Consider the following 71652-nt stretch of genomic DNA (forward strand, 5'->3'; position numbering starts at 1 on the left):
CATGCCGTAAATAAAGGCAGGCAGAACGTTTAGGAGCAGCTTCTACCTGTGACATGTGAGTAAAGTTCAGCTGTTTGTGGCGTCTGTGCATCATCAGCACTTTTTCAGTCACACTCAATTTACCTTTTCTTCTCTTTATCCGTCACCATACTCTTATAGTTTCAGCCATCGTATCGAACAGCAAACAGACGGGCTAACTGGCCACCTCATAGCACAAGTACTGCTGACTGCTGTAGTGCCGTAAAGCAGTGCCTGCCTCTTGCAAGAGCGTGGGATGCTGCCACAATGTTACATAGTGTGGGTTTAAGCGATCTGACTGCTGTGCGGGCCTTAGAGAGTCAACATTCTCTGTTGTGCTCGATTTTGAAACGACATACATTAAGATACATATTATTGCTTTAACTGTTATTGTGGTGTTTTTTTTTTACATCACTGCATGCATTGAAGTTATGTTGCTGCTTTGGGACCATTCAACAGTCACAGGTTAAAGATTGCAAAAAAAAGTGGGCTATGTTTTAATTATATTTGTGGACCCTACATTGATATTTCATGTGGTAAGAATAAGAACATTAACTAATGATCTGTCCTATGATGTGTCTTGTATTACTGTCACATGGAGCCACATGAAAGACTGACTTCTGTCTTCTGTTATATAATTATACATTCTTCAAAACTTTCTTGCCAGACAACCCAATATATGATTCTGTTTCCAGGAAGCTAATCTGTTTAGACTATTGAGAATTACATCCAAATAAATAAATAAATAAATAAAACACTTAATGAGTCAAAAAGGGATTGAAACATTCATTTGACTTCTTTGATTCTGGCAACTTCCATCAAGAGTGTAATTTTAAATAATATTACATAAACTTAAGCTAATGTGAATTTGTGGCCTTGTTCCCATAATTGGACTAATCATAGACTAACAGTCGTGAACCACTAAATTCAACTGTCTCGAAAATGTGACAGACTTCATGGTCATGGTATGTTTGGACATACTAAAGATTTCACGGTTGACCTGTCAACCTGCTGACCTGGACCACTGCTGCAGGAAGCTCCAAGACCTCATTTCTGACTAAACTGCACTGCGCTGCTGTTTAGTCAGGTGAGAATCCTGATCTTTTTTTTTTTTTTTTTTTTCTTGACGCCTCCTCAACTCTTTGAAGTCAAGAGGCAGGAGACACGAGGAGGGGGAAAGCCGAGCGAGGTGCGTCAAGTCTGACATTTAAAAATAGACAACACCGGATATATCACATTACTAATCAGGATAAAAGTTTAAATGGCCGTTTTTTTTTCAACCAAATTCGTCTGTTAGTTCGTATGGGCTCAGCAATTTCTTTCTGATGTAAATCTGAGGTTTAATCTGAGTATTAGAAATAACTACTCTTCAAATTTCCAAAAACCCAAGACATCGTTTTCATAAAGCTTATCGCCGTTCAAAACTATTGGCTCTGTCAAATACATTCGTTTTAAAGTATTGATGAAGTGTAATGCTAATGGGTTAAAAAAAACCCACTACGTCATACATTTTCATTCTATTAATTACTCAACTAATATCGACAAATCTGTGCGCGCAATTCAAATATTTCATTCCTGCAAAACAGGTTTTTTCTCAGTGAGATATTTTATCTTGAAAGTATTGACAGGAAGTGGTATACGTCCTGCGTGTGTCTGTTCAGTAGTGTCGCTCTGGATCAAAGGCTGCTTTGGCTTTTCAGTCATACGGTCCTGTAACCTCCTGGGCGCAGTCTACTCTCGTCTCCACGGACGCTCTTCTGTCTGGATATCGTAGTCCGCTCCCCTTTTTACATTTGGATTATATTCCTCTAATGGTTTTCAACACAAACTCGATGCATAGAAATGGGTAAACTGCACTCGAAACATGGTAAGGACTCTTATTCCTGAGAAAATCACAGCTATAGCCCTTGTGTTGCTGCGATACTTTCGAGTAACAGTCTTCATTGTCTTCTGACTTTCTTTTTTCCCAAGCCGCAATTTGTAAACCAAGGGAGAGTCCAGAAGGTAAGCGCGCTTTGTATGATTTGTTGACACATAAATAAAGTCTGATATTTTGCAGTTTTTGAACAGCCAAAAATAGTTTTAAAGACTCTCGGCTCATTAAAGGAACATTATATTGCCCGGTCCGACTCTTTGAACATGGACCGCTTTTGGGGAAAAAAATGATTGTAGCGCTACAATATTGAGTTTGCAGATTCTTACCATGTTCTTATTTTATTGTAGGCGACAGTTTTGTAGTCAATGCCTGTTTGGCGAGAAAGGGAATCGACGACTGGCTCGTGAAGCAGAAATACTACTGCACGAGCTCGCGCCTCGAGCAACCGGACTGTCACCACAAGAACAACTGCGGTTTGACTGCGCGGGTGAGTACGAAACTGTGCACGAGGCGAAGTTGCCCGTAATGTTCATCAAATGGTGTGACGTAATTAAGACAAGGTTGTAGGCGGCTCTTCCACCTTTATCCTGTCAGATGCCTCCTTTTCTGTCGTATGCTCTCAAAGTCTTGACAAACTTTCTGAAGGCTGTGCATAGAAAGGCGTGCACCACAAATGTCGTGGAAGGTGTCTTTTTGAAACTTTTGCACTTGGTGTGTTATTTCTTTTTTTTGCTTATTTCACTCACTGAAATATCTGCCATTCTGTCAACCAGCCTCATAATCAAAGTTGAAAAGGAAACTTCAAAAGCGCAAGCTGGCACTCTTGAAAAGAAACAATGCTTTTGAACACTCCCGTCCCCCTCATCTAGAGAACAAATGTTTGTATTATCCTATGCACTAATCCGAGGGTGTTATTTTTAGGTAACCATAGATCAAGCCTGAGTTGAAAGCGAATTGTGACAGTCTGGTGACAAGTGTGGATTGTAAACGCTGGGGAAGAAATGTTGGAGGTCATGCTTGTTCTGTATTTTGGCATAGCTGTAAACACTGTGCTGTTGTTGTCAAGTGAAGAAAATATCATTTGGAATTGCTTCACAAGAGCTTTAAGCCTCTTTGGTTTGCGATGCCTTTCCCAAAGGCAGCATGTTTGAGGAATTGAAGCCCATCAAGACAAAAGGAACATCACTTCCTCCACCCACAAGCCAGACTATTCAAGTGGAAATACATATTGAACGCAGCCTAAAATTTCGGATTTCTTGCATTTGAACAATAGTGCAGCTATGTTGTAATGCCAGGTGGCAGAAATGTCTTTAAAGATATTTAACAGCTCCTTTAGTATCTTGATGTTTTGAAAGAATCCCATTTTCATCAGCAAGTCGCTGTGTGGTAAAATACACAGCCAGCTTAAAAACAGCTTACTCTGCCTCCCATTTGCTGTTTATCATAACACAACCCTTGAAATGATGCTTTATTAAATGTTTATTTTGAAGGCAAAAGCCCCTATAAGTACACATAGATTGGATCGTTTAGCTGCTGTAAAACTCCTTTTTCACATTGAAAGGCAAAATGTGAAACTTCTGAACACGGAGGAGCTGAAATATCTCGTGATTTCCTGATGAGTATGGCCTTAAATCTATCACTGTTTTGTTTTGTGCAGGAGGTTTTTTTTTCCGACATAGCTTTGCTTTCCTGAAGCGCAGGCAAGGGTTAGTGAAGAGAGGGAGGCTGGTCCTTTTGTGAATCTGGCATCCTGAAGTGACATGCAAGCGATCCAGTGTGTTTGAGTTTTGGAAGGTTTGAACTTAATCAATAAACTCAGTTATCACAGGATCCAACCAACTGCTTTGTTCTTTGGGTGTTTTATTTTTATTTTTTTATTTATTTATTTGTTTGTGTGTGTGTGTGTGTGTGTGTGTGTGTGTGTGTGTGTGTGTGTGTGTGTTGGGGGGGGTGTTAGGTTATTGAGTGTGTCAGCTGTGAAAGCCGTGCTTCATACACTGCTGCTTGTGTGTTCAGTAAGTTTTATAGGCTTCAGGCAATCTAAGCGTTTGAATCCACACTATTACCATGTCATTACTATACATTATTACCACAAAAAAGAAATACTACTTCCTTTGTTCCTGGAGTAATCCATGTGCTTTCCCCAACAACATTGGTGTGTTTAGTTTGTGGCTGTGGCAAACTGGTTTGATGTTCTTGGAAAAAGTGCAGTTAGGTTGAGCTCAGTTTGTGTAAATAATTCACGTCTGCGTACCTGATGGCTGTTTGAGCTCAGTGCGAAAACGAATTAAAGAAGAAAGGTGTTGTCCATCATCAATATTTATTTTTTGTGTTGTGAATATAATACTGTAAATACGAAAACAATGTAGCCGTTGGTTTCCTTATTTCTTAGATCTGAGCGTCATGTTAAAGACTGTGAGCAGGTCACACAGTGAATTCCGGAGCTGAAGCATTGAGTGACACATGAACTGATCTTAGGTGATTTTGTATTGAACATGGAACCAGTGGACTGTAATGAGGACCAGTGTGACGTGTCCACATGTCCCTGTACATGTCAGGACTGTGTATTTTCAATGAGTTGGAGCTGATTGTTTGCTTAATAATCTAACCTGGTTAAATACATGATTAGAGTTTGATTTCTGACTAAACACAGAAGATTGTTTACACATATGTCACGAAGGCTCATTAAGGATGTTTCCTCCTCGATTTGATCACCAGGCATTAAACAACAGGGTTTTTTAAATGTTTGCTACAGTTGGCCCAGATTTATTTTTAGCTCAGATTTTCTGGAGCTGTCAGTAGAATACTGTCAACCTAAAATCCTCTAACTCAAGTTAGTGTTCATTTTCCCTCTTCTGTCATGTTCATAATGGTCATTTATTTAGTAAAAAGCAGATTCATCCCTGGACTACAGCTCATGGATGTTGATATTTCACTTTGCCCCATGCTTTCTGCCTCTCTAACTCCTCACACGCACTCTTTTCCTGGATAGAGCCAAAGAGTCCCTCGACACTGGAGGAGGAAACTGTTTCTGACACCAAATATGAATTCTTTATTTATATACAAAATCTGTTTAAAGAAATTAAATTAGACTTAAATAACATCCACAAATTGTGGATACACGTTTAGAAAACACATTTTTTAAGCCTGTGTAAAGCCAACTTTATCGTCACGTGTGTGAAAAGTCTTCACTCTCTAAGGACATTTTTAAAAGCTGGACCCTGTGCTGCCTTGAGGATAAAACAGAATATGAACTCTTGGATGTAACTGTCTCCGCTTTAAAAGCTGTCCATGTTTGAAAGAATACCTGGTCAGATAGTTATTTGTTCTCACCGATCTTTGAGCGCCCCTCTCAGCTGAAACAGGGTCCAGGAGAATGTGGGTCAGGTGTCAACACTGGGGGAAGACATGGCATGGAATTCTTTGGAGGAGTTTTACAAACCTTGTTTCCTGTGAAAATGCTGATTGTTGATTGGAAGAACGTGTCACATTAGCAGTGTGTCTTCAGTAATGCTTTTTTTGTAATGGCTGTTGCGGCTGAATGAACATGGAGAGATACGTCGAGACGCTCTGGAAGGCTTAACGGATTCATGAGACCTGCGCTCCGATGCAGGGTTTGTTTGAGTTTGACGGACAGTGAGTGAGTGGTGTGGGCAGGTGGATCTGTGGTTCTCAACATATGAGATGTACATCATGTGAGCCTTGGCACACTTTGTCCCCTGTGTACACTATGGTGTCTACACACCCATAAATTTGATATGTTACGCACCCTGTAAAATCATGCTGCTGACACAGATATTTATAGAGCTGAAAATTTTCACTACTGACTCGGAAGTTCAAATTTCCCATGGTTGGTTCAGAAGGTTGCTCCTCTCGCCAACAAATGAAAGAAAAGAGCCCCAAAAAAAGGAGTCTATTTAAATTGTAATGCCTCGTAAAATGTCTCCTTTCTATCCGTAAATGTCCCCTCCCCCCCCTCTTCTGCCTCCCCCCCCCCTCTCCTCCTTTCACTCCCCTCAGGCTCCATCTGTTTCTTGCGTTCACCCTGTGGCCCTGTGGTGGTTGTGGCTGATGAAATGAGACTGCATTTGAAGTGGGGCTCGCAGCAAAGTGTTTGTAGTGACACTGACGGCTCCTCCTCCTCCTCCTCCTCCTCTCTGAGGCCCTGCCCTCTGCGTAGTCAAAGTTGCCGACAGTCTGTCAGAGTTGCTAACATCTCCAGAGCCCCAGATTGAGCTTCCATCAACTCGTATGGAATCGTAGAAAGAAGAAGAAGAAAAAAAAGAAAGCTGAGGTACATCTGCGACCGAGTGAAACACAAAAGTGAATCACAGTGAAATGTCAGCACCCACCTCTCTGTTTCATGGTTGTGTGCCAGCCCCTTTAATTTTCTTCAAGAAATGTTTTATTTTTTATTTTTTTTGGAAGTAGGCCGAAAGCTTTTAAACGCATCCCCCTGCTGTCTGATAAAAGACATGGCAGGTTTTGCGTCACCTTTCGTCTTTTTACCTCTGCTGTTTTGCTTTTTCTGTCCCTGTCATTTTTACAAAGCGAGGCCCTTTTTTGTCTGCGAGCTGAAAGCACCTTTCAAATGCAGACTCCTCTTCCTCTCTCTCTCTCTCTCTCTCCTCTTCTTTCGCTCCTCTCCCTCAGCGTTCTCTTTTCCCACCGGCTGGCCTCTTGTGCGTGCTGTGTGACGCATGTCTCTCTCCCACTGGGCTCTACCCCCTCTGTGCTCCCAAGGGACCGAGGGCCTGTTGTCGCTCTTTGAAGAGGCTGAGAGAAAAGTTTTGAGCCACACTCTAAAGAGAAGAAAAGCCCTGGCCTTTGGGGAGGAGGGGTAGCACCTGGCCATAGAGGGGCTCTGTGATTTTTTTTTTTCTCCCCCCTACATGAGAAAATGGGGTGGAAAGATGTGGCTGACGTCAACATAGCAAAGAGACTGGGAGGTTTGAAAACGTGCAGGTAGCTTCGATGTCATATCCGGCATCATATCACATAAAAAAGCTGGTAAAAAACGTCAAAGCAGAGAGAATAATTCTCGGTAGATCTTTTCCAAAACAGATTTCCGCGAGCTAGTCGCGTAACACAAAAGATGCATGATCAGGTTTTAGTCGTCTCTTAGAACATCTCAACGCACCAAAACCAAAGTTTAAAGTTTGCCAAATCAAAGATCTCCTGTCATTTCTAGTTGCCATTCTGCTCATGTATTTGTCATCTTAATGTTATCAGAAGTGAAACTGGCTCCCATGTTATGTGTAAATCTGTTCACACAACGTGAATGTGAGTGTCTGAAATCAGCTGTACGGATGTACTCCAGAGATCAAAGTCTTCTGAGGCAATGTGCTCTAAATCTCAGAGTAATCCTCTGAGCTCCGATTTTGCTTTGTTTCCCCAAATACATGCTCGGTTTGGAGCGCTTGGATAGCTGTTGATCAAAGTGTCTCTCACCACCCTCTTCACGGTGACATTTGGTGTCTGGGGTTGGGTTCCACCCTTGAGGCTGTCATTAATTCCACTATCGTAAGAAGTGGTTTGATTTTCGGGACGAGCTGCTGTTTAGGACTCAGGCTCCGTTTGAAATGGATCGTGTGGGACAAGCATGTGCCCGGTAAATAGTAATGCTTTGATACGCTGGGCAGAAAATCAGTCCAAATCCAGAACTCATTATCAACATCATCCGTTATGCTAACACATCCTCAACCTTTTCATGTGTGTGCTAGCCTTGGAGGAGTTGCTTCCCACTGTTGGCTTGAAATAGGTTAGAAAGGAGAGCAATTATTGTTGAGTACTTTCCTCGATGGATAACACGTAGTAGAGCTGGGACGATGCGTCATTCGTTGACATGAATCATTTGCGCCGACGCGTCGTCCCAAACAACTCTATTGTCACGCACTCCGGTCCAGTGGTTGCAGAAATGCACCAGAAAGCTCATCGAAGAATTCACACAATAGCGGCGTGCGTTCGTGCATTAACAGCAGCGCGAGCACAGAGGAGCAACATGTCGCAAAACAATCCCGCACACGCTCTTCAAAAGTGTGGCAGTTTTTTCACTCTTGTCAATTCCACCAGCTCCGTGTGCACTGTGTGTCTGACTCCCTGTCCCGCTTGATTTTTCTCTGCTATGTTGACGGTAGTTTGCGGACTGCAAAATTCCACACAAGTACGACAGTGATTGAATATTTGAAGAGAAAACATCCAGGAGCTCTGTGTCAGGACGGCAGCAGAATACATTGTGTGAATAGTTACTATCGATCAAGTAATGTGATATAATCGATAAGTGAAAAATGAATCGCTCGATGAATCATTTGAAACATAATCGTTTGGGACAGCTCTGATGAATAGATTCTAGGGACGCAACAATAGTCAAACATACCACAGCTTTTCAGTTCTGACGACCGGGCTGTTTGGATGTTATTTTAGTGTTTCAGTCTTTGGAGTTCAGGCTTTTTCACAGGGACAGCAAGAAGTTTAGAACCAAAACGGTTGACTCATTGTGTCTGCTGTAGTCTGTTGCTGTAAACTTGGCCCAACTCTGAAAGTGTTATCATTTTACTCACTCCACTTTTTTTTTTGTTTACAGTCTTCTCTTCCTTTTCCTTATGCTCAACCCAAACTGCACATGTCGCCTCACAGGCCTGATTTGAAAGATGGCGGTGCTTCCTCGTACCGAAGCCTCTCCTCCCTGTTCGGGGTGTAAACGTAATGTGTGAGATCTGACACCAGTGTTGGTCAGCTTCCCCCAACTTCAGAGCATAGTGATTGGATATTAACTCGGGGGGGTGAGTGAGTACTGAACAGTGGCTGCTGTACTGAAATGTTCAATTTACACTGAAAAATGTTGCATCCCTAATAGTTTGATGTTGGAAGACAGAGCCTAAACTTTGATAACCAGGAACATAGATTTCTAATTCTTTTGATGGATTATTGTTCTTTATAAATGAGCACATTTTGATATCCACAGCATTATGATATAAAAAACCATCTAAAAAGAGCACAAAGCATGCTAGTTACATCAAGAATGAAGCTCCTAGTGTAAGAAATGTGTGCTCTAAGTTAAGCTAGACAGAGCTGTGTTAGTGTTTCAGGTTCGGGAGAAACTCCCAGTGACTCTGGGCTCCTGTGGTGGAGCCGGGGTCCTCTGAGCTCTGTGTTGGAGCGCAGTGCCCATTTTAATCACCCACTTAAAAGGCTCTGCTGAAGTGGGTGTTTAAGTGTTTAAACCCTGAATAATTCTTTGTTGTTTGTTTATCAGTTCCCCCTGCGGGTTGCGCTCTGGCCTGCGCAGTAAGTGCTGAATAATTTGACTGCGTATTCAAAGTGGCTCTCAAATAGGACTAGATCAACATCTGCGTAAATATCCAGCTCTCATGAGAGTCCGCACAGGATCGTGCATGCAAACTCATGTAGCATGTAGCGAATATGCACTCACAATTATACAAACACACACCACCCGTTTGTTTACTCGAATATGTGGATCCATTAATCACTGTGAACCGACGCAGCTCCCGCCATTATTCCCCTCCACTTGTTTTTCCAACGAACCGGTCGTAGGTAAACGGCTGTTGTGTTTATCTTCTTTGTGTTTGAAAGCTTTTTTTTCTGACCAGGGTTTGAAGGCCACCTGAGGGGAGAGGATAGAGGAAGTGGGTTTAGGTAAACAGAGATGGGAGAGCATTGTGCAGTCCACAGACAGCGGTTCCAGAGCTCTCTGGTTCTTCCTGTGGCGCCAGGGCTGATGGAGGTCTGGATTGTGTGCTATGGGATGTTATTGCTGGAAGGAAAGCTAAACAGAGGAGCAGACTCTGCACGCTGAAAGGAAAGCTGTCCTCCCTTGGTGGGTTTACGCTCCACAGGTGTCACGACCAAAAGAGGACCTTAACCCTCGAGTCTTTTAATGAAGCAGATCGACCCTGCAGCTACCTGAAGAGTCCTTTGCTGTGACTGTTTAACCCAATACTCCAACATGCCAGTTTGAGGCAAATCCAAAACAAAAATGTGGATGTTTGAGTGATTACAAGCCGTCTTCACATCTGCACTCCTGAAAGTCTAGACTGGCCCTGAAATACTTCTGAGTTCAATGTTCACACACATCCCTCACAAGACAAGACATGATGTAAAAAAAAAAAAAAAAAAACGAGATGGAAGTAGCAGGCGAAGCAATAGAGTTTTACGACGCTATAATTAGAAAATGTGTCTTTGTACCCTCTTCATCCTGTACGCTCTTTGAAGGCGGCATATGTTGCCTTAACCGGTCTTTTACCAGTAGCTTAGAATGTACCTCACATATACAATCTCCAGCTTTGAGGGGCTTAAGTCAAACAGCAAATTGTACACTTACTATATATATATATATATATATTTTATATATGTGCACTGTTGTCTCTGTGCGCATGAGCAGCACATTTTTGCTGCTGCAACTTCATTATGTTGAGAGCTGTGACACGAGCCACCAATTCCAGTCAGCTATGAATAGAACACTTTGCCCTGGCACCAATGTGCTTTTATGTAGTAGCTGAAGTATCTATTTCTGCTGCTGTGTTTACTAGAAAAGTTTAAAAAACTCAGTAATTACAGAGATTTCAGGTCCATAGTTAAACGGTCATGTGAGGGATGTTTAGTGGCTTGTGGCTGGCAGGATGTCTGCTCCAAACATGTTGTGCATTTGTCTCTGTGTTTATGTGTGAGTCTATGGATTCACAGTGTACTTGTGCAGTCAGTGAGTAGAGAGGTGTTTGGTCAACATATACACATTAGACGAGACATGGAGCTACGCTTCTGACTACAGCAGCAAAAGTTCTGGTTTTGAATGAAAAAGATTCGAGGTGTCAGAGCTTTCATTTTGAGGAGCTGTAGCGGTCTTATCACAACGATCAGATTTTATGAACCCTCCTAAATCATTCTCCTTCATTGTGTCGAACTGGATCTGATTCAGAGTGCAGAGTATCTCCCGTTGTGGCTGTTAAGAAATCAGTGTATCCGGAGATAAGAAAGCAATTTTAAGCGAAATACACGTGGTGCTTTTAATGTGTCATGGATCAGATGACAAAAAAATTCAGAACTAAGATGTATTTTAATTCAGAAAACAACAAAGACATCTAAGACAAGCATCTTCTCTTAAAGGTAACTTCGGATTGACCAGCAATTAACAAAAAAAAAGTGTTAGTAGTCTGGGCACAGATCCTTAAGCTGCATGGAGCTGTTGACATGACAAAGCACTGGAGTGTTTCTTCTCATTTGTCTGTGGTTAAAGGTTGAAGTGGCTGTCACTTTCCTGCTGCCCGCGAGGTAGACTTGCTGACTAAAACCTTGTTGCTATACCACAGAGCACTTCAGACTGGCGTCTGAAGCCACCCAGGCGACTGAAGCGCCGTCTCCCCTCAAAGGCAACTTTGACTTATTACCAAGACCCTCTAGACAGAGTGGAGCACATGTACTGGTAAACACAACACGCGTTGGCCAGTTGCCTGAAATAATGGCTGACCCACATGCACACATTCTTATTTACTGCGCCTACCCTTTTAGTCCATAAAGGTTGTCACATCCCTTCTGTCTAACTTTTGGACACGAGTCTCATCACTTTGCTGAAGACTCCTTTTCTCCTCTCTGCTTCTCATTCTTTGGACCTCGTGTCATTCTGAACTCAGAGGGTCATAATGTTGTGATTTGTTACTCTTGGCAGACAGAGAGCACCTGTAAATCAAGGCCAAGCGACAGGCCGTCTCCATTCCCCTTCTAACCATAGCTTCCTCTTGGGAATGTGAGGTCCCAAAGCGGAGTTCATGGGCTGCTGGAGAATTTTTTTTTTTTTTAAGGGATTCACCTCAAGCTCAGATTCATAAACTCACATTTTGCTCATGCTGCTAAATCACGCGGCCTAACTTCGTCAATGAATGGCTGTTAAGGAGACAATGCAGCCAACATAGTAAAAAAACAAAACAACAAATAACATATTGTAAAAGCAGTTCTGGCCATGTATATTGAGAAGATTACATTTGTGTGCGTTAGAGGTGGTGTTGACACGAGGAGTCATTAACTCTGTCATTCAACAAACAAGACTTAGACCCTTGACACCTCAACTCCTCTGTGGTGAGATAATGCCTCGATAAACAATGAGATAAACGTAAACTGCAGTGGTTATATATTGTTTCAAAAGTTAATAAAAGCCGTTACCTTGAGTCAAAGATAGGGTTTACTGCCTTCGGGGGCCGGCTGAGCTGTAAAAGCTTATCGTTGCAGGTGTAAAAGTTTTGTAAATGGGTCATTAAAGTGTTAGCCAACTTCACACATAAAACACGTAAAGGGAAGAGGGGGAGGGAGATGACTTCAGATCAGCATGTTTCTGAAGCGTGGAGATGAGGGCTGTAAATCTCTGCTAATATTCCACTGAGCCTTTCAGGAGGCAGCCTTTGATGTGGGTGAGGTAATGTGACCGGCAGTGTTTGCAATGTAAATCTGACGTGAAGAAATGAGCGCTGGCTGTGCGCTTGCATCGCTCCACAAAAGGAAGGCATCCAATCGCGGCACTTAAGAGGGGGAAAAACTCAGCGCGCAAACAACACGTGTAGAAAAAAACCCCCAAACAAATACACACACACACACACACACACGCACTGCACACACGCTTTACAGACACGTGTCTTTAAAACCTTTCATCCAGAAATGTCAGAGAGTTCATTTACACAGGCATACAGTATAATTTAGCTTAGTGTATAGCTAAAAGTGAAACTCTACTAAACCACACAGTTTTTTCTCAGCCTCACTGACTTGTTTTTTTTCTGTGTGTGTCTGTGTGTGTGTGTGTGTGTGTGTGTGTGTGTGTGTGTGTGTGTGTGTGTGGAGAATCTCTGCCTGACCTGTGTCGGGAACTAGAGCTAACACATTAAGCCCCTCCGGCATGTGCCGCCTCCTCGAGCCCCTCCAGTCTCGGTGTCGCTGACCGTGCACACTTTAATCATAGAGCAGTTTCCTCCAACCTGCCTGGTGATGGATCCGGACTCTGCGGCTATAATTTCCTTCCTTCAGTTGCAGGAAGAGAAGTGGGTGTGCCGTGACTGAGGGGTGTCAGATATGGAGGCACGGAGTCTGGGCAGAAGGTGTCTGTCTTTGATGCTCGCCTCTGAGACGTCAAATGACATGCGAGTCGTCTCGAGTTGAAAGAGTTTTAATGGGCTTACTAGAATTAATCAATCACTTTGGTGTCAACTGAACGAAGTATTCTTCTTTCTGTCGGCGAATCAAGCCAAGAAACAGCTGTGGGTCTACATGGGCTGCAAGTGCTTTCCTGTAAACACTTAATATTGAAAATATTTCCACCTCTAATCAGGCCTTGAAATCATATCTTTTGGTTGAATAGTTGACTTGTTTTGGGCTTTGTAATATTTGCCACAAAAAATCACAAGTGTGCAAACATTAGCTGTGAGGCTTTGAAGCGCCTACAAGACTCGACATCAAACGATTTCCAGTCTGCGAGCTCTGTAAAAGGCATCACATTTCTTATCAGATGCGTAACGTTGCATTGTAAAACCCGGCGGATATGACTTCCTCTTGACACCACGGTCTAATCATGAGATCTGTTTTATGTTGTGTTCAGTTAGTTTGTTTGGAACACAAAACATCAGTTCTACTGGAGGAAAACCAGAATCTAGCCCATTGATTCATGTGATCATGAGCATGATAGAAAAACCATCTTTGGCTTTGGGCTGGGTATTGGCAAGGACGTCACGTTACCAAATGTGTCATGGTGCAGAGGTCGCCATATAATCACATGGTGATTCTTTATAATACTCTAAATTAGTGGACATTTCAAAGTAAAGCTGGTTGTGTTATTGAGTCAGAACATTTTTTTTAAAACAAAAACATTCAAATATATTCAAAAATAGGGATTTGGCAATACCGGAATTTAAAACTTCAATATGATACTGGTAAAAAAAAATCCCACAGTGTCAATACCTGATTTGATATCATGGCAACAAAAATATAAGCCCTTGACCGGTGTTGTAAACGTTCTTCTTCTTTTTATTAATAAATATCCTTTTAATCATTGCTGGTCCTCAAAAAGTCTGCAAACAAATACAAGCTCATTTGAAATTCTGTTAACAGTGAAAAGAATAAAAAAACAAAACAAAAACAAGGAAATGCTGAGCATGATTCTCCCCATTAAAAAGGCCAATCAAAGTATTTTGAAACGTTTCATCTCAGTGTTCACTCATGATTTGAAGGGTGTGTCTGTGTCTCTATCTGAATTCTGGCCTCATATTTTCAGCTCACTGCAAACACTTTGTAGTTTAGGATTCAACTAAAACAAGAGATCAGCTATGATTGCCGTTTAGCTCCTGTGTTCACTGTCCGTCTGCAACAGACACAAACATAAATTTAGAAACTTAATGACATGCCAAAAGGACTTTACCAACGCCTGGATCTGCCAGCCTTTAAATTTGAACAGTGGCTGTGTAAGAGCAGCAGGAGTGTGGTGCAGAGACACACACAGTAAGCAGTGCATACACACACGTCTAGCTCCTTCTTGCAAGTTTGCGTGGAAAAGTTTATGTAAACGAACGAATGAACTGCATACATACATGCAAGTAGGAGCTAGTTCCCTTTGTGTGCTTTCACCATCTCCGGTCAGATCTTCAGCTTTCCACAGCCATGACACAGACAGACTGTTCAGATTCACACATCAGCAAATATACTGATGTTCATAAAGTCCATTTGGCACCTCGTTCAGATGCTTATGTTTTGTTAGCGTCGTCTTTCACAGACTAGGGATAATGCAAGGTCACTGCTGGCAATCATTGGAATAAGATTCAAATAACAATTAAAATACAGAGATGAGATATATTAAAATGGGTCCATACCCTATACCCTCAATCCTCCTCTTTATACCTTTTTAACCTGTTAACATTACTTCAGGTGAGTTGGTATGTGCTGAAGGGCGAGACATCTACAGAGCGGAGATTGTTTTGATTACAGGAGTTTAAGGGAAATAGAATGACGGAATTCTTTAACTGTATTGATGTAACATTGTGAAAGGAAATCCTTTGCCACATCGATTTTCTGCACAGTCCTCGTTTAGCTCAGGGAGGATGCAGAGAGTTTGCCATGACTCTGAAGTCTGTGGGTGTTGTCTGAAGATGGGCCTCGTCTCCCACCCTTCCATAAATGGGGACTGTTTCGCGTCAGCTTTGCTATGCTATATCTTTATCTGACATCTTTATTTGTCGTGTGAAAACTGATCCCCTTTGAAGCTGGACTCGGGGGGGGGGGGGGGGGGGGCTTCACTACCTCACATCAACACTCTTTAACTTGGCTCGATCTGGCGGCGATCGTGTCAGACTGCTATGTGAGGCTGTTTATGTTGCTGGGAGGTGATGAGCACTACAGTGTTATGAACTGAAAAACACGCCATCCAGGATTAAGCCATTGCCTGATTACAACTGGTGGTCTGCTCATTTGTTTTGTCCTCCAGCAGTACAAAAAAAAACAACCTACCACATGTTGCAGGAAAGCCACTGCCCCAGATTCCAAGTGTTCTCCAGTGTCTCTCAGTTTACTCTCTGGGAAGGTGGAGATGACTATTTAATCTTCTGCAAGTCTAAAAGCTCATTTGAAGCTCTTGAACAAAAGTGTTTTCTTGGTTTCTCGGCCTGCTGTGTGAACACGTTGAGTTTTGAATATTACCTTGCTGTAGAAGTCTTTTCACTATTTGTTATTCAGGAGCCTGATCTAATGGCTGCTATCCAGCATGGTTGGAAATGAACACTTTAATGACACCGGCAGCATCATTTCATGATGTATAACATTACAATCAGGGCTTTTATTACTCAAGTAATATGTAATTCTATGAAGTGAATGTTTCAAGTATGAAAGAAAGTACTGGCATGGTCCTTGTTTTACTCAGGAGCATGAGCAGGAGTTTAGTTTATCATAATTTGAGGCTGGTAAGAGATTCAGTTATACATCCTCAAAGGCTAATTTAACTGCAACTAAACCTCAACTGAGAGGTTAAATAATCCATTTGTTTCTTTTTTTTTTTTTATAGCGCATGAGCTCCTATGAGGAGAGGGATCATAATTAGAAAGGCTTCTGTGAGTTTCACTTTTAGTTTAGTCGCCGTGTTCACTTCTCAGAACGTTTTAGCTTCGAACTAAATCTGTGACTTTTAAAGTTTTGTTTCTCTCTTGCGTGTTTGTATTGCAGGTGTCTGAGTTGTGTTAAGTTGCGACTGGAAGCACCCTATTTCCTATTCCCCCCCCTCCATCTACATTTTACTTACAGCTTTTATTGTGAAGAACTTGTGGGACAAAGAATGTGTTTTTCATTGAGTAAACTCAGTTTAAGCCGAGCTATGATTAGCAGTGATAAAGCTGTCGGGAGTAAAAGTAATGCAGAGGCTCCGTTGACCACGAGTCACCGCCACAGTCAGCTTGTTGTAATTCTCGGGGTCGCAAGACAAGCGAGACGTCAGTTTCATCAGACCTGCAGCGGTTAGACCGGCTGTAACGGAGATGCTCATGTGTGCTGGGCACTGCTGAAGTGACACAGTGAGCCAGACACTGACACGAACTCTGATGCGAGGAGGAGGAGGCGGAGCCTTGTGGCTCTGCTCAGGAAGTCAGTGAAACAAGCATTGGAATCACAAACAAAATCCCTCTGTCAAGTTACTTTTATTTACCCACCATTGAACCAAACTCACCTGATGGGTGATGCTGATTTCCCACCATGCTACCCAGACCAAAAGAAGATAGCTCTAGTCTAATATATATGTAGGTCTCCATTAATATACTTGTCTTGGACTAGAGCTGTGGCATATATTACAGAAATGAAACAATGACTTACTGAGATGCTCTTGTGCTCGGTGGTGGTTTTTATGTGAGAGTCAGCTCCTTCAGCTGTGCCCTGTATGAACGCCCACAGGTAGCAGACATGTTGTTTGGCTCTGCATCTCAGCCTTCCAGATTCTCCCTGTTCTGTATTTCTGCCTGACCCACCCACTTCACTAAATGATCCTCCATGTGTGTTTCTGCCCCCTCCATGTTCGCGTTGGCTGCTCCAAACTTTGTAGCTTCTGAAGGTGTTTTCTGGTAAAGGGTGCGGGGCCAGAGATGCAGCCGCAGCCCTTATGAGAATGTTTTTTATTTTTTTTCCCCCTGCGTTTTGATGGAGTGCCAGTAGTGCTGCATTTGCTCCAGAGGCCTGCCTCCGCTGAGCCTTGGCGCGCGATCAGGCAGAGCTGTCGTCGGCAGCATAAATTGTCAGCTTGTGTGGTGGGTCGTGAGCAGACAGCGAAGACACCAAGAGGCCCTGTGGGACTCTCTTTTTTTTCCACATACAAGCACATATTACTTGCACTTTATTGTACGCATTTTGCCCTCGAACACAGACTCAAAACTTAAAAAAAAAAAACAAAAAAGGTGCAGTATGTCCATGTCTGCGGTGCTATAGTAAGGATGATTCTGCTGACTTAACTTACCATGTCTGGTCTCTGCCCTGCTCATATTCACTCACTCATGCCCTTTTCACGTTTTATTGCTAAAGAACAAAAGAGACAGAGGACTAAGACGAAAAAAAAACCTCATACAAGATGAACACTGAAAAGAAAAACTGAAGAAAGAGAGTGATATCACTTTTGTAACTTTATTTTATTGGGGCTTGACTAGCTGAGAATCATACCCTGCTCTCCATCAGGTCCTCAATTAATTAAATCAATCAAGACTGTGCTCTGTCTACCTCTTCTGGACTGGTCACATTGAACTTCTTAATCCGACTGATTATGCAAGAGTTTCATTGAGTTGTTGTTAATCAGAAGCTTATTATTCTCACATAAATTTATCACGTGAGATGTTTTCATGGATCCATGGATTTAATTTTTTTTTTTTTTTGAAGAAACGTATCAAAGGATGTGTACGGTAAACGTTATTTTTCTTAAAAATGCTAATCTGTTTTTGGCACATGCAACCTTCTAATTCTTAAACTGTTCCACTAATAAGGTTTGCCAAACCTAACAAGACTTCAGGCTGGAGAGTGATGTTGTAATGGGGCAGGCACACTGAGTTCAGTGTTAAAGTCCAGTAATAAATCGCTCTCTGTGAAGGAGCATGAACAACTTTGATACACACACACAAACGCACGCACGCACGCACGTGCACACACACACGCACACACACACGCACACACACGCGGGCTTTACAAACACTTGTCCAAAAGGCTTGAAGAACCTCTGAAGGGACTGGCTGCTGTTGAAAGCTGGAAGTTTGCTGCTGTGGTCTCCACAGAGCATTTAACATCATGTCTGGAAAATTGTCTTTTACCTTTCTGCCTCTCCTTGGTTCGCTGCTCTGGTGAATAGTATTTAAGGTTGCAAAGAATGTTATATGTCTGTTAATCGTAATTATGAATGAATCGATTATATGTTCTGGGGGACACGCCTCACAGCAGCTCAGATGTTTCAATCCCACGCTGAGGTTTTTCTCATTGAGTTGTCCTACAGTAACCGAAGACTATTAAAGGAATATGTAAATGTATACTACCCCAGCCCTCGGAGCGAAACAGAGACATGGCAGGAGCTGCATACATTCATACTGACAGCACGGATGCACACATTTGCCATGGGCAGGGTGTCACACTCGAGCATGAGGAGCAAGTCCTGGGATACAGCCTTCGTTTAGCCTCGAGTGTGCCAATGTGTTTCTCCTCTGCTGCGTGTGGCTTCTTAGTGTTGTTGTCGCTGTGCCGAGGCATTATAGTTCTGCTCGTATGCTAATCTGAGACTGGCACAGAATTGGCTCTATTTTTGAGGTTCCAGTCATTGGTCGGACAATTGGTACACGTCCAGTTTTCCTGTCCTGCTGCGAGGTGCTTTCTTTCTTATGCATCTGCTTCAGACGGCTCCAAACTGCCAGAGCTGGGACGGAGGAGGAGACGCAGCTCAGCAGAGCTAGTGGAAGCACACGCATTGTTAAAAGTAAAAAAAACAAAACGTATGTGCTTCACTGACGTAGAGAATCGAAGATGGACCGACACATGGTGGAGTTTAACAGTTAGAAAGCTCTGAAGATCCAACCACCACAGAAAATCGATCCCTGTGTACAGATGCTACACTTCTATGTATGTACAACCTGTAAATAGAGATTACTGCTTCACATACACATTCAGTTATCCATGGTCATTATGCATGCTTACCATGGGGGCTTGAATTTAGCAAGACCTGGTCTTATTTATAGCCTCTATCATTTAGATTCACTGTTTGCAAATGTTGCATCAGAGCAGCCTCGTCTTTACTCATTAGTTGAGAAATCGTTTTCAGAGCAGGATGACTTGCCTTGCAGTTCTGGGTAAATCCACTTTGAGGTCTTTCATGTCAAATAAAACTGAGGGGAGTGAGATCAGGCCTTCATTCTCCGTGGCTCGACTCACTTACTTTCACGTTTAACATCAACTTTAACATTCAGTAGAATTGGTTTAAGTGCTCTTTATGAAAGACAGAACGGCTGATCCTTTTAGATGATTGTTTTATTAATGTGTATATTTAAGCTTTGCACTCAAAGATCATTATATTTTTTGCTTTTTTCTTTAAGGTTTGTATTGAAAATAATGTTTCCTTGCACTTTTTTACCTCGTGTAAAAAAAACGAGGTTGAACTGTCTTTGTCACAGCTTTAGGCGAATTGCTGGATTTGTGAGTCAGGAAATCGCAGTACAAATCAGGCAAAGCAGATGAAGCCAGAAGTTGTTGGGAAGATGAAAGATCCAGAAAAAAAAAGAGCTGGTAGCGTTTGTCACGGCTCATAAAAGTGACAAAAATGTGAAGTGCATTATTCAGGTTCTGGTGGGATAAAAAGGATTTGTATGTGGGTAAGAGGTCAAAAAAAGATTTCTTCTCTGTCCTGAAGCTGAGCAAAGACATTTCCCCCACTGTTCTTCTTCGTATGATTCGAAGCTTTAAAGAAAAGAAAATATAGACTCTTTACCCTAAATCATTAGTTCTTATAGAATAATGATTTTCTTTTTACCGACTATCGGTCAACCATAATGGCGTCATAGGTCCCCTGACTCCAGACACGACCAGGTGTTGTCTGGGAAAATGGTCTGCTGTGCGCTGAGGGACTGTGGTAGGCCAGAGCTCCATCTGGAGCTTGGGGACTGGGGGGACAGATCTCTGATTCAAACGAGGATACAGGAATCAGACAGACAGACCTTTGATTGGAACATGTGATCGTCTAAAAAAAAAAAAAAAAAAGGCTGGCTGACTCTGGGGAGCAGGGCAGCGGTGACTCCAGGGAATAAGGAAAGGGGATGGTACCACGACAACTTCAGACCTTCCAAGGAAGCAGCTCCAAACCAGGATCAGACAGAACGCTGGCTGGCTGACGTCTCACAGACTGGTCCACTCACTGCAGGCCTGCAATCTGGCTGCTGTCTAGAGCAGTGTCTGGCAAAAAGGAAACCAAAGAGCTGGATGACAGGGAAACTGCTCATTGACGTGAGGATCTCTTTCTGGTACAGGACCCCAGAAAGATAATTCCTGGGAATGCTGGGCTGGAACTTGGCCAATTTCTAGCCAACAGGAATGGACCAGTTGCATCCAGGCCGAGAATAAGTCTACCAGCCTAGAACTCGAGCCAAATAGAGGTTGGATAGGATTTTTCTGATTAATCCCCGTCAGAGAAATCTAATTGCTGATCGGCTTTTATCAGAAAGCAAAAGGTTGAACAGCCCTCAGCATATTTGCTTCATCATTGACTTTCTATCTTATTTTGTCAGGTAAAAAAGTCAATTCAAATTTGGTTTAAGCCAGACCTTTAAAAACGATCTCAATGTCTACACCTTTCACTTGTGGTAAAGAAACACACCTATTCATCTTTTGTTGGACCTTCGATTCTTAATCATACCAAAGCAGACTATAGTGAGAGCTCTCAGGAGCAGCTTCATCAGACTAGATCAGAACATTTGTTGAGCAGTGTGACAGCGGCCAGTCAATCACTCCTGTGGGTTTTTTTTGGCCACCCAGAGTACGTCAGCCTGCTCGGCACTAGTCTCAGGGGGGTGGGGGGTGGGGGGGGGGGGGGGGGGATCACACCAGCTGACCCTTTACTCTTCTTGATTAAACAGAAATCCCCTCACCCATTACATATGAACACACAAACAAGTACAGACAGATCACACATCTTTTTTTATTCTCACCCAAGGATTTGTTTGAAGAAGTGAGAGATTGACATCTAATGACCACCTATGATTAAACTTCCCTTCATGTGTGTCTTGGTACGAGGCCCGACCTGTGTCTTTGGACTGCGTGTGTATGGATGTGAACATACATAGGTGTTTGTCAGCGTATTGATACCTGAGCCAGACTTTTCCAGAGGGAAACCTGGAGGATCGCATGTCCCTCAAGTCTCTGTGGTATGCACTAAAAGACAGCGCTGCCAGGAGAGAGGGTCAGGGTGAAAACAGCCCGGGATGAAAACAAGCCGCTGAACATACCACTGCGACGATAGCTTCCCCAGCCACAGAAATAACATTACTACCAGCCCTCTTTCTCAGAATTCACTGCAGTGTGATTGAGATACTACTTTCATAGTTACAATTTGGACTGCCGGTCTCATGCTCAGTTTGTTTCAGTCCTGCAATTACCTTCCTCTTAAACTTTCTGAAACTACTTCTTAGGCTGGGTGCACAGTTGTGAAACTGCATATATAGATGTATAAAAGCTTTAATTTTCATTTGGCCGCGTCTCTCGCGTTGGACAGATGTGCTGTGGATTTGTCTCGTTAAAATTGTTTGTTTTGTTATGTGATAAAATTACAATGATTCTGCTTTATGTGACTTGAATCTGTGATTTATGTCTGATTTTCTCTATTTTTTATTTTTTTATTTCAAGGGCTCTCTGGAAGAAGCCTGCGCTGAGGGCATTGGAAATGAACACTACCGTTTAGAAGGTAAGCTTAAATATCACTGAGTGTGTTGACATTTTGATTGAAACGAAAACCTGCAAAAATACTGTTTGTAATTGCTCTCCAGCTTGTGTTTTTTTTTTTTTTAAGTGTTATTCATTTCCTCCCCTTTGCTCCATACCCATTCTCTAAGCTGCAACAATGTGCTAAAGTGGCTTCCTTTACCTTTCCCTTACCCCCCCCGTAAAGTGCCTTCTTTCCTCCCTGTTTTTACCTCTGATGTGATCCCGGGTTAAGAGCTGCTGGAGGAGAACGTGTCTGCCTCCCATTTAAAGACAAGATTGCGTGTTTGGAATATATTGGAAGGCACTGCAAAAAAATGACTTTTGTTTCATCTCTGAAGAAGTATTGATCTCAGAGACACAATGGCTGAAGTGATTTCTAATGGTTCAGTCGCTGAGTCAGCCCTTCCATCAAGACATACGCTGCGTATCAGACCTCACTGCTCTGATCATTCTGAACGCGTAAAAGGCGATTTTGCAATAAAAACTTTCAAAAGAGTATTCACAAATATTTCCATCTTATGGACCGTGGCTGTTCAAAGTATACACTTGTCAGGGGCAAGGAGAGGCAACTGTGTCTCATTTGTGTTTCACATGTTAGATCTTCAGAGACATGAACCTTTTACCGTTTTGGCTTTGCACCAAAGAGTTCAGTCGAGATTTAGTCTTTGATTCGTATTCTGAAGGACTTTGTACAAATGTCACTCTTTTGAAGATAGTATCAATTTAGTTTGAAACCAGAACAAGAGGTGAAGACAATTATTCATCGTAAAGTGGAACGCATGGCTCTTACATCGAAAAACACGTTATACTTTCTGACGACAGCTGTGGAGGATATATGTTGTCCCCTACACAACCGGAGTACACAATGTAGTGTAGTGGTCTGATCCATTATACATACTTATTTATATACATACATCTTAATGTAAATAAGTCAGAGATGATAGAACAACCAAAAGAAATATCATTCTTCTTTACTGTTGATTTTAAAGAAGAACCTCCAAAGGAAGTATGTTTGGAATAAAAACACATTTCCAAGGATAGAAGATTGGTGCCTTTTCTATGAGAGCTTTCTATAACGTTTTTTTTAATGTTTATTTGAAACTCTCGTCCATGCGTGCTATTCATTTTGTTTCCAGAGAACAGTCTTTTATGGTTGTCATTAAGACGCTTAAATCCTCAACAGATTGCAGTTAAGCAACAGAAATTCTGCTGTACTTACACATTGCGTCTGTAACATTGCATTACAATGCGTCGAGGCTCTACAGAAACAGTAATTGATACAGACACGCACAGAGCTGTTCCACCACTCAGGCTGATGGTGGATCGATAGCGGAACAACTTCACCCCACCATCCCACCAACCGGGCGTTACACCTTGCTCCTAGGTGTGACTGAGCCCTTCATTGAGTCACAATCACGTAGGAGAAACAGTTCCAGTCTACACAAAAGTTTATTCAAAATCCTTAAAGAAACCGGAGCTGAGCTGTTCATATGAATGTATCAGTGAGGCAGGCGTGATCGCTCACAGTGTGCAGTAGTTTCCCTGACCTGCCTTCTTTTCGTCATGTGTGAACAAGTGTGTACACGTAGCATCTGTGTGTGTGTGTGTGTGTGTGTGTGTGTGTGTGTGTATGCAGAGTGTGACGGCTGGAACAGCCTCGGCTGGGAGGGCGCCCGCCTCGGCTGCCCTCGTCTTGCCCCTCAGATCTGATGTGCAGCCAATCCCCCTGGCTCAGCTCCTCTCATAAAAAGACGGCTTATGTCTGCGCTGAGGGAGGGTTGGCTGAGAGGAGGAGGGCGATAGCAGATTACTGTTACTCCTCTCGGCATTTCATTAGCTCCGAGATAAGCATCGCACCGCCATATTGAGCCTGCTACGGAACAGATTTGCCCTCACACACAATGTTCCCTTTGAGCACCTCGGATGATCAAACAGCGGGACCCCCAAATGCTACTCCTCTCCAAAAAGTTGGTAAAAGCTCCCTGGGACGATGCCTTTCGTTTCTGGCATTTTCCCCTACCCTGGGATGAGACAGGTCTGCTTTGATCTGCTTTGGATCAGGAGGAAAGAAATTGGGCTGTTGTGTCTGCTCCGTTGGCGAGCAAACAAACAGTGTTTCAGATTTGACTTGGCTTAATTAATTAGTGATTCTGTTTTACAGCCGGTCTGATCCTCTTCCAAAAGGTTTGAGAACGAGACTTCAAAGTGTGGCGGGTGGAGAGAGGAGCAGGGGAGGGTGGAGCTGAAGGGGTGTGGTCTGTGTGGATGTATGGGTGTGCGTGTGGTGAGCAATGCTGTGATTGGATGAGAGAGGAACGTTTGTGCAAAGAAAAATGACCAGACTTGAAACAAAGAGGGGCTGTGGGTGGGTTCAGCCCTTAACAAGCTTCTTGGGGGGGGGGGAGCATTAACATATTATAGAATCAAGCAAGTAGGCATCTGTTCCTCTTAAAGTCTTACAAGGGAGCTCATATGTACACCTCCCAAATCTCTGCTACATGTTGTGCATGTATCTGCGGTGTCATGTGCCAAACAAATTCTGGATTTCAAAGCATAGAAGGATACCTGGTAGCATTACATCCGGGCAAGCATCCAACAGTGAAACTGAAACATTGAACCAGACTGTTGCTTTATTTTTATCTTATAGGATTCATTACCTTCCAATGAGTGCTATCCAAAGACACACCAGCATTGATCACAGCCACAGACTAAAATTGAAACATTATGTTCACTCCACACCTACTTCAATTTCTTAGAAAGCCAGTAATGCTGTTTATTTGCCATGACCATTTATGGTTGTTGTTTGTGAAAACAAAGTGTCGATGTGTTGCTCATCCTGTCACAAGTTCACTGACGTGGTTGAAAAAAAAAAAAAAGAAAAGTAATACATTCTTCACGTCACCACACCAGTTTGAATCCTGCCGAGGCAGATCAATGTTCGTAGAAAGAAGCTATCATCAAGCTCTACTATAGAGGAAATGTCATGCTCCACGCAGGTCGTCACTTTAAGTGGATGTGACAGATTAGTAGTACTCCCTCTGGACTGTCTGCTGTTACTGAATGTCTGGGTAGTGAATGTACGATGGATGTCATCCCATAAAGTGATTAAAGCTTTGCTGCGATGAGCCGAGGACTCGGGGGGGGGGGGGGGGTCTCCTATAGAAGCCTTTTGATGTTCACGTGCTGTTTCCACGCCACCATTTAGAAACACCTCATATCCTATCGGCTTAAAGACATGTTAATGTTATTCAGTTCCATGTTTGACAAAGTCAGTGTGAACCTCTTGGGATAAATCTATATATAAATCAGTCCTAATGTTGCTTTTGACGATTCAACAATATTTTTACCTGCCGGAATGACACAATAGTTGACGTGTCACTTTACAATTGAATATTATTTATATAAATGTAAGACTTCAGAGTTCAGGCAGTAAGACAAAAGCTGCGAGTAGGCTTGTGGGTTTATTTTAACGACAAGCTGCTGAATGTGTGACACGCCTTGATCACGAATGCCAAACTCAGGAGTACATGAAACACTTGAAGGCAACAACATATCCGCAGGTAAAGACGGCACACAATGTTTTCATCCTCAGGCTCTAACGTTTTTCTGTGTGTGTGTTTGTGTGTGTGTGTGTGTCATTTAAGTGGCTTTACCCCCGGAGAAAACGGACAGCTGCTGTGTGGAGGAGAAGATGCAGGAGAGGGACAGCCAATCTCCCGCAGGGCCCCAGAAGCAGCTCCAGTTTGAAGTGAGTGTTGACTCCAACAGGACATTTATCACTTCCCCTTCTGGATGAAACTAGGGCAATGGCAGGGCACACACACACACACACACACACACACACACACACACACGCGCACACGCACACACGCACGCACGCGCGCGCACACTTACCTACACACACGCACGCACACCTACACAAACACACACACACACACACACACACACTGGATATTGATAGTACAATGCTGCTCTGTTTTAGGAGTTGGAGTGTGCTGTGTCTGTGGAGGAGGATAACAGGCAGGAGTGGACCTTCACCCTGTACGACTTTGACAACAGTGGAAAAGTCACCAGAGAGGTAATAATCGTCTTCTTGGAGTCATGATAAGTCAAAAGGGGTAAAAAAAACAAAAAAAAACAAAAATCAACATTATGTATCTTCTCTCATCGTATCATAATGTATAAATTTAACCTTCTTTAGGATACATGACTGAATCAACTATATCCATATGAACCTTCTTTAAGAAGAAAAAAAAAAAAAAAATTCTGGTCATTTCACATTTCTCAGAAAGATGAGGATGGAGTTTCTAAGCCTGTGAGCCAATCTCACTCTGAAGAACTCCACTCAGTGACATCCACGTGTTTCCTGGCGCCTCTTTGGTAGATCCAAGAACACATTCAGAAAGGCCAGTGTTTAAAAAAAACAACAACTAAAAACAGTGCAGATACACTGAAGCTGTCCTCTGTGTGGTTAGCCGTGCAGTGTTGTTGGCGTTGCCTGTGGCTCTGTGGCCCATGAGACGGGTGGCGGTGGGGGGAAACAAAGGCTTTATTTTCCAACTCATTTAAAAAAAAAAATCTCCCTTTATACATTAAAAAAAATGTCACTGAAAGCTTTTGCATTTCATTTCTTCTTTTCATGGTGAAACTGTGTGTGAGAGTAGTATGCAGAACCTATCCCTAAAGCATCATAATGGTCCTTTTGATTATAAGTCAGGCAACTCCAGGGAGAGAAACCTCATGCTGTGGGAGTCTTTTTTGTGATGTCTCTGCAGTTTGGTCTAAGACGCTGTGTGCTGAAGCGATATAAAAGTAAATCACTGATGAGATTGGAGATTATTGTTCACGTCGGCTCCTCTTCCACCCACTCCAGATGTTTAAACGAGAATAGGTTTCCAATTAAAAGACAGAGCACACTTTCTACAATCCAAGAGGGAGTTAACTCTCAGACCAGTGCATAGAGTCGTTTCCAAAAAACACCACAAGAGACTTTTTATTATTTTAATTAGTCACATAGAAATGGAAAGAGCTGCAACGAGTAATTCCTGAGACTCTTGATTCATCTGCTGCTTCTATTCACGCCTAACGTTTTATGTGTGCTAATTTGTTTTTGCGTTTACATGCATTTGTACCTGTATTTACATATGTCTAATGTATGCATGATAGGTTCAAATAAACAGATTGGATTGAGGGCATGTCAGATGTAGAGTGAGGGGAATAATCAGAGAAAGTATAGAGCGTGCACAGTCAACTCTTCTCAGGCCTGACATTTCACTCAGACTCCTCTGCGACTGCCGAGACATTTCTTTAAATGAATTTATAACCTCGTAAACCTCGTCTCATCGCTTCACTTGGAGAGCGACAACAGCAGACGTCAGTCTTTCGTCACTGACGTGTCTGAGGCAATTCTTTAAATACCTGACGACCATGAAGTCTGTGATGCAGGCTTTGCGTGAACAAAGCTTTCCAATATTTGATTTAAGGGTGACGAATTGTCTTATTTGTTCCTTTCTTTGATTTAAATGTTTATCTAACTAATCAAAAGAAGCCAAGCTTAAACTCCACGTCACCTCTTCTTCCTGCAGGATATCACCAGCCTGCTTCACACCATCTACGAGGTCGTGGATGCCTCCGTCAACCATTCTCCGAGCAGCAGCAAGACACTGAGGGTCAAGCTCTCTGTGGCTCCTGACTCCAGCCAGCGCTGGAGGAGTTGCACGCAGGGTGCAGCAGGTAAGAGTGGCATTAACACAGCGGGTGGAGAGGCGGAGGAGAAGAGAGAGGGCACTTTGGGGTCCCGCTTGTGTTGCGCGCTGTCAAGCTCACACGGAGATGCGTTTTGTTGTCGTGCAGAAAGGTAGCTGCTTCAGGCCTGTCAGAGCTTTTGTTCCTCGCAGCCTCTGCATCGCTCCGTCTCTCCCACTCAATGGGGTTCATTTTTAATGATTGGGGAGCGACAGAGCTAAGAGAAGGGCCCCCCCTCCCTCAGCGCCTTCAAGTACTCTGAAAGAAACCTTAAGATATGTGCCGGGTCCTTTTGATAACCACAGCCATTTTCTTTTCTCCAAAGTTCCCTTTTTTTCCTGTCTCTCTTCCTCCCTCCTTCTCAGAGCTGCCGGGAAAATAAAGCTATGTTCAACTTAACTTTTTTTCCCTCTGACGACGTGGTAAACAAGTAGTCAGGGAAAGAAATGTCTCAAAAAGTATATATTCTTGTGTCCTATTGTTTTAGCTATAAATATCTGTCAAGAGATTCAAACGGAAAGCTTTGAAAGTATCGTTGGGTGCCTTCATGCTAATTTGAAACTGCATCAGATCTCGCGTCCTTAATAAACAATTTTCTTTTTCTTTTTTCATTTCGCGCCTTATAAGAGGCTGCGGCATGAAAATAGAATAAATGAAGCATTGTTGTTTTTCTTTTTGTATAGATCTTCAAAGTGAAGCTCCAAAACAAAGGTTGCTTTCTTCTCAGGCTTCGTGTGACTGTAGTCATGTCTGTGTGTGTTTGTGTTTGTGTGTTTGTGTGTGTGTGTCTGTGTGTGTGTGTGTGTGTGTGTGTGTGTGTGTGTGTGTGTGTGTGTACACATTTCTGCATCGAACTCTTTGATGATAGCCTCCTGTCTTTTACACATGTGCAGATGTGTCCCACCCCAGAGAGAAAAATGACAAGAACATAGAAGACCCCAAGAGTGCAGACAAGAAGAGTCGAGCTCTCTTAAGGTAAACCTGCTGTCTCTCCCGTACACTCGAGTCTTTGTTGTGAAGATTGTGGAGTCTACGAGAGATTATCATCTTACTCATTAAGTCTGCTATATAGTGTTAAAAAAAATCACAATGAAAGACAACACTTCCTAATTTACACTGTCTTGAGAGTGGGGCTGTTTTTAAAAGGTTTCACCCTTGGGAGCTACTATTGTGCTCTACTCTTTAATTAGTTTTGTCTAAATGTACCTTCACTGTACGATGGGCGGGTGAACAGCGGAGGGGAGAGTCAGCCCTCTCACCACACTGTCCAAATCTTCCTAGCTGAGGTTTTAAACCTGTGATTTTCTCGTTGCAGTCTCACCTCTCTAACAATTACTCTGCTGCTGCCTGATCATAAGGGACACTGTTTGACTTTCTCCAAACACTACCATACTGAACCTCTCTGGCTCAAACTTCTGGCTAATGAGAGGTGCCGCTTGTGTCCACAGGCGTCACCACAGTGACCACCACACCCAGCCGGGCTGCCAACGCCACTGTGTGGACGAAAACCTGGAACGCAGGAACCACTACTTGGACCTGGCAGGCATCGAAAACTACACATCCCGCTTTGGAGCCGGTGAGTGGACTCAGGCCAGGAGGGGGGACGCTGGCCATAGCCCTTAGAGGCTGCGTCCAGGGGCCCTCATTACTGCGGCACCTGCTTGGAGCCGTTTGGAAGTAGCTGCCCACTGCGCTTCTGGCCAGTACAAACATTTGGGCTCCGGCATGCAGAACACATCAAGTGTTAAAGGCTGAAGTTCATCAACAGAACATGCAGCTTAGAAGTGAAATATTGATAAATAAGCTTTGATCTTTGATGAGATGGGATTATTTGAACACTGGTCCAGGTAGGAAAGTGTTACCAGAGATCTGCTCTGTGTCAGGATTCATCTTTTCTTCAGCTCTCTCTTCATGCTGATAACCCTATCAAAGAGCTTTTGAAATGGATCTTCATTAGTCGGGTATTAGCTCTTTCATTTGCCCTTAGTTGGGTACTTTTCTTCCTTCTTTGACATGTGACTAGTTTGGTGACAGAGTAAGTAATGTTTCTCTGTAAGTGCTCGTTGTTGTTGATGTCCATGCTGGCCCTATCATTTGAAAGAAATACTTGTGTCTCTTTCCCTCACAGCCACGACCACAGAGCCGCCAAAGGCAGAGCCTCAGATTCGGTCATCCAATCAGACTCGCTCACGCTCCCATGAACCAGAAAACGGCCACGCACACGTTCACCACCGCCGCCTGCATTCTGTTGTGGACACCGTTTCTCCAGACAACCTCCACCTCTCCCGCGCACGAGGCCAAGACTCAGGGAAACACGCCCTCCGCTCTCCTAAGACTCACAGCCGCACGCCTCCTGCGCAGATCAGCAGCAGGGTGATGAGAAGCAGAGGGGCGCCACCTCCCCCAGCACTGCCCAGCCAAACCCCCCCTCACCAGTCCACCGCCCCATACCGCAAGCACAAGCAGCGGTCAAAGGACAGCCAGGCTTACAGAGCCTTACAGGGCCCTGTGGCTGCTCCAGGACCAGTAGTGGAGAGGGAGCAGGTGCGGGACATGCCCAGCATCTTGCTGTATGAGGGGGGACTGGCACAAGTGGTGCAGCGGCATGAGCACCACCACCATCACGAACACCATCACCACTACCATCACTTTTACCAGTCCTGAATTTACAAGGTGGTCGCAAGGGCTCAGCAGTGAGCTCTATAAACCAACACAGGACTTCTACACTTTGCGCAGCACTGCAGGGGATCTGTAGAGGACACAGGACAGAAGGGGGTCATGGGAGGTTCTTCCCCTGTACTGAGAGCTTAATAATCAGTGTTATTTGGAGGCTGGTCAGACATTTGGTGTGCAGCAGGACATTGATTCAGAGCCACTGTACGGCGAGGACTGAGGTTCACAGCTAAGAGGTAAGAGAGGTGGTGCAGAGAGACGATTTATGAAACAACCCAGAAGGTTCTCGTCCCTTGAGTCTGTAATCCTTTGTCTGATGAAAGACTCCAAACCAGCAACCCAGCCCTTCCAGAACAATAAGCCAAAAGGTTTCTTTTTTTTTTTTTTTTTTTTATAAGGAAAAGGAGGGATAAGAGGGAGAAAGACTGCAATGTAAAGTAGAAAACATATGAAGGAGTATAGGTGGGAGCAGGGCGTGTGTGTGTGTCTGTGTGTGTGTGAATATGTGAGTGTCACGACACTGGTGTCTGTTAAAAACCACTTGAAGTGTGCTCATGGGTGTGTGAGTATTTAAAGCAGGCTGTCAGGCAGTTTTTTTTTTTAGATGAAAATGAAGATTCTGGTTAAAGCATGTAATACAGCACAAGCAAAACTTGGAAGGAAAAAGCTAAAAGCTGTAAAGTAAAACAAGAAAAAAAAAACAGAGATCCCAAATCTGCTGCTACCTCTGATTTTATCCTAATTCTTGTAATGTTGACTTTGACTAAGGAGATATTTTCAAATTACTTTGAAATTGTTTTTTTTTTTTTTTTTTACTAAAATAATTGTGTCGCCATCTGCAGTACTGAAGTGTTGAGAAGCTCCTTACCTTTCTTTACTAACATTTTCTGTACATAAGGTATATATATATATATATATATATATATATATATATATATACACTATCAATTTTATAAGCTTCATTGATGATGTGATTTCTTTGTGTTCACTATCTCAAGCTTGTATGTTTCCTTATCCTACTCAACCACATTTTATAAAACCACTCTCTGCCTCATTTTGGCAAAACTATACCAACAATGTTATCGCACCGTCTCGCAAGGAGACAGTTATATTTTTGCACCGGCACCTCTCCAGCTACCGGACCAACTTCCATATTATGATCAGGGATGATGATTTTATTATGATAAAGGGATACTTCACCCATTTACATTAAGCTTTGTATCATTTGAAACATGGTAGTAGAGTTGAACGGTCGTGAATCCAGCCCTCATTTTGACCTGAGACGAGAAAAATGTTTTACTTTGCCTGAAAGTTTTCTTTATATGACGCAAAAATCATCATATTGCGTCACAAAAAGAATTTTAGGCTGGCAGGGAAGAACCACAAATCCAGTTTCTCATGTTTTCATCCACTGAAGCTACAGAAATATAGTCTTACCTCGGGTGTCAGTTTCCTCTGCTGCCATCCACCTGCAGCCAATGTAAACATTGCATCGCGTCCAAATGACTAATCGGCAAGTGGTGAAAACTTACTTCTTGTCCTTGTTCGGATTAAACAATCCGGTACAAAACAATAATTCACCATTTCCAAAGAAAAACAAACAAAGTACATTCAGAAGTCTTACTGGATCTTCAAACAAGTTAGCTTATAGCTTGTAGCCTGAAGGCTCGCTCTGTAGTATTTGATTTATCAGTTTAAAATGGATTTTCTGCTTTTTCTTGGTCAAGAAAGCACCAAATAAAAATATTATTTCACAATTCTACTACATGTATGACCCAATTTCACTACAGATTCATGTTTCAATGGGTAAAGTATCACTTTAAACGTCTCCAAGTCCCTACAGACTGTCCCCCCCCCCCCCCATACTCATATGCTTACATATCATCCAGCTATCTTGTGTTAATGGCCGTCATGCTGTTCATTTGGAGTTTTATTTTCCATAATCTTCGTTTTTGCATAAAGTGTTATTCCAGTTCTACTGTGTTTCCTCAAACAACAAAATTCCCTTTAAAATACCTCCATTTAAAGCGCTTGTAATTTGCCTCTGTTTGAAACATCTGTGTTTTATGTGCAAACTCAGCATTTTAAACCCTTGGACATAATTAAAAAAAAAAAAAAAGTAATAATCATGGAATGTGATATTCAGCGAGTTATACTGGGTTGCACTCGTTCACCATTCGGGATTCTGTTTTAAAGCTTCTGTGAGGAACTTTTAGTTTGTCGAACTCTAGCGCCCCCTGTGGACAAAATAGAAGCCCTCGTTTATTTTCAGATTTTTGTCCCGTTTATGTGTTAAAAGTACTTACTGATGACACATCTCAGCCCGCTCTCTTTCAACAATGAAATACATCACTCCTAATGAATATTTATCTTGAAGAATAAAAAAAAAAACTCTATTAGCTGCATACTGTCGATCACTTCCCATGAAAGCTGTCCTGGAGCAAAAAGCATTCAAAATAACGGTATAGAAAGAATCAGTGTTGTTGCTGATGGTCTTGTAGTGCTTTAATAGATCATTTAGAGGCATCAATAGTTCAGTCTATCTCACAGCCAGCTAAAAACTCCTCACAGGAGCTTCAAAAAGTGTTTCCAAAGCAATGTTTTGCTGAGCATGTTTTTATTTTGTTCACCTCCATGCTGCTTCATGTCTACACATGCACATCTTCACAGCTAGAAGTTGTTCAGCGCTCTGTTTTTCCTTTTGGACTCTCCTTCTCCTACTGTCAGGCTTCTATCTTAAAGGCAGCTCTGTCGTCCCTGGCCCTGGGTTAACACGGCTGCTCCCTCTCTTTCCGTGTCCCCCAGCTGCCAGCAGGTCTTTCACCATGCGACCATGTGGCCTCAGAGCTCAGCCAACAAGGCACTGTTTGTGGTGCTGTGGGTAAGGGCAATGGCTCTTTCAGCTGTCCCATTCCTCTGGTGCTGGATAACACTGGGCCCGGCCCGCAGTCTCCACTTGACCCATAACTCACCACTGCTGCTCTCCTGCCAGCCCTGGGGAATGACTGTTCATCCTGTCTACGATGCTCTGTGGGCGCTGCCATAATCATGCAGATGGTTCAGTCTCTGGCAAAGAAAGCACTGAACTGAGATCTGTAAATGGCAGGATGTTGATCACATTTTCAAACGACTTCCACCATCTTGGTTTTTAGTCTTGACATCAGTGTGTACATGTGTTTGTTATAGGCAGGAATGCAGTGTATGCCAATCTCGTCCTCCGACCCAGAGCGTCCTCTCACAGCTGCAGGCTGTCCTTCAGCAGAGGCTCCAGTAAGGCGGCTCGTCTCACAGGAGCTGGTGGTTGGAAACAGCGTTGTTCCCTGAAGGGGATTGTAGCTGCGTTCCAGACCTCCGCTTCTTCACCTCACACTGCTTTCCATGGACAATGAGTCCTAATGCTGAAACTCTGATAACTTGGTATCTCTTTGTCCAGGGTTTTCACCCTCAACCAAAAAATTAGTAGTGTGGAATTTGTAGCTTGGCTGCATGGAGGTGACTTCTCGTCCTGCAGGGTGGTCCGATTTGAAACGGTGAACGAATGCTTGTGAAGGAATTTTTACTGTGACCCCACACTTGGGTTGCAGCTTTTATTTTTTTTTTTTTACCTGGAGAGCATTTTACCGAACACGCATGACTCCATATTTCTTTTCATGTCCCGCTTCATATTCATACAATTACCTGAACTCACAGAGGATACACTCTTTCATACAGTTAGCTTCAAAGCAGCATTACTGGAGCAACTGGAGGGGATCTGCCATGCTCAAAAGCACCTCAGTAGTATTTATGGAGAGTTTGGAAAGCAGGAGTTTTGTCACTTAGATTGTAGGAAGCTGTGAGAGATTCACATCCTTTGGAGATTTTTTAAAACTTTTTTAGGCTTCAGTCAAAATCCCTCTTCTGTCTTTTATCCCACCATGGCAAAAATATCTGTATTTTTGGATTTAAAAAAATCAATGTCAATGTTTTTCATGTCAAACAATGAATGTCTCTTTTTATAACAAAAATGTTCATCATATCTTGTTGGAGCAACGCCACCAACATCTCTCCTGTTGTGCAGACCGTCACTATTGGGAGCCACTTTATTTGTACCACTAATTTGCTTTGTAACATCCATCAGTAGGCAGTTATAAAAACACATGTACTATATTGTAGACTGCAGAAAGGATGAACAGAGAGAATATTCATTATAATTATACATGTATCAAGCCATCTCACTTGCCATTTGTCAGCTCGTACTCCATTTTACCAGCATAGCAATCCCTTATCAGGGAGGAATCTTAAACAGTCTCGAACACAATCTCTCTCTGTCATCACACAGACACTTGTTTTTAAAAAGAAAATGTGTTTAGCACTAGCTGTTTTACCCCCTTACCCCTCCCCTCCCCCAATGACTTTGTTTAGTTTATATAGATTGTATTTGATTAATTGCTTTATTTATTTGATAGCAGATCTGTGCCAAGGGAAAGTACCCTTTTAATAAAGTATGAATCTGTTCCTTATTAAAACACTGACTACTCTTGTCATTTGTTGCTGTACTTCTATCCTGTTTTTTTACAGTAAACGTATGCATGCTTATTTGAAACATGGATGTAATAGTCAAAAACATCCAGCGCCAAACAATAATATTCAGTCTGTTTATACTCAAGTTTAAATAGATTCTTCTTGAAGGCAAGTTGTTTCCCTCCAATATTTCGCGAATCTGAAGAACTACTGCATGTTGAATTGGACCAAAGTGTCTCTGCCTTTTTTTTTTTAATCAGCATAGATGACCTTTACCTGACCTTTAAAGTGTTGCTCTAGACTGGAGGTGGAATCCATGGGTGGAGAAACCAGGAGAGGGGAGGGAGTATTTTCTTAGCAGAATCCAACTTGTGATGTCACAAACTGAGAAAATCTGAAAATTTTCTGTGTGGTAAGGCTTACACAAACCACAAACAAAGTACTGGATGGATTTATTTCAAGTGTTGTGGGTCAATAGACACTTGCAAATAGATGTTCAAAAACACTGTAAAAGTGGATTTTTCATAATATATCCCCTTTAAGGGGACATATTAGAAAACACGAGCTTTTCATCCTTATCAATCCTGGGAAGTATTCACCAAACACCATTCACATACTTTCGACAACTACTACAATTTGACTTTACGCACACACTCCAGGAAAGCTTTAAAAGTCTTTCTGTGAATCAACACTGTGAGATCAAAATAAACTGAGCGGCTTTTCTGCCATATGAAGCCTTTAGTAAGATGGCACTCTATTCTGGGGAGAGAGGGCATATGGGACAACTTGTCTGGTTTAGCACATTTATGTATAGTGTGTGCGTGCGCGCTTTACCAAAGTAAAGCCCCTCTCTGCTGTATCTTAACAGTGGTGTCACTGAGGTTTCCCAAATCTGGCTGACCACAGCTGCTCACCATGCCACACTCTCTACATGCACTCACACTTTCATCTGCAGCTTAGCAGCTTATCTCTGGTTGGGTCAACCACGGAGAGAGTCTGCCTCTTGGCAACTTGATATGCCCTCCTCTCACGAACATGGCTATTTGTGTGAGCAAGGCTGTGTAACCCAAAGAACTTGTATCATCATTACAAATGGTTTCTATCCTAACACAGCTTACCAGGCTATTATTACTGCTGCTTCACACATTTCAGCGATTGAAAGCATCCCATTTTCACATGATGGGTGTAAACAAGTCATTACATGACATTAGCAATAGACAATATTGAATAAACATGTTGTTAAATTATACAAGGTATTTCATAACAGTTAAACATGTTCTTAAATAAAAAAAGGTAAAGTTTGGATAAAATGTTTTTTAAAACAATCTTAAAATACATGTAAACCCATAGAAAAGGAGGGGAAAAAAAATCAGAAATCCAGGTGACATAATTCCAGATATTAAAATAAAATCAAGGAGTCATTTGATCATTTTATAATGCTTGGCACAAAAACACTCAAAGATGACACTGTTTGCATCAGAGACACGCTGTGTGTTTAGGAAGTGAGCAGATTTTGTCTGTGATGAACCTTAACGAGTGTAAACTGTGCTGTGGCCACACATTTAAAGTCTCTCTCTCTTTATCCCTGTCCACTGTGCTCTGTATTATTAAAGCACTGATCCCAGGGCACGTAGAATAAACCGTGTCAAGTTAGTAATCTCAAAAACATTTAAATAGAAAATATGATTATTGTTGCTTTCCTCTGTACAATGGTACATTTAATTATTCCCATTTATTCCCACAAAGTGTGTTTTAAATCTGTAATTTACAGTCTTATAAACTCATTTTAATAACCTTTTTCATTTTTTTTATGAAGCCAAGTTCAAATGTATCACCTAATCTTTCCCCTACTTAAATATGCACTGGAAAATATTATGCTTCAATGTACTAAAAAATGTGGCCACAGCTTTGTATTATTATGTAAAAATTATAGATGAAAATATTCCCTCCCTAATGAGGCCCCATCTAACAACACTCCCTCTTGTTGTGCATCAAACCTTTTATGCATTATTGGTGAAAAAGGAATAATTGGTCTATAAGAGAGAAAACATAAAGAGGAAAAAAGAGGGAGAGCAGTAATTTTCGGGACACTGGCATGGACATGACAGTAATGAGCACTGATTGGAGGGCCCAAACACATGTATGTACAGCCTGCTGTAATTTCCCTGTTGTTTTTCACGCTTGTCACTCAAAGTGTGCCGTAAAGTTTCCCCTGTCGGGGAGAATAGGAGGCTCACAGGAGACATGTGGAAAAGAGTTTCTTCCATCAGGAGGTTTACAGGTTATCAAAGTCTGACACGATCACATGTTTGATCCTTCATGATATATTCATGGACTTATCGTCACTATCAACTAATGAGGGGAAAAGACTACACTGGCGACCATTGATCGCCTCAGTCTTATTGGTTAGTGATATTATTGTCATCGCCCCATTCCTGACCTGTAACCTGCTGCTTCCCTCACATCAGCTCATCCTGAATTCATTACCAGAGTCCCCTTGATACGATATCACGATACTTGAGTCACGATTCGATATTATTGTCGTTTCATGATTTCGGCACACAAAATATGGCAATACTGCGCTATTTTAATTTTCCCCACCTCTAGAAGTCATGGGGAACTTTTTTTTTCCATTCTGTTGCATATTTTTAACCTCACCTTTTTTGTCCCTAGGTGTATGTGGTGATGGAGCTCTGTAAGAATGGAAACCTCTCCATGTACAGTATATCCAGCGTCACGGGGCCTTACCTGAACCTTTGGCTTGCAGGCTTTTCACGCAGCTGTGTAATGCGATCAAATATCGCCACAAAAAGAACGTCGCTCACAGGGACCTCAAATGTGAAAACTTGCTGCTGGACGGGCATTGCAACCTGAAAGTGTGCGACTTTGGGCTAAGCAAGAAGGTCAAGTACAGAGGCGCGATCATGGTGTTGAGTGAAACCTACTGTGGTACCTTGTCCCACTTAGCACCGGAGGTTTTGAGAGAACTTCCATACAACCCTAAATTATCTGACGTGTGGAGCATGGGCGTTGTGCTGTATATGCTTCTCTATGCACAATTGCCCTTTGCTATCGGCAACACAAGACGAATGGTGGAAATGCAAATGAATCACAATATGAACCTGCCAGATGTACCGTCTGTTTCGTCTGAGGCCGGCGACCTCATTCAAAGTATTCTGCACCCTGACTTGGTGCAGCGAATTACCATCAAAAACATCTTATGCCATCCATGGATGTTATGCAAAGGGGAACTGAAGGACATTGATGAGGCTCCATTGTCAAACCCTGACTCCAGACAGGAAGAATCTGCAGATGAAAACAGCAACGTAGAAGAGGAACCTTCACAAGACAGTTCAGATCCAGGAGAGGGACCGTCAACAAGATGATTTCACAGTGAAAAATAAAGCTGTGAATGTCATTACCCTCGACTCCTGATCCTATCTCTTTCCTTCTCTCTGTCATATTGTGAAGCTAAACCCAACACAGGTCTCTCAGTCCCCTTATTACCCTGATCTATCTGGTAAATACATGGTAATTGCAGTGCATTATGGTTTAATACCACTGGAAATAAGGAGGCAATAAAAGGGAAACTACATGTGAATGTTGTTTGTATGCTGGGGTATACACGTCTGGCCTAAGTCTTCTGTTAGAAAGACTGCAGCAATCCAGGAGTTTCTTCAATCGTCTTTAATTGTAATCCAACATGATACAAATCTCAATGCAGCTTAATCAGTGTGTGTGTGTGGAGGAAAACAAATGTCAATCAAAGCTTAACCCTCGTCTTGTGTTAGCTTTCTGTTACCATCTCTTATGTTAACGGGTCGGTTTTGACCCGTGTCTTAAATCAGCTGTAAAATACACTGAAAACAATTATCTATCATCCAATTTGTTTCTCATCTCTTGGTTACCTTGTTAGGCTTCCTTATCCATGAAAATATTGGTTTTAATATTTTTGGTGTGGGCCATTGGGCCTTTTTTTTGTCAGTATACCCCTCGATTTCAATTTAAAAAAATGGTAAAATGAACCTCAAGAGAATTGTATAAATAAATAAAAGGTTGTTGTGTTACCTGACTATTACTGAGGGGTATTAGAACACATCTCTTAAATAAATTTGTTTTATTTATTTTTTCATTTTAATAATTTTAACTATAGTAACATCTATGGTGTTACGGGTCAATTTCGACCCATGTATATTTACTATTATTTTTCCATTACTTGGTGGATGTGGGTCCACAACACAAATGCATTATATGCAGATACATCGAGGATGTTGTAAAACACAACACCTATGGCCCTGGGTTGAACATCAGTGGAAGAAGCTGCACTCGTGTGTCCCAGACATCCCTGATAGGGGCAAGCTTGTCAGATCTTGCTCTGGTTGTCAAATCTGAGGACTCTTGATATCATATGAAAGGTCTGAAGTGACATTGTTGCCTGGAAAATATTTCTACCTGTCGATGCATCCCAGAGACTATCAGTGGCCTTATTGCAGGATCTGTACACTCCAGCAAAAAAAAGAACACCAATATAAGCATCCAGGTATTCCTCATCCATGTCTTTCCACATGTCGCCATGGACTTTTTTTCCTTCAAGGTTTGTCATAGCAATGATGACTCTTTTTAGTGACAATGGCATAAATAGCTCAAAACATGTCTTGATGTCAGTGACTCTCGTCACAGCAAACCTTGAGATTCCAGGGGTCATTTTGATGACATTTGCAGCAGCTACCCTGCCATGTAAATCATGATGTAATGAGCTCCAACAGATCTCACCATTTTTGGACTTGAATCTTTCAGCAGGAGTAGCTTCACCACCGGTGAACTCCTCATCAGACTCATCAGATGTGTCTGTGTCTTCTGGATGATACTCCACATTGTCTTTCTCCTCAGAAACCTGTTCATCCGAATCACTATGCTGCTCTGTGTCCACTCCCTCATTTTCAGCAAAAATATTATCCAGAACTTCTTTCACTGTAAATCTTTTTTTCATTTTTGCATGCTGCAAATTGGAGAGTCAGTATAGAGTCACCAACTCTATACTGAATTGACCTCACATGTCTGGAAATGCCTGTCGTTGTTTGTTTTGTTTTTGTACTGGATAACAAGGTAAAATGAGAATCCCCTAAAGCTCACATGATTGGGAGAGGAGCTGGCTGTCAGTGTGTGTTCAATTTTGGCTCTAATTATTGCTTTATAATCTTATTTTTATAACTGGGTCAAAACCGACCCTAACAACACCAAGGTCATAATTTTAACCAGAGCATTTTACAATTTAGTGAAAACCAAAAAAAATGTTTTATTTTGTTGAAATAGAGATTCCTGACAAAGTCAAAAAGCCTTGATGCAAAAAAAAAAAGTTACGTGGTTCTTTTATGCATTTAAAAACTAAAACGGGTCGGTGCCGACCCTAACACAAGACGAAGGTTAATAGCTTACAATTATACAAGTTTACAATCAAACATAAATAGATCACGTGCAGTAAACAGGCATACATGTGATCAAACAATACAGCATAATGTCCAGCAGAGGTCTCCCTACTACAAAGAACACAGCACATGTTATCAAAGCTAGTGCTAAATTGACATTATAACAAACAACGATTTGTTACCATAAATATAAAAGTGTTGCAAACGCCAACAACATAAAAGTCACACTCTCCATAACTGTAGACGACAACTTACAGTTTTATAGACGCACGACTGCTGGAAAGTCCGACAACAACAGCAACAAACCACCTGTTTGCATCGCAGCACAACTCTGAACGGAGCAGGTCGGATGCGCATGACAATGACATCATGATCCTCGAGGTGCGTTCAATGACAATCTCGCGAAAGCCAGCATCGCGGAACAGGGAAATTTGCACAGCCGCCCCCAAAGACACGGAGTGAGTTTGTAATCCTCCAAATGTCCCTGCTGGAGATCGCGGTGGCCGTCACTCATCAGGCATTGCAGGGAGTGGGATGAGCTTGACCACAGGACGGGTGTAGATTGTTCCTTTTATGTTCACTTCAGCCGACCGTATCTTGCCATCATCGCTTGGGATCACTTTGGTGACACGCCCAACTGGCCATAGAGCTCTCGGCAACTGCGGGTCAACAATCATGACCACTTGGTCTGTGGTGAGGTCTGGGTTGGATGTGAGCCACTTCCGACGAAGCTGAAGAGTAGGAAGGTAGTTACGGGTAAACTTAACCCAGAAATGGTCAGCAAGTACCTGGCTGTGTTTCCAGCAACGACGCCCAAGCAGATCACTGTTGCCGTACACTGCTTGTGGCAAGGAGGCATCTCGCCGCCCCATAAGCAGCAGATTTGGTGTAATAGGGTCCGGATCAGCAACATCAGATGTAGCATAACCAAGGGGCTTTGAGTTGAGAATCCCCTCAACCTCTACAAGAACTGTCATCAGGACCTCTTCGGGAACTGTTTGATTTTTCAGGACTACTTGAAGGGAAGCCTTGGCTGATTTGATCTCTCTTTCCCATGCACCGCCGAAATGTGGAGCAAGCGGTGGATTGAATTTGAAGCTAATGTTTTGTTCAGCAAGCTGTTGCTGTATCGATGGTTCGAGTGCAGAAAAGGCTTCTTGTAACTCACGGTCTCCTCCCCGAAAGTTGGTCCCTCTGTCACAGATGATCTCATATGGCTTTCCTCTTCGAGCCACAAATCGTCTTAGTGCAAGCAAAAAGGAGTCTGTGTCCATGCTGCACAAAAGGTCTTAGTGCACACATCGTGTAGTGAGGCATTTAAATATTATACCCCATCGTTTCTCCTGCCGGCGTCCTAGCTTCACTGTGTAAGGGCCAAAGCAGTCAACTCCAGTAGACCAGTATGGAGGTTGGCCGATACGTAGCCTTGCGGATGGAAGATCTGCCATCTTTGGAACAAGGGGTTTGCTGCGCCACTTACGACACTCTACACAGTCATGCTGGTGTTTTTTGATCACTTGCCGACCACGAAGTATCCAATATGTCCTTCGTATTTCTGCAAATACACGGTCAGGACCTGGATGTAAAAGACGGTTGTCATAATCCTTTACCAATAGCTTCGTAACATGGTGGTCTGGTGCAAGAACTATGGGGTGTATGTCATCCTCTTTCAGCATGTCGGCCTTTCTCAGTCTGCCTCCAACTCTGATTAAACCCAAGGCTTTGTCATAAACAGGTGATAGAGGGAGCAAACGGCTAGTATGGCTAAGAGGCTTACCAGACTGTAGTGCAGCAGGAAAACTCTGCTGTTGTGACCTTTCTAAAACCTCAACCTCTGTCTCGAGCCGGCTGGAAGCAGTCATAGTTGGAGCAGCCGCCCCGTGCAATGACTGATGGGTGGCATTCAATAGTTCAGACCATGAGTTAAACTGTGTGGGATCTGGAACCATGGGGCCTGTTGCTGTGATGTTGCCACAGAATGTAGTGTTACGCGTCTCCTCTGTTTGTATAGGAACCACTGTGGGGTGAGCTGGCCAGTCAACAGGGGACTGATGAAGGAATGCTGGGCCCTGCGTCCAGCGGTTAGGCTTAGTTAGATCCAGCAGCGATTTCCCCCTTGTGATATCATCAGCAGGGTTCTCTTCAGAGGGGACGTATCTCCAGCCGTCGGCTCCAACAAGCTCCTGAATCTCTGCGATTCGAGTCCCAACAAACACTTTGTATTGCTGAGATTCTGACTGGATCCAATGTAGAACAGTAGTAGAATCTGTCCACAGTGTTGTTTGCCGTAGTGTCATGGTCAGTTCCGTTTGCAGGACCTTTGCTAACTGTGCTCCGGCAAGGGCAGCACAGAGCTCAAGATGAGGTATGGAGAGCTGTTTTTTAGGGGCTACACGAGACCTAGCTATCACAAAGGACACTTGAACTCTGCCCTGGTTGTCTTCAACCCTTAAATAAGCCACAGAGCCATAAGCTCTCCCTGATGCATCAGAGAAGATGTGTAGTTCGACAGGTGTGCTGACATGACCATCTGATATGTAACACCGTGGTAGACTGATGTTTTGCAATTGTGGCAACTCACGTTCCCATGCCTGCCACACAGGGAGGAGTTCGTCTACGACTGGCTCGTCCCAACCTCTTTCCTTCTTCCAGAGTGCTTGAACCAGGACTTTGGCTCTAGTTGTATAGGGTATTATGTAGCCTATCGGGTCGTATTGGCTTGCAAGAACTCTGTATATGTACCTCAAGGTGGGCGCAGTTACTGGAATGACTCGATTTTTGTATCCCAGTGTGTCAGAACTGCAATGCCACAGAAGACCCAGGGTTGATTCTTGAGGGTCAATCTTGTTTGCAGTCAACCATAGTTCACATCCTGCGGACTTGGCTTCTGTTGGCAGGTGAGCAATGACCTCAGGTATGTTACTGGCCCACTGTCTGATGTCGAAGCCCCCACCAGCGAGAAGAGTTCTCATCTGATCAATGAGCTTTCTGGCTTCGTCTAAAGACTGCAGAGACTGAAGGCAGTTATCTACATAGAAGGCTAGAAGCACAGAGTTAACGATCTCTTCATTTCCTTTGCTGTGATCCTTTACATGACGCTGCAGTGCATAGGTAGCACAGCACGGGCTACAGGTAGTCCCAAAAGGCAGTACACGCCACTCATAGATGTCGGGGGTTCGCTCCTTTTCCCCATCACGCCACAAAAAACGAAGCAATGGCCGGTCCTCAGGGAGGAGCTGCACCTGGTGGAACATGGCACAAATGTCTCCTCTGATTGCGACGGCATGTTCCCTGAACCTGAGTAGCACACCTAGCAATGATGAACCTAGTGTAGGTCCAGGAAGCAGGTTGTTGTTGAGAGAAGCTTGCTGGTAGTGAAATGAGCAGTTAAAAACAACTCTAGCCTTCCCATTATGGTGTACAAGGTGATGGGGGATAAACCACAGCTGAATTACAAAGAAAAACCTTCATTATTACCGAAAACTTTGGTTAAGTATCGTGTAGTCGTAACAGGAAAGAGTTTCAGCTCATAGGACTTGTTCATATCCCAAGGAGGTGAAGGAGGAGGGGAGGAGGTGAAGGAGGAGGGGAGGAAAGAAAAGAATCATATAGGCTGTTGTAGCATGTTTTATCATTTACTGCTCAGAAAGGTAAATGGCACCTTCCAATAAATGACTATATTTTGGCTATCGTCCCTGACCGTTGATGAGCGAGTGTAAAATGGATCATGATATTAACAGCTGTTTTTAAAAAAAAAACTTTTTGCATTTCTTGTCTTTTTACTTTGACTTTGATCTGCTCTCCTTTCAGCTCCTCACATATGTTGGTAATAGCCTTGGTGTTCATGGAGATTTTGTTCTCGGGTACAGAGTAACGGTTGGATAATGCATTCATGCCTTTTGAAAGGACAGCAGTGTCCTTGCTCTCATCAGTAAGCCTGTCTCTGCTGCTCAATCTCTTTGGTGCAGGACTTTTAATGCTGTAAGTCAGATAAAAGAGTGAGGGCTTTGAAACATGTTTTTACAAGTTCAGACTGAAGTTTGCGTTTGAGTTCTAAAGAAAAATCTTCTAGAGTGGCCTACAATAAAACATGACATTTCTACCGATGTTCTTGTAAGTTCACTGTAAACTGTAAAACTGTATTTGTTTTGTCCACTTGAGTGCTGTAAAAACGAGATGTAACTCTCCTCACGTGTGCACAGCTGTCTCCCACATGCAACCAAGCCAGTATTTAAGGCTCTAATGCTCACTCATTTGTTGCCTGATTTTTGTCATTTCTATAAGACTTTCCAGCATAATTCATAGGAATCATTACGAGTTGCCAATCCTGCTTGCCTTCACTGTGCCTCTTCATATTCTGGAAAACAGCCTCAGCCTTCTGTCCCTGACCATTAGTGCTGTCTCAAGTCCTTTACACGATGTAATTCAGCAACAGCAACAGGAAGAAGCTTAGCCGTCACAACGCCTACTTTGTGTCTGTAACATGATTTCACATTGTGCTATGGTGTTGCAGGAACAAGATAGGCACAACCTTTTAACTATTGACTTCCGCAGTAGAAAGTTAAGCCAAAAGATCCCCGCAGTGGGTACTGGCATGTTGAGCTGGTGACAGAATTTTTAGCTAAGACAGGAAGCACAGAGCTGCCATTACACCCCTTTAACTGACTGAAGCACACCTTTAACTTACTGATAACATTTTAGAGTATAGGTCAGTGGCCTACAGCATAACAGTATGTTGGTTTGGAACAGACACTCATACATTGCTATTAATTTTAGAGCACATTTAGGCTCTTTCGTGTGTATTATTGTGGAAAGGAAGAAAGGCTGGGATGACATTTCTGGAAAATGGATGACAGATGGACAAAGACTTTGTAAGTTTCTTGTGTTGACATTGGCTATGGTCCACAGTAGCCTGTTTTTCATATATTTTTAATATACAATACATTTGTTATTGATCAATAAATACACATTTCGGTTGACCCTATGGTCATGAGCCCAAGGTTTGGAAAGCCTGGGATAAATTTTCCCTGTCCATATGTACTGTGTTGTATTTGTGTTGGGTAAAGCTGGTTGGAGGAAATGGTCTTCTTGGGTAGAAATACAGCCTGTCTCTGTTTTGCCACAGGCAGAAAAGACAATGCTATTGACTTAAATATGCAGAAATGAGAGACTGCCATAATATGTTCTCAGTGCTTTGTTTCTAGCGGATAGACGGAACGCTTTGAAGTGTGGATTGGCACAGCAGGATGCAAGCTTCCATAAAGGCAACATGCTAAACACTAAGGATGAGAAGGACATGAGGCAGTCTATTACCAATACAGGAGCAAAGACGAGAGAAAAAAGGCAAATCCAACGATAATGTACATCTGTTCCACTGAATTTATGAGCTTTGAAAATTTTTTCATGTGGGATAAGTGGATCCTTTTTCTTTCAGAATCTCACAACTTCAAAGCAGATTCACTTTGGATAATGCAAATGACCGCAATATGCTGGTTCCTTCCTTCTCAAGTGGATGAAAAGAAAGAGGGTAAAGGGAGAATTAAAGCTAATTGGCATGGCAGGCTTTAATGTGGGCAGAAAAGGGCAAAAATAAAACACTCTAATTATTGTCAAGTTCATTCAATTAGGAAACAAGCTAACAAAGTGCTACAGAGTTCAGCAAGCCCAACCTGGTAACCATTTGCCTCAAATGTTACATTTAAATGGCTTTTCCCTTTTTAGATATTTTGCTTCTTTGGCACAATGATTGAACAGTTCATCTGAATTCCCCCAAACATAAAAACACAACCAGGCAACACTTGTTGCTTTAACTATTTAGTCTTTTCATTGATTGTAAGGACTGAGAACCACAGACAGGCAAGAAAAGATTGGCTTGAACTGGTAAAATATACCAAATCGATCATATCCATGCTTTCATTTTCATTCTTTGATGATTTCACAAGTGTGTTTAAAGTGACAAGATGGATCCTATTTTGTAATACAACACCTCCGATTGGACATGCACAACCCATTTCTGTGAAGTAAAACTAAGTGAACTTTCTTTTCACTTTATTTTGTGATCTTCTAAAGAGCAGATTTCAAACTTTTCCAAATTACAAATCTGCAGTCTGGACTTCCAGAGACTGACTCCAGACTTCTGGAGATAGCAAATGAATAAAACAAAACTCCAGAAAGTTGCATTGGTTTTTAGTAGATCATTGGAGCTCTTTCTTTTTGCAACATCAAAGGCAGCCGCAGCTCTTTGATGTGGCAGCATGCTGTTTAAGGTACAGAGTGAATGGAGAGATGTCAAGCTGCAAGGTGCCTCTGTAGTTTACGTTGAGTGCTGCAGAGAGCTGCAGATGAAAGGAGCAAACAGAGTTTGATAATGAATGTCCAACAAGTAGGACCCATCTCAGACAGCGCACACTCAGCGGGGTGCCTGCGTTAACCTTGAGCTCAGCACCCCAAACTTTTGGGAGGCGTTGGAGACCAGACGACTTCTACTTGTTTGCCACTGAAAAAAGAGGGCTCTTAGATGTGAGCTTTAATCTTCTTGTCAATCAAATCCTAATTGACACACATACCCATACTTACATTGTCATGCACACGTGCTCCCTCTGAAAGAGATGCCACAGCCTCTGTTGGAAACAGAGGCTTTTCTCTTTTTTTCTTTGGATGCCTTTTCTAATTACGCTCCAAAAATTTTTATGTATAAGCTCAGTCACCCTAAGGCTTGAAAATTACTGCTTAAGCACTGCTTCATTTACCCTTATGTGACAACCCTTTGTCTCAGTGGAACTACGGAGCAGCTTGTTAATGTTCTGTATGACTAAAAGCTGTTTTTTTAATCTGGTTGTTAAAGTGGGTGTTATTGTTTTCTGGGCTTTAACACCCTGGAAGTAAACAAAAAGCTCTTATTGCTTGTGTAGATGTATATGTTTGTAATTGTCAATCATCCATACATTCCAATTAATCTACTTATTATCATGAGGTTTGAGCAATACACTTTCCAAAGCATTTAGTGTCTGTTAACACTATCTCAAGCTCAATCTAAAGGCCCAACCAGAACAATAATAATACAGGCCTGAAGTAATGGGAGTGCAGGCCAGCGGGGAGGTGGGACAATCATGCTTGGGCACCGTATTGGGAAACTGGGCCTTGTGTGAGTGGGCCCTTAGTCAGAGCAACACTATGACCACAACTACTGCACAAGTCAGGCAGCAAATGTGTTTATTTGTATGTTTATGTGTAAGCTTTGAAATTTGTCCCCCTCTGAACACCTTTAAAATCTAACTTTCCTCTGTTGGTTTCTTCAAAATTACCCACATAGCTTTAAATGCACAGTTAAAATTCATTTACAGAATTTGACAATCCTTCTTAATCATTTACTTAATTATCTCAAATAGCAACTGCTATTATCTCTACTATCCAACTGATTTATACATTAAATATTTACTTTATATTCATTTATAAATATAAACATGTTTTTTCATTTCCGCTTCTGGACCAACAGCGCTTGTGTATGTAAGTGAGAGGTGTGGCTTTTTTTAGAGAGTACCAAGGGGAGGGGGTTGGGTGTAAAGCGAGCACTAAGGGAATACTAATTTCAAAATCATGCTAACCCTACCTTCAAGGAATCTTAAAGGGCCAGTTTGGCCCTGTATCAATCAATAAATATTAATATTTTTATTAATAATATTATTAAATACATTTGGGTTTATTTTTTAAGATTGCTCACTATAAAGATGGAGCCCCAATGCTCCCAGATCACTTGTACAGATGACTACAGCAGTATTTCTATGATGATGTGTATTATACTATACTGCTCTTTGTTTGATACCAAATGAAATTCACCTACAATCATATTATCGATAAATAAATTCACCTAAATCCTAGAATAAAATGTCATGTTAAAATTTGTATACAGGTGAATTTTCTCCCTAACTTGTTGCAGATGAGATGTGCGATACAATCCATCAGTGCACCTGGCCCAATGCTGAGCACACCACATGCGCTTTTGATACGTGAATAGAAAAAATGAAAGAAGAGGATTAATCCCACCTTGAGCTGTACCATTATTTATTGTCATGTAAAACTTGACTTGAGTGGACAATGGTATTTCATGCTGGGCAGCAATTATCAAATGAACAAAGAGATGAACTGACTACTATACTGTGGGACAGGACGACACTTTCATACTCAGTTTATCAAAAAAGAACTGATACTGTAGTATAGCCTGTACATTTTTTATAGAACTGTGTATAGCATGTTTTTATTTATGGGATCAGAAGTTGTAAAGTTGTCGGAATTCTGTGCAAACCAAGAAGTATATCTGAGGCACAAGATGACCTATCTACGTATGTGGTGAAGAAATAGAAAGTACTTATGTAATTCTCTTCTGTCAAGTGATTTTGAGGACTAAAAGTTCTAGTATTTTATTACATCCGAATTCAGAGTTGTGCTGCGATCCAAACAGGTGGTTTGTTGCTGTTTTCGTCAGGACTACCCAGACCTTTGTCTCCATTTATGTAGGGTGTGACCTTCAGGTTGTTGGCGTTTGCCACAGTGTTATATTCATGTTAACAAATCGCTATTTGTCATATTGTCAATTTAGCACTATCTTTGGTAACACGTGCTGTGTTCTGTGTACTAGGGAGACCTCTGCTGGACATTATTCTGTATTGTTTGGTCATATGTATGCCTGTGATTTTCAGTTTTACTGCACGTGATCTATTTATGTTTGATTGTAAACAGCTTTTGATTGACGGTGCATTTGTTTCCTTGTATTATTTCCTTTAGAAAACCACATTAACCTGCAAAGAGATATTTGTATCATTTTGGAATACAATCAAAGACTGTTGAAGAAACTCCTGGATTGCTGCAGTCTTTCTAACAGAAGACTAAAGCCAGACTTGTATATGCCAGTATACTAATAATATTTCACAGCATGTAATGCAACAAAAAGGCCTTATTCAGTTCAAATAAGTAAGAAAAGCTGTCTATTTGCCATCCAGTTTTTCTTATTATTGGGAGTGTCCATTGACTCATAACGGTGCACTTCAGTGCATGAAGACCATCTACTCTGGGTGCTTAATCTGAGGAGTTTTGGGGACATTTTTTTCCTGTCAAGTTCCATCAGGACTTTCTGCACAAACTCAAAGGTCTTTTGGAGTGTTTTTGGATACTTCAGATTCAGTGCATAAATCAGACCAAACAACATGGCAAAAGCTACTGGAACTGAGTGCAGGTCGCTCATGACTGTTGATCCTTCGATGACAATTTTGATTTCTTTGGGAGGATCCTCTTTCTCAATGATGAAACTTACCAGGGTCGACTGCTCCAGGTCTTCAGCCTCAATGTTCTGCATATTTAGCAAAAAATCAGTATGTTAGAAATACAGCTTAACTTTTATAATATATATATATATATATATATATATATATATATATATATATATATATATATACACGTAATTTTTTTTTCTCAACTCCACAATAAAAGTATTCATCAAAAGTGACAAGACAATAGCATGGGGAAATCTCCTCTAACTTTAAACAAATATGAAATGTTTTGATCCAGTAGATGTCGCCCTTGAGCACCAGCATGAAACCAAAACTTGAGCTGCATTGTTGCGCTAGTGTAAAGGGTTGAAAAAAAATGTACATAATTAATTTAAGTAAGTATTGTTTTAAGCTAAAATGAAAGTAAGGCCTTGGGTTAGCTGCGCGCCAAAACTTTTGAACAAAGAGAAGTGTGCTGTGAAAAAGGATGCAGAGGAGTATCTCCGGACGTCTCCAGACGACGTGTGGAAGAGGAAGAACAAGGGGAGACAACCGGTTTTATCCCTCCCAAACTTCACACCTATGTGTTAGGTGTGGCAAAGCATTCTGGGAGTACCTGCAAGGCATGCTGGGAATAAGAGTCTTTTCTCATAGTTCTCCAAAGGGACACAGTCTGAACTTTGTCATCCTGGCTGGACCCAACATCAGTAAGAATATAATGTTTGAAGTCGAGTATTTTTACAGTTACCTGTGAGAGAAATAGAGATGTGAAGCTTTACACTAGCATGCTGGGCTAGCGCACCTGGTGCTTATGCATGGTGACATTATGGAGCATGTGAACATATTTAGGCACATTAAAGGTTTTTGTTTTGTTAAACTAAGGATTCAGAAATCATACAGAGAGCAAATATGGACGTTTGATGTTTGTAGGTTTGTGATGTGTAGTTTGAGTAATTCAAGTAAAGACAGCTACTGAGGTTCACGTATTGTCTAATGTAAATGTAATACTAGTTACAGAAAGGTTGTGTTTAATTAGTGTAATAAGAGAATAAATCCTGCAGCCGAGCTGAACAGCTAAACTTTATTGCCACTTTGTATTTTTATAAAGGTTTAAGAAACTCTCCTCCCTGGCACCCCTAGGCCAGGTCTGGGGAGCAACACTAGCAGGCTAACAATAGCAGGCTTATGGTAGTGCCCTTTAGTTTGCTTGTAGCTTCACATTGGATGTAAATTTACACAAAATGGCCATGATCAAAAAAAGGCTGAGGACTCACCTTGGCCAGTGAGTCAAAAAGGCATGACCCCTCCCATAATGCAGGTGATCAAGTCTGTGGTGTTTAAGAAGCTGCACTATTCTTGGGTATAGCTTGCCACATTCTTTGCATTTCCACATGCATGAACAACAGGAAACCTGTGATAAGAGAGATGAAAAATACACATATACAATGACATAGAGTACCTTTTAATATAATGTATTATGTTTAAATTACAGTAAACGTGGTATTTATATCTAATGTGTTTTTTCTTCTAAATTTGTTTCTGCAACAAATTTAATCTGCTTAATTTTTCAATGACTCGCATTTCAAAAATTCCCACTCGATATTCCATTATTTATAGGAGTTCACCAGTTGTACTTGAACAGATATTCAGTTATTTATGCGGGTTTGAAACAGAATCAGCTTTGTTTTAATAATGTTAATGTACAGCTGCTCGCTTGTGTCTGTGTGTGGATAAATTGAGCAGATCAAAGTTGTTTCTTGCAAAAGCTAAATTAATTTAGAGGGAAAACACATTTGACATGAATACAGACTTATTATAATGGTGGTTTGGGAGCCAAAATTGGGTTGTGGAGCTTTTTTCAAATGCTGTCAATAAATAAAACAGATTGATTGAAAAGTAAAATAAATTTGGGTTGCGATTTTCCACTAGTTTTTTCCCCTCACTGTCATGTAATGTCTTGTAGTTTTCACTTACCAGTGTAAAATTCAGGAACGCTATGAGGAGTATACTTGAAAAATGTCCGATCGTCTCTCAAATTGCAGACTCATCGCTTCAGTTACAGTGGGCTCGTGACAGACGCATGCGCAGTGTTACAGCGCATTCCCGCCTCATGACGCAGGTTGACGCAAACCTTGCTTAATCTAAAAAAGTGCATTGATTAAATTAAGTATTCCAGTTTAAAGTCTTGCTGCATTTTTTTAAGTTGATCCAATAGAATAAAAGGTTAAAACCCTGCTATCTCTATTTGCTGCGTCCGATCCTCGATTTCCTTCTGTCTCACCATCTCTCTATCGCTTTGTTCCATTCTCAGTCTCTCTTGTCTTTCCTGGTCTTTAACTTTTTGCTTCTGTTTATGTTTTTGCAACATTAGTTCGTAATTATCAGTATTGAAACCCTGTTCTATTTGTTTTTGGCGCTCTTTAGTGTGCACGTACTCCAGGGCTTTTAGTTCCACCATCTCTAGACTGGCTCTGGTGGAGTTACAATGCATCAAAACAATAAAGAATGTTAGTCCATGTGTATGAGAGCCACTTGTAACTCTCAAATTTAAAAGAGCATTAAAATGGGACATTTACAAAACATTTATGTAAAATGAATAATAATAACCTGGTTAGAGAAGCTGGGCTGTACAGAATCTATACACTCTGATAATCAAAGAAGGAGTGCAGAAGATGGAATGGAGTATTGTTGTATAGGAGAAAACAGAAAAAGTCCTTCCCTATATGCACTGGTTCTTCTAACCCTAACCCTAACTTACAAAGCATCATTGAAATCCTTTGATAGATAGTTTTACATAATTAAAAATGTTCTTTGAGCTGGTGTCCACCTTTTAGAACCTGTCCCTCAAAGAGTGCACAGACAAACAGTGGCACAATCTAAAGGCTGTTTACAAGAGATTGCCTACCTTGTTTTATTTTATTTACCGTACCTTTTTTATCTACATTGCACCGTGGGGAGAGGGGAAACGTAATTTCGATTTCACTGTATGTCTGACATATTTTGGAATTGACAAATAAAGAACCTTGAAGGGAGACAGAGCTTTGGGTGACCTGCAGCAACCCCAGACCACTCACCACCAAAGTCCCCACAGACTCCCACAATACTCCATAAACATTTTCCCTTTTATTTAAATTTAAATATTCAAACATGAAATGAAATGCCTTTCATTGTTTTTCTCATGTGCATACCTTTCTGTAAATATGTTTAGCAACGGTTCAAAGTTTAGACTGTGATTTGTAAATAGGAATAATAAAAAGCTACGTGTCTTACCTTACCACTTGTTTTTCAGTCAATGCACACAGGATGTTGTTTCAGTTAATCAGTATTTAATAGATTAGAACAATAAATCAGAATTAATAACAATTGTAATTTATAAATACTTACAATAAGTATTTTCAATAAACAAGAATAATATATGGAAACAATTAATGACAACAATAAAAAAGATTGATGAATGGAATAATAAATAAAACATAACATGAATATTTAAATAACGCTACACAACTAAAGAAAAGTTAAATTTGGGAACTGCTGTGACGAATACACAGCACCAAACTCCGCCTCATGGCACAACTCTTGCGTCTATATTTTGACCCATGATTGTCTTTCTTGGTACAGGCGCCTTATTGCAGGAGCCAAACTCAAAAGAAAAAGTGTGACATCATCATTCTGTGACCTCTCGTTTTCTATTTCTGCCTATCTAGCTTCCTTCTCCTTCAAATACTCCTCTAGCATGCTGTCACTGCTCTTTCTCTAAGCTGGCCTGGGAGCTACAGCACCACACTCGCCCTCACTTTCTGCCTGGTCAACATGCAACATTCTTGCCCTTTCAAAAATATTGACAGAAAAGAATGCAAGGGGAACAAGAGACAAACTCAGCCTATGAGATATAAAAAGGAACACATAATCAAAAAAGGAGAAGAAAGATTTGTGTCAAAAAGGAGAAGAAAGAAAGAAGCAACCGTTTGCCTTGCTTTGTAAACAGACCTGTTTGGGTTTCTTTATGCAAGAGTTCCACCATGTGGTTGCATGACCAAAATACACCCAAAACTCTGACTATCGTTGAAAACCAGCTCCTCTCTCCAATGTAATTGTAACAACTCTCTATATTAGATTGGATATACTTTATATACACATTGTTCATTTTTTACTTTGACTGATCCTTTAAACAACTGTTAACAGCTGTTATATCTACTGTGAGACTGTGAAGAATGTGTAATCTCTGAGGCAGCCAGGCATACAGGTGATCAACACGGGCACACCAGTTGAGTTTGTTGTTCATATGAATTTATTCACGCACACCTGCTCAATCACATAGTTGTTCAATATCAGATGTTTTTCTTTAGTTTTGTTCAGATTAGAAATAATGTGCTGGATGTCAAACAAGTCCTTAAAGAGGAGATGTCATTGTGGTACTGTACACAGGACTGTCAACACTTAAAAGTAAGAATATAATAATAGTGTCATCAGAGAATTTGATGATGTAAATAAACACAAAAAAGTGCTCCTCCCACAAATGCATGATATTTAAAAATGTGGCACTATTTAAAAGGGAAATAACGGGGTTTTCAACTTGTGTGGGGAAAAATCAGTTAAGTAACGTAGGAACGCTGTGCTTTTCTTCAAACTGCATAAACAATAAATGTAATAACTGTTCTACAGTTATTACAGAAAGGATATCAATGGAGATTTGGCTTCCTTCCAAAATATATTCTCATGTCCATGGTTTTACTGATGTTTAGATTTTAAAAGGAATGATCACGCCACTCAATAAAATCATCCACCACTGGTCCAGGTTCTGTTTCCTCCCCCTGTAACAGACTCACAATGACTGTATCATATGCAAACTTCAGAAGGTTTCTTTCTGGATGGGAATGTCTGCAGTCGTCTGTATTCAGGATGTAAACAATTGGTGAGAGGACACAGCCCTGTGGGGAACCAGTGGAGGAGAACATCATATCTGACACAGAGCTGTTTGCTCTCACACTGTCTGAAATCTGTCCACCAAAACGTCTAAATTCCAACAGTGCCAGGACACAGGTTAAAATAAGAGGTCAGTTTGTGAGCTAAATTAAGGGCTGAGTTGTGTTAAAAGCATAGGAAAAATCTAAAAACAGCGAATGTATATGTGTCCCTGGCCCTTCAACATGTTTAAAAAGCATCTTAGAACTTATCTTATCAGGACAAGGGCTGTTGTTTGTTTTAGTTTTACAGCGAATATTCCTGACATCATGCACATGTATTTGTAGTTGTGGAGAAAAGGATGTTTTCAATCTTTTGACTGATCAACTTGTGTGAAACCTGAGATAGTAACTATTACAATTATCAGCTAGCTCCTTGTTTGATTTAAACCCCTTTAAGTTAATGTTAGGCTTACATTTCTTTTGGGGCTTATTTTTTGAATGGTTTTTATCTGACATGTGGGAAACGGAGACTCTTCAAAAAATGTGATATATTTACAGACAGCAGAAGTGAGATCACCATGGTATAAGATTTATTACCAAGAAGGATTGTTAAATGGAAAAATAATCTACCAAACACAAATGTCCTTACTTTTTGTGCAATGTTTATAAGGCTAACTGCTTTTACATTAATAATGTACAATGTAAAGAGGACGGGCAAGTTAACACAACCGTGAGGCCCACTGGTGCTACAATCAATGTTTGGTGCTGACAAAGAGCTGTTTGCCTTTACCTGATGGAACCTATATGTTGAAATAGAATGTTACAATTTAACAATACAAGAAATAACCTGTCAGTCTTTTAACTTCTTAATAAGCAAGTGTGGTTGAAGTGTATCAGAAGCGGAACTAAAATTTACATAAGCCTTGTGGTGGTTTAAATGTTTACCGATGAGATGTGTCACACAACATTGTATGACAACAGATGTTGGAGCCATTGAATGTGTCAAATTAACAGATCTATTTTAAGATAAAGACTTCTGCTTTTATAATCTAAAATGTCTGCTTATGGTGTTGCTAACTGCTGTACCTCTATGTCATCACATCAATTTGCAAACAATTGATATGACGTTTGGCAAATAAGACACCATTTCCTTTGAATACCAGCAATAAACTGTAAAATATGCTTTTTGTTTTATAAATAGGGACCTTAGCAAACCATTGCAATATTGTGACTGTAGTCTTACAGTGCAGTGTAAGAGGGATACAGGTCAATCCGGTTGGTGTTTGAGTTTTGTTAATGATTAATTTTATTGGCAAGTAAAACCCATGGGCCCATTAGAAATACTTTAAATACACATTGTTAATTTTCTTTTTAATCCCTATTTTACAGGAGGGGCTTAGTGGCAGAAGTATTTCTCAGGGCAAGTAGCAGAGAAGCTTTCACTTTCGACCAGGAATGAGGAAGAGGCAAGTCTAAATGCCTCTGTAATAACTCTCTCTTCGCCAAACTGACAGATGGAGGGTGGACAGTTCTCGGTTGCGGAGGCTCAAACGTAAGTCATAACCAAACAATGGTGTTACTTTGTGTTTAATGGATTTATAGCTGATTTATGTTAAATGAATCTGATGTGTTTGTACATGAGTTCAATGAGTTTGTAACATGAAAACAAAACACAAAAGAAAAGCTATGGTGTTAGATCATTTAACAAGTAAGACAGAACCCCTGGTGACTTGTGGCTATATGATGAAGTGTGTTTTGGCCGTTCCAGTTTGTGGTAAAGGAAGCAGCTGCACATGTATAAACATGTCCCTGTGTATGCTCGCAGACAGGAAAAAGCATGTGTGCTCAGGAGCTTGTGCTGAAACAACGGACACAAATATTGCATGCACTGTGCAGCAGCGGGTCAGCCGAATTTCTGGAACAAATTCTGGACATTCTTCTGGCCCAAGGAGAGCTTACGTGGGAGGACTACCAGAACATACAGGTAATAGGGAGAGAGCTGTATACCAAAGCCAGGCAGTTGCTTGACCTGGTTTATACGAAGGGTGTGGATACCTGCAAACTCTTCCTCGCCACTCTAAAACAGGTCCTACCTGTAGAGCAGGGACTAAACTTCTCATTTTCTGGATGCTTCCTAAATTCAAATGGAGAAGATGAACACGAGAGCATTTCTGCTCAAACTCTTTTGACTGGAAGACCAATCCTTGTCAGTGAGCTCCAAGGCAACATTGATGATGCTATAAAGGCTCTTGTTACATCTGGGCACTTCACCCCAGCAGACTGCAATGAAGTCCAGCTTCCTGTATACACCCCTTCTCAGCAGGTACAGTAATGGCCAACGTTCTATAAACAGTGAGGTAGTTCAGGTTTTGTGTTTTAGGATAGTGCATGAACTCTCATGTCTATAATGTAAATACAGAGCTACCACCAGCAGCCTGTTAGATTAGCTTGGCAAAACACAGAAAACAGTACAGCTAAAAAAAAATTCTCCTGGTAACACTTCTAAAGGTCACTATTATACAAAGATATTCAGACTGACCAAGTAATAGTCTCTCACATACACTTCTGTAACATGTTTTTTAAGATTTTAAATTTGGATAGATTGAACAAATGAGATACAACCAGGTAACTAGTTACCAGTCTTTTCATCAAATTTTCCAACTTTAACCAAATATTAGAATCATATTAATGACTCCTGTGCCATTCACATGTCAAACAGGCAAGGCATTTGCTTGATCATGTTCGATCAAAAGGAGAATCAGCTGTGAATGTTCTGCTGAAGTACATTCAGCAAAAACAAGAATTTGGATTGCCTCAAAACCAGGGGGAAAAGACTCTTCCTCAAGGTATGTCAGTATTCAAATAAAATAGGAAATGATATTGGTAAGGTGTTACAAAAGAACTGAAATGACATAGCTTACAATTTTGCAGTTCCACTTAGATCCCTTTTCAGTTGACCTAATTTGTATTTCTTCTGTTAGAATTTGTTAGATATCAGAAGAAGCTCAGCAGTTCTTTGTCAGCTCAGTCCTGCTTTCTCAGTACTTATGGAGGGACCAGCCATATGCCTCTGGATGACATCTACACTGAAAGCCAGCTGGAATTAGCTCATGACTGTGTTGATTTCAATGGACCTTTGGGTCTGGAGGACATTGTTGGCATGGTGGGTACAATGAACGAGGAGGCTGATACAGTGCTTGTGTCTGGAGTGGCAGGTAGTGGGAAGAGCACCTTACTCCAGAGGCTGCATTTGCTTTGGGCTCGGGGGGCAGCCCTCCAGGACTTTCTTCTTCTGTTTCCATTCTGCTGCCGTGGTTTAAATTCTGAGGACAGAGAACTGTCTGTCCAAGAATTGCTGTTTCAACACTGTTGTTGGCCAGACCGGGAGCAGGAGGAGATTTTCCAGTTCATTCAGGATCATCCACATCTTGTCCTCTTCACTTTTGATGGCCTGGATGAGCTCAAGCAAAGCTTTTCCGATGAGCACAGGCTCTGCTGCCCCACGCAGCGTGCACCTATTAATATATTAATATTCAACTTAATCCAGGGTTCCCTAATGAAGGGAGTAAGGAAACTGGTAACCAGTCGCCCAGAGGTGGTGGGCCCAATGTTAAAGAAATATCTTCGCAAAGAGGTCTTTCTGAAAGGTTTTTCACCAAGTGGGATTGACTGTTTTGTGAGGAAGCATCACAGTGATCCGATTGTGGCAGCAAAGGTTTTGGCATCCCTACAGACAAACACTGCTTTGCTTGGACTGTGTCACAGTCCAGTCCTCTGCTGGATTGTCTCACAGTGTCACAAAGAGCTGCTAGGATGTGGAGAGGGAAGCCCACAAACCATCACAGATGTCTACCTCATGACCTTACAGCACTTCCTTCAGCGTCAAAGCTCCACCACCATCAGATCTGGCTGGCTTCAGGAACACCAAGAAACAGTCCGTCATTTAGGCCAACTTGCCTTTGATGGGATTGGAGCCAGCTGTTACATCTTCTCAGGCACAGATTTAGAGACATGTGGTGTAACTGAGAAGGATATCTGCTTGGGCTTTCTCGTACAAAGTAAAGGGATGTCATCTGCCGACAGTAAACACTATGAATTCCTTCATGTGACTCTGCAGTGTTTCTTTGCAGCACTTTACATTGTTTTGTCAAATAACATAAACCATTCAGTTATCCAAAAACTTTTTGAGTTGAAGGACATGAAGGAGATAAGCAAGACCAGCATATGCTTTATGGCCTGTTTGCCTTCCTCTGAGAAACAAGAGCTAGTTTTAGAGGGAGAAACTGCAGCTGAAACACCTAATTGGAATATCACAGCCACCTTTGTGTCAGGACTGCTGTCCAGGCGCCATCAAAGTCTGTGGATCCCCTGCTGCCAAAGTGCTGTATTGGAGAAGAGGAGCAGACAGGTGTCTAAATGCCTTTCCAAAGGTATGCAGAAACACTTTAAGTCCATCCCTCAAGCTGTAGAAGGAGAGAAGAAGAGCATGCACGCAATGCCAGGCTTCGTCTGGCTTGTCAAATGCATTTATGAGATGCAGGAGAGCAGGATTGCTAAAGAGGCCATGAGTAAACTAGAGGTGGACCACTTGAAGCTAACCTACTGTAACATTGGTCCAGTAGAGTGTACTGCACTTTCCTATGTTCTCCAGCATTTAAGTAGCCCTGTAGGCCTTCAGCTGGACAACAACTCTGTGGGCGATGTTGGAGTGGAGCAGCTTCTTCCCTGCTTGCACATTTGCAATTCCCTGTAGTAAGTATGAAATGATTAAATTCTCGCTACCATCTATCAATTAAAGTTTAAAATTAACATTTGTTTTTATTTCTTAGAGATACAATGCAAGCTTGATAATCTTCTACCTCTCATTGATCAGCCTCAGGAATAATGACATTTCAGATGAGGGGATCTGCAAACTTATTGCTAAAGGTGTCCAGTGTGAACACTTCCGGAAGATTGCGTAAGGCCTGTCAATGTAAAAATCAAAATTATGAAGTTACAAATTGCATGTCATGGATAACATTTTAAAGTCATTGTGATTCTTTCCAGTCTCTTCAACAATAGGCTAACTGATGCTTGCACCCAGCACTTTTCTCATCTTCTAAAGACCAAGCAAGATTTCCTTTCCCTGAGGTCAACACATGGTGTATTTAATAAGTTCAGATTTCTTATCTGGAACATTGAGTATGTGTTATATAAAATCTGTGTAGTGTTGAAGGAGTTACAAATGTACCTCCTCATTATTTTTCAGGCTCGGAAACAATAATATAACAGCACAAGGAGCAATACAGCTGGCAGATGGACTACAAGTTAATAATTCTCTGCAGTTTTTAGGGTAAAAGTCTTTCTGTAAAATTAAAAACATCTTATCTGCAGTGGATTTCTAATTCTTTCTTCTTATTCTCAGGCTTTGGGGCAACAAGATAGGTGATACAGGAGCAGAGGCTCTTGCCAAAGCTCTAGAGAGCAGCAAAACTCTGGTGTGGCTGAGGTAATATTTGCTTTGGTGAACCCAAGACATAGTACAAAATGTATGACATAAATATACAATTTTGGTTGCATCTTGACCACAACTGTATAAACTGTTTTCAAGATGCCAAATCTATGCATCTCTGGACATTTTGGCAAATAAGAAATAAGTCTTTCTGTCTTTGCTTGAACATAACATGCAACATGCAATACTATGCAACTTGCAGCCTGGTTGGAAATGGTGTAGGCAGTGTGGGAGCCTGTGCACTTGCTAACATGATAAAGAACAGCACATCACTGGAAGAGCTTTGGTAGGTGTTGGAAACAAGTGGTTTGCATTGACAAGAGTTATGAAATGTGAATGGCTGATTAAATGAATAAGAACAAACAGCATATTAATATGCTCTACCTTCTCTCCACTTTATATAAAAGGTTGACAGAGAACTGCATAACTCGACCAGGAGTGGAACGTCTGATTCAAGCCCTTGAACATAACACTTGTGTTAAATCGATATGGTATGTGATGTTAATGAGGCCATGAAATCACAAACACAAACGTTTGACTGTTTTGAAGTTGGAAAATAACCTACACGTGGATTGTTTTGGATGCGTAGCAATGCCTGACACATGTACTAGTTTCTTTGCAGAGATAACATTTTACTGTTGTTTCTGTTTATAAACTCTGTGCATGTGACTGATTGTGTTGTGTCCTACTATATTATGCTGCAGGTTGAGAAACAATGATCTCAGTTCGGAGGAAGTTGAGGAGATGACACGACTTGAACCAAGACTTGTCTTCTGATTGTGTGTTGAGTCAACAAAGGGCTTCATAAATATTTATATACTGTGGTTATTTATTATAAAACATTTTTATAATAAAAATGATATTTTCTTATAATGTGTCTGTCTTTTCTGCATAGATTCAACAACACTTTTCAGAGTTCACTCAAAGACACACAATCTATCCACTTATCTTGGGACCAGGTTTGGGTGGTTCATGCATAATCCCAACAACTACCATAACTATTACTACAAGTACTACTATTGTATCACCATGCTTTTTGATTTCAGAAAGTAATAGGCTACAATGTTTTGACAAAAGACAAGATTGTATTTATTTGTACAATAAATAGTTTAGAATACTATACACATTATCATATACATCTTTTTGATTGCCTTAAAATATATCATGGTTTTAGAGCAATTGATCCACATTTTCTTGTGATTTAGTTGCCATGTTCTGTTATTTCTAAGCTAACAGAGAGACAAATACTAGAGCTACTGTATGCAATGGATAGTTTTTGAGTTAGAGTTGTCGTGTTGTATTGGTTATGACAAGTGTTTTGTTGTACTGCCAGTTAATGTTAAGGATGTGTATGTGTAATCTAGCTAATGTTATACTGTCATAGAAGATATCAAGACCCTAAATAGCTACTGTTTAATACACAAAATTAATGGATCTTATTAAATAAATAAACAAACAAACCTATTACTAGTCCTCATTTGAGTTGCTTTTGTATGATGTTGTTGTTGCTCTGGAATCCTGTCTGCACAACAAATGTAGCCTACCTAATAAAGAAAACCTTGAGCCTTAAGAATAACCCAATATTAGAATTTTTACTTGATCAGTGTTTTCTTTTTCACAATATAATAGAGGAAAGATAAGATATATGGTGTTGTAGTATAGTTCCACGTCAAGGATGTATACATATTTTATTAACTATGATGATCATATCCCGCAGGTCAAAATTATAATCCAGAAAAGATTATTATTCTAAAATGTGCCACATTAATTTATTATACATCAACCTGAATATAAAGTAGGGTACATATGGCTAGCCCACCTCAGCCAACTGAAAGATTGAAATTATGTGTACATACTATATTTTTTTAACTAAAGAAAAATCCATTAATATAGTCTATAACACATGTTAGTTATGGCAACTGAATATAAGCCTATTGATAATATTGTAGAAATAGGTCTGCAAAGTTTAGTTTTTCTTATGACAAATAGTTAGATTACTTATTTATTCATTTTGTATGTATTAAGTTGATTTTTATATTTAAGAAACTCATCTTCAGTAAGTCTTCTCGTTACCTGCAGTTAACCAGTGATACCCATACATAAATACATAAACATTATCTATTATATCTATGGCGATACCATCACCGGCCGACTGCTAAACGTCAACCAAACTATGCGGACTGCCCATAGATATCTGCCATTCATGGGAAAGCCCCACTGTATGGGACTGACTTTGTTACGAACCCAATCAACAGCCAATCACAACTTGAGAAGAAAGAGACTGACCAATGCCGAATGCAGAGTATTATTACGTCACACATTAACTTCCGCGAGGTCGTCTCCTGTAAATAATATATATCTCATAACTGTAGCGATACACTGAATTTTTTCAGGTATTTTCCTCGGAGAAATTACTTGTGTTTACATGCGGATAGTTCAGTGAAGAGGATGGCAGTCCTCTGCCAGCCTTTGGCTATCGTTCAGCTCGTTAGGCTAACTTTAGCGTGATACTGGCTGGTTTGGACGCTAGCATTAGCTAGCCATTGAGCTAATCAGAGGTTAATACGGGAGGAACTGAGCTTGTATTCAGAAGCCTGTGTCCAATTGACATGGATATTTGAAATGACAGTCCCTCGTGGCCTCTTTCCGAATTGACGCTTATCAAAGGTAAGTCATTTATATGGGTGGTATTTAACGTATAGGACTGTTTGTTTGGTTTGAGCTGACGGTATGTTAGCATCTTCCCTTCCTTAAAGGGCCTTAGACTGACAGTGTGATGACACCCCGCTGCTTCTCATGTTACTGATAACCACTAATAACACAACAAAGCTGTCATCATGTATGTGGTTGTTACCACTAAGAAAACACGCTGTGTATGTCAGATCAAGTCACCGATGTCGTCCGGTTCATGCTCTTCATTTCCTGTTATTTCTAAGCCGGCTCAAGCCTTGGTTGAAAAAAAAAATCCTGCGATTCTGCTTTTTTAAATACTGACGGTATAGAAATAAATAATACCCATATAGGTATTTTAGAAGAGCCTCGTCAGCCATGGTTTTTAATAAATGATGGATTTGGTGTAAAGGTGCGCTAGACTGTGCTGGGTTGGTTGATCATCATCACATCAGAGGTGTCATCAGGGGAAATCCAAAAGTCTCGTATCTGACTCTTACAGTCAACTGCCTGCTTACAATCTATTTATAGGATATTCAAATCAGTAACAAAAAGGTGATCGTCTCCTTCTCAAAACAGGGGATGACTGGGCAAAAATAAAGGCAAGACATAGCTGATCTTTTAGATTCAACGCCACCATCAAGCACACTTGATAAGATGTTTTTATTTGTCAATATATTAGTAATCATATATATTGGATGTTCATTTGATTTCCCATATCAGAGTTGTATTCACCTGAATGCAGTCAAAAGCTGTTTTACCTAATATTTCCTCAAGCTGTGCAGTTTCTTATTTGAATATGGCTCTTGGTAAATCCCTTTACAACTGATTAATGAAATTATCTCAAATAGTTAAGGCCAGTCTACTTTTAGACAGAACAGCCGTGTGCTTGACTTCTTGCTTTCAATCTGTGTACATAAGTAAGTGAATGTATGTTTCTTATTGTCCTTTAATTCATTTTTGAATGCTTGCCATATATTATTGTTTCCACAGACCAGAGGTCAAGCCCGCCTTGATGTTGGACCTCCTGCCTAGCATGCAGCCATGAGCTCTGTTCTGTGGAGCCAGGAGAAGCCCAGTGGGGGATTCAGGGAGGACTGGCGCTTCTATATGGTCATAAAGGAGTGTACAGTGGAGAAGCCTCCCCAGAAGACCCTGAGGATCCCTCGTGGTAGTCTTGGTCAGGCCTGCCAGGAACGTAACAATCTGGGACGAACCCTACCCCCCTGCAAGGGCAAGAAGAGTTTACGCATCCTGGACCAGACCAACGTCGTGCTGAGTCTGGATGAGCGAGACGTGCTGGAGCTGGATGAGAAACTGGCTGAGCTGCTGTTCCCCATCACCAACTGTGAAGAGCGCTATGCCCTGCTCTGCAACAAATCACGTCTAGAGCGCGTCCGTGATATTGACTGTGGTTCCAAGGTGCGCGTGCAGCTGCGCTCAGGGGATGAACCTTTACCTGGTGTGGTCCGCTTCAAAGGCTCACTGCTCCCTGACAGAGCCCTGTCTGGAATCTGGTTTGGAGTCGAGCTGCTGGTGAGAACTTGTGTGCTTTTTTAAAAAAATATATTATTTGGAGAGCGTTACTTGGGTAGTTTGTGTAATTACTAATAATAGCAGGAGTCTTTGTAGACCAGCAGGTAAGAAAGAACACTTTGTCCTACATGGTTTGTACATGTTACTTTCAGTTCACTGAAACCACAAACTGGTTCTTGAGAGCATTCTGACACCAAGTGATTACGCTTGAACCAAGTCACATTTGTCAGCTGTGCCTACAGACCAACAGTCCAGGAATAAAATCACAAAATCCTTGTGGTCTCCATTATTTAGGACAGGAAGTAAGACAATGTCTGCTACCATTGGCCCTAATAAGTGAGAGCTCTCATGGCAGTGAAAATGAAAGGTAAACAAGTATTTGCTGGAATACAAATACTCTTCCAGATCTTGACTGCTTCCAAATAAACGTGTCTTGCCTATTCAAGTACACTTTCTTGCTTTCTGTTCTTGAGCTTATTGTTGAGTTTATTTAAAGCACAAGGCATTGGTCCTAAAGTTGGGGGAAAAAAGACTCTTTGTCACATCTGCTATGAGAATGAAAGATCCTGTACCTTTAATTCACAATGTTATCAACATTTGGAAAGCAGGATTAAACCAGGTATATTTTTGTGTGTTTATCTTTCAATATTTGAGTTCAAAATGTTTATTTTATAATCAATTTCTGCCTCTTCTCAACTTTGTGAAATATTGCCTATAAACTAAAGTTTGTTTATGAAAGGCTCAAAGGAAGCCGCCATGTTTACCTCGAGGCAAAGGCTGTATAGATAATAACAATATTTAAACTTCTGTTCCTTCGAGCACTACAGTTCATCTGATATTTATCAGGCCGTTTATTATGCACTCTGTGCACATTACAACAATCACCAACATATAATGGGTTGGTTATTGCAGAACAATGATTTGATTCTACTGAGTCCAGCTGTTGTCTTCCTGAGTAGGTGGATGGAGCTCAAACATTCAGTCTTATTTTTGTCCTTTACCAAATGAAGCTGTCTGTGTCTTTTTGCTGCTGGATGCCTGAAATATTATAAAGGTACTTTAAGACTTCCAGTGTGGTTTTCTTAGAGTACACACAGTGTTTTTACTTACACATTTAAATGTATTTATCATCCCACTTAGTCAAGTCTAATATCTGCTGCAGTAATGGATCAAATGCTCTCACTTCTCTCCTCTCCTCTGATGAATGCTGAACAAGCTGCCTCGCCACTTGCACCACTGGTTATGACAATAAGTCGCCCATCCCTTAGCTTCTATTCTGACTCACTTTCTACACTCCTCCTTTCATCTTGTCTTTACTTCCTCCCACCAGGAGGAAGGTCGAGGCCAGGGCTTCACTGAGGGCTCCTACCAGGGCCGTCAGCTTTTTCGCTGTGAGGATGAGTGCGGCGTGTTCGTGGCCCTGGACAAGCTTGAACTCTGGGAGGATGATGATGACGAAGCTTTGGGCGAGTTGGAGGTGGATCATGTTAATTTGGTGGAAGATGACCAGGACTACCCTCCTTTGGAAATCAACTCCAGGGTTCTTGTACAGACCAGGGACGGACCAGAGAGAGGCACCATCATTTTTTGTGACCTGCTGCCGGGAAATGAGAGCCTGGGCTACTATGTGGGAGTTGACATGGTAGGATCTAAGTAGCTATATTTATTGTACTGACCACTTTATTGCTAGACACGTGCAGCCCTGAACTGATTTGTTGATTTATTTATACGTTACTCTAGAATGCTATGTTATGAAATTAAAACAGACAGTTCATAAGTCTGTTGTAAAAACAATCCACAAAATAATTATAAAAAGAAAACTGCATCCAAAAGCACAGAATGTCGGACCATCTGCTGCTTTCAGTCATTTGAACAGAAAGATAAAGACCCAACCTGGAGTTTAAAATTACAAATTGCTGTTTATGTAGAGCACTTTTTCTCGGTGTGTGTGGAGGCTTTGAAACACACAACAGATGAACCACAGAAATCAGGAAAGTGATTGGAGGTTTAATTATTGGCCATCAATAATTTTAATGTAATCGAGAGGAAATGGCTTTAAATGTAGGCCAGTCACAGGCTGGGGCTGTTTCCTAGTCAAGCCAGGAAGAAAATGTTTACTTTGATTTCATTTTAAACAGACATCACATTTGTCAAGCCCAAACATACGTAATGATTTCGTCAGATGTTGACTGGGTTGTACAGTTTTGTTGTTTGACAAGTGAGAAGAGAACGAGAGATTTAACCAATGTGATCTTGAGAAGGTGCTTTAACTGCCCAGAGATGGATTGTTGCTTCTTTTTCAAAACAAAAAAAATTGGTCAGCAAGTAATATATCAGCGCTTGACCAATCAGTTTCAGTGCTTTGGGTACCAGTCTGAGGATGCAACGACATTGTTTTAAACTTCAGCTGTCACACAGCAAAGGGATTTATCTTTGGCTTTGTAAAGTCAGCCCATTCCTAATTGCTGTTTAATACGTCAGATTTCCAGTCGTTTGATTTGCAGTCAGATGAGACGGCTGCTTTTAATCAAGTGAGATGATGTGTGCGTAGGGAGGCTCCGCTTCTGTAGAGGGCAGCAACGTGCAGAAAGTTAGACATTCCCTTTTTTTCATTTTACATTTCCAGAGTTCTTGTCTCAGGTTTTAATCAGGACTTACGTGTGTTCTTGTTTTTTTCTTCCTCTCTCAGCCTGTATATTTGTGGGGGAAAAAAAGGTCTTGTTGCCTGGGATCACATTTTCTTGTATCTATGACTACTGTTGTCAGGCGGGAGTTGTATTGTAGTCTATTGTAGAGAGAGATGGAAACACATAACTGAGGCATTTGACTGCTGATCGTTAGCAGCAGCAGCAGCAGCACCCACTCTGTGCATCTGAGCCACCCACACAAAGGCAAGGCAGTCACGCGGGGAGTGAGGTAAAGACTTAGTGCTGTATGACCCAACAGCGTGGCAAGGGTCCAGCAAGCAGCTGAGGGGAGCCCGCTGCTCTGCCTCACTCTGCGTCCAGCCTCGCCCTGCCTTCTCTAGCTAGTGGCAGTGGCTTCACACTTATCTCAGATTATCCTGCCTGGGCAGAAAACCTGAATTCAAACAGAAAAACAAAAAAACAACAAAAAAAACAAAAAAAGGAGAATAGTGTGGTTGTCTCGCACAGATTGTAGAGCTTTCAGGTGGAAGGATTGGAGATGGAAGATCTGTGGTTTATTTAAAGAGGATGAGCTGAGCACTTTGGATCCAGATGAGACACAAAACAGAGGTTCAGCGCTCAGACATCATTTAAAGAAAGAGCTTTTAGACAATCTTCAGGAAGAGAGACGGAAGACAAAAAACGTGGCGACCACCTTAACCACTTCCACAGAGATGAACGACGGCGGCAAGGTTCCTGAGGTTCTCATGTGTCCAACTCTTTCAGGACAATCCAATCGGGGACTGGGATGGTGTGTTTGATGGGAAGCTGCTGTGTAATTTTGCCAGTTTGGAGCACACCCGACTCGTCCCCATCTGTGACATAATGCCAGGTGAGTCAGCTGGTATGGGTGTGTTTGCTAAAAATCGATTAGCTGTCCCTCTCGGAGCAGCTCTGAGCTCTTTCTGGGCGTCCCGAGTTTGTGTTTTGCCTGCAGCGGGAAACAGAGAGCCTTTTGTGTCAATGGCTCACTTGTTTTTGAAAGTCAAGTGACATACTCAGGCTCTTTGTTCTCCACATTGGCAAAATGATTTGTTTATGTGTATGACTGCTGCCACTTACTATTCATCATGCGGGTGGAATATGTGGAACATTGGGAACATCGTCATTTTCAGATTTGACTTTAAAGGAAACATGAGCATGCGTTGTGTCTGTGTGTTGCGAGGTAGAGCTACTTTATCCATCACACAACTCGACTGAGTTATTAATCAGTTCAGTTTGCCATGCTTGTGATGCTGCACCGTCGTGTGGAAAGTGATATGACATAGAGTTAACAATTTAAGGTTGAGTAACTAGTTCTTCATTATCATACTGTACGCCTTGTAAATATCGTATTCTGTTCAATCTTTGTGGGATTGTTCATTACTCTCCTGGCTGTAGCATGTTGGTTTTTTTTTTTTTAACTTAAGCTAGTGTAGTGTCCCACAGTAAACTCGTTTTGTGCAGCTAATGAAGCGAAAAGAAACTTCTCAGACTAATCCAATGATATTCAGTTGTGTGAAGGCGTCGCAGAGAGAAATGATAAATCATACTGACTGAGTCTGTCTTCAGCATGCATTGGGGACATTCAGCGCTCATTACCTTTAAATGCTAATAGGGGTGTTGTGCCTCTAACGTGGATGTATTTCTGGGCTGTGCAGAGCTTTCGATGCAGGACCAAAGGCTGCAAAAGCACAGTTTTGCCCCCAGAGGCACCAGCAGTGACAAGTCGTCCTCTGGCCAAAGCAAACCAAAGAGCAAAGGTACTGCACTGCTGCCATGATACAAACTGTGGGGCGAGGAGGATTCTTAAAGGGGGCCTTCCATCCTAAATTGTCTGGTTGTCTGGTTCTGGTTTCACTATTTCTAATCCTGCAGTTGTAGCTGTTTCTGGGGTCAATTCCCGAAACAAGCTTTTTGTTTGTTTTAGAGAGCCACCGAGTGAACCAGCTCGGGTCAAACTGCTCAGGATTTTGTCAAGCAAATTGATGAATACAACACTGTCGGTGGAAAGCCCCTTTAAAGATGATAATAACAACAGAGGTCATGTTTAATTCCCGTCACAGCTGCATTGATTCAATGTAAATGGAATATTTTGGTACTCTTGTTTTTTTTTTTTTTTCTGTCTTTACGTTTTTCTGAGTTTGTACATTTGTTCCCTTTTAGTCCTCACTTGGTCTGTTACTGAAATAAGGGACCAAACATGCTCTCAGTCACACACACGCACACACACACACACACACACACACACACACACACACACACACACACACACACACTTACACATGTTGCTTACCTCTGTGTTTCTGTTCTTCATGTACTTTTGTTATTTCCAGGACTAGATCATCAGTGTGGCAGTAGAAGCAAGTCTGAATTTTACTATACTTTAAATGGCAGCTCTGTTGACCCCCCAGCCCAGTCCAAATCCAAAAGCACATGGTACATTGATGAAGGTAAAACACGGGTAATTACGGGATGCCAGTCATCTTACCAGCAAGTTCCTGTCTACAACAAGCCACACATTAATCGGTTTTGCTGAAGCACACTTTAATAAGGGCTTTATCGTTTTTTGATTTACTAACATTGGCAGGATCAGGGGGACAGCTTTTCTTCTTCTTTATGCTATGGTACTGTGGGTTTCTCTTAATACGAGGGTCCTCCAAAGGTATCATACAATCAAGATTGGTTCGCCCATAATTTGAGAATGAACTCGTGCATGAGAACACAGTTCTCCCACTTTCGAAAAGTCATGACGTGACGTGTCCTATTATTGTGACACACAAGTGTAATCGTCTCACTCATAAACAAGTTCCGTCACATTTGTTCTATTGTGATTCTCATCTATTATAAGGTATCATTATGAGGCACAATATTTCACATTTGTATGAAGTAGTTTCACCTACTGCTGTTGTTAGTACAGTCATAGATCAGGGAGTTTTTCTAAGACGATTTTAGAATCCACTAAACATAGCGATGGTGCTGAGACAGCGGCATTTTGCTGGAAGAAAAAGCACCAAACACAACTCATCTGACCTTTGTACAGAAATAGTTTCCAGCAAGTTCCACAGGAGGTCAAGTGTAGCTGTTTATTGGACTGAAGCAGGGAGTCCTTATGACTTGCTCCCTTCAAAGACTTGTGTACGTTTCGTCGTGAAACGGGGCATCTTAAACTTTGCGCCTTTAATTGACGTAAAGCTCATTACATCCACAAAACAGTTGTTTACTACTTTGTGTACAGAAAGTAAACAGCGTGTGATTTGTTTTTCTCCTTCTTCTGTAGGTGTGATACAGTATATAAAAATAGACCATGACAAAAACAGAAAGGGTTAGCTTCGATCACAGTTGGTGTTTTTGATTCATTTGTATTCCATATCGATCGCATAAATGCTTTTTTTTTTATCAGGAGTCTGATATTGTGCCTTATAATTAGAGTACACTTCTATAATGAGGACTATTTTGTCCTCCTTTTTGAAGGGAATGGCTTCTACTGAAAAAACATTTCCTGTATGTAGTAATTCTGCTGTCGTTCCAGTATTCAGGAACAAAAAAGCCCCTTCAATTCTTCATTAAGAGGATGACACCAGTTGTTGTGATTTAGCAGACTTCAGTAGAAATGTAGCTCGAACATGTTGTGCGGACAAACAAAGAAAGTCACGTGGTTTGTTGCAGTAACTTGCTGTGAAGACTTCTCCACCAGTCTCGTCCTTCATCACCATTTTAGTGTCAAATTCCACCTGCATGGCGCTATCGGTGTCGCCCTAAGGCTTTTAATAATGCTCAGTGCTGCAAATAACATCTTACCTGGCGAGTGTCTATTCATGGCTGCACAGGCAGTTAATGCCACGGATGAATACTGTGGAATTGAATTTGCAGTGCAAAGATTTAGTAAAAGCCTTTTGTGCGTCAGGACTGATTGATTCAGTCAGCACATGGACTCATTGTTTGGTATTTCTTCTTTCGGGGCACAACTTAACTTCGTCTTTTTTATGAGGGAAGTGACATGCACATAACATCACCATTACAAGCCAGTTGTGAAGCATTTATTGGGCCTTATGAATCCCATTATAACCTTTCTGTTCCTTCTCTATTTTAATGCAATATTCTTTTTCCTGTTTCATTTGTAACCACTCAAGCTGTGAAATTAAAATACACATGTACAAACTGAACGTTTGAATGGCTGCTGTAGTAATTCAGAACTCATGCATAAATGAAGAGCGGTCAGTTGTAAAAGGCTGACGGCTTATTCACAACTGCGTGCTCATCCTGTGAATGTGTAATCATTTTTGTGTTTCTCAGGGTCACTTTCCACTCTGTGTGTTTTTCTTTTTTCTATTACGGTGCTTTTGTTTCTGTTACAACATCATCAACACTCCTGACTCCTCCAGTTCTCGCAGTTAATGAGGAGTTCAAGTGTGATTAATAAAGCTTAAAGGTGAATGCCCCCAATTCAAGAGTTCACTCTGTCTTTCCGAAGCCATTTCAAACTCTGAGTTGCAAGATTGATAACAACAGGATATAAGAATTGAACGATTTATCTAAAATTAGCGGCAAAATTCACACACTATAGTACACGCATGAGTTAGATAGAAAAAAGAATGCATCGTATACGTATAGCTGTGAGGCTGCCGTTCAGTGTATGAAAGATTGAAGATGTTGTCCTGATATAAAGAAAAACCTTCCTCTTGACTGCGTCGGGTTACAGTGTGATGAGATTTATAAACGGGACCTGTCACTTCTGTAAAGTTCCTGTTTTGTGCTTTAATGTTTGTGTGCTCCTGAAAGCTTCACAGAAATGTAAAACCTTTTGAGGACGCTAACGTGTGGCCTAAGACCTAGCCTTCGCAAAGACTGATCACTCAACTTTCACGATACACCCGGAATGATTCTCTGTTGGATTCTTATATTGGGTGGCAGTTTTTACACTATGATAC

At 41.5% G+C, this 71652-nt stretch overlaps 3 protein-coding genes across 7 annotated transcripts in view; all 3 read left to right on the plus strand.

Moving 5' to 3' along the window:
• Positions 1–1713: 1713 nt before the first annotated feature.
• Positions 1714–34784, plus strand: nkd1 (NKD inhibitor of WNT signaling pathway 1). Of its 2 annotated transcripts, XR_013778712.1 has the most exons (11): positions 1714–1885; positions 1990–2022; positions 2242–2381; positions 21770–21827; positions 25492–25595; positions 25830–25925; positions 27433–27580; positions 28486–28567; positions 29041–29168; positions 29721–30633; positions 33452–34784. XR_013778712.1 is itself a non-coding variant. In XM_079338743.1 (10 exons), exons 1-10 carry the CDS (start codon positions 1861–1863, stop codon positions 30254–30256), a joined length of 1350 nt encoding a protein of 449 aa, XP_079194869.1. In that variant the 5' UTR covers positions 1714–1860; the 3' UTR covers positions 30257–31106. The 2 variants fall into 2 exon arrangements, 1 of the variants encoding a protein (XP_079194869.1); XM_079338743.1 differs by lacking the exon at positions 33452–34784 and having other exon boundaries at positions 29721–31106.
• Positions 34785–55790: 21006 nt separating this feature from the next.
• On the plus strand, positions 55791–60722 carry nod2 (nucleotide-binding oligomerization domain containing 2). The gene is made up of 11 exons (XM_079339604.1): positions 55791–55910; positions 56184–56681; positions 57078–57204; positions 57340–59110; positions 59232–59315; positions 59405–59488; positions 59607–59690; positions 59763–59846; positions 60052–60135; positions 60257–60340; positions 60554–60722. The coding sequence occupies exons 2-11, from the start codon at positions 56196–56198 to the stop codon at positions 60624–60626; spliced, it is 2961 nt and encodes a 986-aa protein (XP_079195730.1). The 5' UTR covers positions 55791–55910; positions 56184–56195; the 3' UTR covers positions 60627–60722.
• A 1413-nt stretch (positions 60723–62135) lies between these two features.
• Positions 62136–71652, plus strand: part of cyld (cylindromatosis (turban tumor syndrome)) — a 19860-nt gene continuing 10343 nt past the window's right edge. The window contains exons 1-6 of one of the 4 annotated variants that reach the window (XM_079339327.1): positions 62136–62516; positions 63518–64055; positions 65386–65697; positions 67469–67574; positions 68383–68484; positions 69058–69174. In XM_079339327.1, the coding sequence (XP_079195453.1) occupies positions 63564–64055; positions 65386–65697; positions 67469–67574; positions 68383–68484; positions 69058–69174 (1129 nt within the window). In that variant the 5' untranslated portion in view covers positions 62136–62516; positions 63518–63563. The remainder of the gene's footprint in view (positions 62517–63517; positions 64056–65385; positions 65698–67468; positions 67575–68382; positions 68485–69057; positions 69175–71652) is intronic. The other 3 variants (XM_079339329.1, XM_079339328.1, XM_079339330.1) reach the window with 3 other exon arrangements.

Source organism: Symphodus melops (assembly GCF_947650265.1).
Source record: "Symphodus melops genome assembly, chromosome: 3".
NCBI classification, from domain to species: domain Eukaryota; kingdom Metazoa; phylum Chordata; class Actinopteri; order Labriformes; family Labridae; genus Symphodus; species Symphodus melops.

Excerpts from the sequence above, each read along its gene's own strand:
- nod2 (XM_079339604.1), top strand. The coding sequence starts at position 56,196 with ATGTGTGCTCAGGAGCTTGTGCTGAAACAACGGACACAAATATTGCAT. Across the intron at positions 57,205-57,339 it reads GGAAAAGACTCTTCCTCAAG|AATTTGTTAGATATCAGAAG; the intron begins GTATGTCAGTAT and ends TTCTTCTGTTAG. Across the intron at positions 59,691-59,762 it reads AATTCTCTGCAGTTTTTAGG|GCTTTGGGGCAACAAGATAG; the intron begins GTAAAAGTCTTT and ends TCTTATTCTCAG.
- nkd1 (XM_079338743.1), top strand. The coding sequence starts at position 1,861 with ATGGGTAAACTGCACTCGAAACATG. Across the intron at positions 1,886-1,989 it reads TAAACTGCACTCGAAACATG|CCGCAATTTGTAAACCAAGG; the intron begins GTAAGGACTCTT and ends TTTTTTCCCAAG. Across the intron at positions 28,568-29,040 it reads AAGAGTCGAGCTCTCTTAAG|GCGTCACCACAGTGACCACC; the intron begins GTAAACCTGCTG and ends TTGTGTCCACAG.